At 43.6% G+C, this 72,089-nt stretch overlaps 3 protein-coding genes across 3 annotated transcripts in view; all 3 read right to left on the bottom strand.

Moving 5' to 3' along the window:
• Positions 1 to 45,602: 45,602 nt before the first annotated feature.
• On the bottom strand, positions 45,603 to 51,749 carry LOC127329078 (probable ascorbate-specific transmembrane electron transporter 1). The gene is made up of 5 exons (XM_071826192.1): positions 51,574 to 51,749; positions 51,366 to 51,414; positions 51,172 to 51,276; positions 46,175 to 46,269; positions 45,603 to 45,991 (listed from the first exon to the last, which is right to left on the bottom strand). The coding sequence occupies exons 1-5, from the start codon at positions 51,736 to 51,738 to the stop codon at positions 45,737 to 45,739; spliced, it is 669 nt and encodes a 222-aa protein (XP_071682293.1). The 5' UTR covers positions 51,739 to 51,749; the 3' UTR covers positions 45,603 to 45,736.
• Positions 51,750 to 52,467: 718 nt separating this feature from the next.
• LOC139829705 (DNA repair protein RAD51 homolog 2-like) lies at positions 52,468 to 56,207 on the bottom strand. Its single transcript, XM_051370392.2, has 12 exons — positions 56,083 to 56,207; positions 55,888 to 56,001; positions 55,653 to 55,802; positions 55,367 to 55,470; positions 55,215 to 55,278; positions 55,034 to 55,089; positions 54,701 to 54,781; positions 53,947 to 54,018; positions 53,753 to 53,844; positions 53,557 to 53,673; positions 53,052 to 53,195; positions 52,468 to 52,968 (listed from the first exon to the last, which is right to left on the bottom strand). Exons 1-12 carry the CDS (start codon positions 56,164 to 56,166, stop codon positions 52,940 to 52,942), a joined length of 1,107 nt encoding a protein of 368 aa, XP_051226352.1. The 5' UTR covers positions 56,167 to 56,207; the 3' UTR covers positions 52,468 to 52,939.
• Positions 56,208 to 70,032: 13,825 nt separating this feature from the next.
• LOC127344159 (wall-associated receptor kinase 2-like) overlaps positions 70,033 to 72,089 on the bottom strand; it is a 3,766-nt gene continuing 1,709 nt past the window's right edge. The window contains exon 3 of the mRNA XM_051370383.2: positions 70,033 to 71,104. Coding sequence (XP_051226343.1) covers positions 70,119 to 71,104 — 986 coding nt within the window. The 3' untranslated portion in view covers positions 70,033 to 70,118. The remainder of the gene's footprint in view (positions 71,105 to 72,089) is intronic.

The raw sequence follows: 72,089 nt of genomic DNA, 5'->3' as shown, positions 1-72,089 counted from the left end.
AGATGACGCATCCGAGGTAATCTATGCATTCCAATGACCACATCGTTGTGCAATAAAGAACACCAACATGGCGGATTGAAAGCTTGATTTAGATATGAAGGCTTAACAATTTTCCTCCATATTGGATCTAGAAGAGTTAGATGTGTAAGATCAGGTAGAATTAGGTCTACTCGGATAACCGAGTTTGGTTTATTTGATATGTATATATAGGCGGCTTACATGAGGTATTTGATACGGACTCTATGTCCTATACAACTTGTACAACACGTTGTTTAACACCCTCCCTTAATCACAACTCATTAAGTTGAGATTATGTCTAAATTCTAAAAAGTTTCTAACTGGGAGTGGCTTTGTGAAGCCATCTGCAACCTGATCTTTAGAAGGAACAAATCTGACTTCTAGTTCCTTCTTCATTATTCGTTCTCGAACAAAGTGAAAATCTATCTCAATATGCTTGGCTCTGGCGTGGAACACTGGATTTGCTGACAAATATGTGGCACCTAGATTGTCACACCACAATACTGGTACCTGTCGAAGCTTTACTCCTAATTCCTTGAGAAGAGATTGTACCCATATCATTTCTGAAGTTGCATTGGCCACTGACTTGTACTCAGCTTCTGTACTTGATCTGGAGACAGTAGCCTGTTTCTTTGCGCTCCAAGAAATCAGGTTAGGGCCATAGAAAACTGCAAAACCTCCAGTGGAACGACGGTCATCAACACAACCGGCCCAGTCAGCATCAGAAAAGGCATTAACAAGTGTGGATGAAGACCTCATAAAAATAAGTCCGATGCGCAGGGTACTTTTAACATATCTCAGAATTCTCTTTGCAGCAGTTCAATGAACAATAGTAGGTGCATGAAAATACTGACAGACTTTATTTACTGCATAAGAAATATCTGGCCTTGTAAGAGTTAAGTACTGCAGAGCACCTACCATACTCCTGTAATTTGTAATGTCTTCAGGACCAAGCAAGCTACCTTCACGTGCAGTTATTTTTTTTATGAAGATAAGGGTGTAGGACAACCAGTGCAATCCTTCATACCAACCCGGGCTAAAATATCATGAGCATACTTGGCTTGATTCAAGACTATACCATCATCAACTTTGTGCACTTCCATACCCAAGAAGTAATGAAGATCACCCAGATCCTTTAACGCAAAATCCTTGCTTAAATTTTGAAGAAGAGCATCTGTTGCTTGTTGAGAGGAACTAGCCACAATGATATCATCAACATAAATAAGCATGAAAATAGTGATCCCAGACTTGCGATATATGAACAAGGAAGTGTCAGACTTGGATGATTGAAAACCAAGTGATAACAACTTTGAACTCAACCTGGAGTACCACGCACGTGGAGCTTGTTTCAGTCCATACAGTGCTTTGTCAAGCTTGCAGACATAGTTTGTTTTCCCCCTGTCTTCATAACCAGGTGGCTGTCTCATGTATACTTCCTCTTCCAGAACACCATGAAGAAACGCATTCTTGACATCAAGCTGTCGCAAAGTCCAACCCCTAGACACTGAGATTGCTAGAACAAGTCTGACAGTTGATATTTTGACAACTGGGCTGAAAGTATCCTCATAATCAATGTCATAGCGTTGTTTGAAACCTTTATCAACCAGTCTTGCTTTGTATCTATCAATGGAGCCATCAGCCTTACGCTTGACTTTGTATATCCATCGGCAGTCAACCACATTCTTGGCAGTGTGAGACGGAACCAAATGCCACGTCTGATTCTTCATCAAAGCCGAGTATTCTTCATCCATGGTCGTATGCCATTTGGGATCACTCAAAGCTTGCTGCAAGGTAGTCGGCTCATCAGTAACCGCGAACATACCCCACCGAACTGTACCGTCACGATATTCTTTGGGCCGTTTGATGCTGCGAGACGCACGTGTAACAGGTCGACGTGCTGCAGATTGGCGCACAGGAGACGCCGGCGCAGAAGATCCATTTGATCTGGCAGGATCTGTCGGAGAAGAGGGAGCAGGCGAATCAGCCGAGTTGGTCCCGCCGCTGGTCCCGCCAGTCGCCACAGAGCATCCGGTGACCCCCTGTGTGTCTGAAGACGCGGAGGAGGCGTCCGCGCGCGCGCGTCCAGGCGCAGAGGATCTGGCGCCTTGGCCGACAGGCGAGGCGGGAGAGGGAGACCGCACGGAGGCCGAGGGAGAGAATCTCGGGGGCCGATTGGCCAGTCGCGGGGATCCGGACCAGGTGCTGCAGCGAATCAGGCGCGTGATCCGACGCAGATTGCGTCAGGGCATCTTCTTCGGGATCGCAGTTGTTGGCACTTTGTGACGAAATTTCAGGAGAGGCTGGCGGGTGATTGGTGGCACCGTTTGACCCCAAATTTTCAGCACCTGTCCGTGGTGACGCTTGCACAACAAGAGGAGCACTAGGGAGACCATTAGTAGTAGGCACATTAGTTACATGTGAATCATCAAAAGTGGCATCCCTGAATTCAGAATTTAGGAGAGATGAGTCAAGGAGCAATATTTCTTGTCTAAGGCGAGCACCAGCATTAGGGTGAAGATTTTGGAATGGGAAAACAACCTCATCAAAAACAACATCCCGAGAGATATACACACATCCAGAGGAGACTTCTAGGCACTTAACACCCTTATGTTTGGGGCTATACCCCAAGAAGACACATTGAGTGGAACGGAAAGCAAGTTTACGCTTGTTGTAAGGACGCAGATTTGGCCAACATGCACAGCCAAACACACGTAACGATTTATAGTCAGGTTTAGTGCCTAGAAGACGATAAACAGGTGTTTCATTATTGATAGTTTGATTGGGAATCATGTTGATGAGATATGTGGCAGTTAGGAAAGCCTCGTCCCAAAATTTGAGAGGCATGTGAGCAGTAGCAAGAAGAGCAAGCCCTACTTCAACAATGTGTCTATGTTTTCTTTCTGCAGAGCCATTTTGCTGGTGTGCATGAGGGCAAGAGACATGATGAGAGATCCCTTGTGACTGAAAAAGAGAGTTTAATTTTTCATATTCACCCCCCAGTCAGACTGAACTGTTAGGATTTTTCGATCAAGTTTCCTTTCAACTAGTTTCTGAAAGTTGACAAAAGCAGCAAAGGCATCATATTTGCGTTTAAGTAAATAGATTCAAGTGAATTTGTTGTAATCATCAATAAAACTAATATAGTATTCATGAAGACCAACAGAAGTGGGAGCAGGTGTCAACACCCGGATTTTTAATTCCAGATGCCTATTATGCCATACATCGCAATCCCAGGAATATTTTTTTCGAGAAATAATAGTCGATATCACAGAACATCATTCATTACAAACCATAATCGTCTTACAACAAAGGATCTCATGACCCAAGTCTTAAAACAACAGTTGATCTAAGGATCAATTACAAAACACATAGCGGAAGAAACGTAGTAGCGGTCCATCTGTTCCACAGGCAACGCTTGACGTTAGGAGGTGATCCTAGTTATCATAGACGTCCTGCTGTCCATCTTCTTGGTACTGGTGCTCCTCTTCATAGTCTGGCCATTTGAATAGCCAGGGACAAAGCCATGAGTACTTTATAAAGTACTCGCAAACTAACACCAATAGAAGTACTGGTAGCTCTAATAATGGTTCTAATCTTCTAGGTTTATTTGCACAAACCAGTTTTATTTCATAAACACTTTAATAGTCAAAGACTCTTTATTTGTCAAAAATTACTCAAGTGGGAACCTTAGTGTCATCCCCACAACTTGGTGGTAGTCAAGTCAAGTTCACATTTCAAGTCACAAGTCATTTTGAAAATATCTGACAACGTAACAGTATGGCCATCCAACTGTCCATGACCGCGGACGCGGCTATTCGAATAGTTTAACACTCTGCAGAGGTCGTACTCTTGTGCCACAACTTTTGATTACATCCGTCAGGGATAGCCCTGAATCATCATACTCAGTATGCGGAACATCAACCGTTAATCTTTCACTTACATACTCTAGTATAGGCACCTCCCCTATGAGCTTGGCCTCCTAGTGATGGCAATCTGCCATCCTAGGAACTGCACAGGGCTTGGGTAGGACATTCATCTGTTTTTCACGTCATTTCATTTTCAACGGAGGTAGCCTCAGCATAACCTCTATGACGCTTGTTCAGAGGGAACCCATACTAAAATACACAAATTTCTACTTAAAGCCTTACCCATTATCAGGTATTGTGGGGGTACTCTAAAATTGGAATGGTATCGCATCCGAACCCAACCATCAGTTTTTGTCAAAGTCACCATGTCATTCAAAGGTCACATTCACCTTCAAAACTTTCAATAGAATGAATCATCATTCTAAGGTTTTCAAAGTCATTTGATTCACAATTTCCCAGCTTAGAGTAGTCAATTTTAGTTTTAGCACTAGCAACTAATCATGAGGGGTGCTAACCAAATTTTAGCTCTCTAGGCTAAGTTTGAAGCTCTTGTGGTACTCTATACTTAGACAAGAATTAGCTAAAACAATTAAGCCTTGGTAACCAAAGTAAAAGCTTGCAAGATAAAAACTTGGACTGGGAAGAATAAAACTTTAAACAAAAATACTAGTGCCATGGTATCTTGCACTAGTAGCTGGCATTAGTAGAGCTTGCTCATGGTAATATCTTGCATTGGTAATAGCTTGCCTTGAGTGGTATAGTGGTCAAAGTGTTCCCCCTCTTCTTCGTAGAAGACCTCCTCCTCCTCCTCGTAGGCTTCGGTACTAGCGTCTATAAACGGATACGAGGTAACAATCACCAAACAATACTTAAGTACTAGACTTAACACTCAAATGGTTCACACAAGATAATCTAGCATCACACCATTTTTAATATTGTGGTTGGCTTTGTTTTCTTTTTTGGAAAATAATTTCCTCTCATTGAAAAACAAATGCTAGGATTTCATACCTACTAGGGTTTCCATTTATTTCCTTTGAAAGTAAATTCCTCTCATTGAACCTTACTAAGATTTAATTTCCTCAAATAATAAAGTTTTAGACCATGTTGACCAAAGTCACCACTTCATATTTATCCATTTGGGAAAATGATTTAAATGAGATACTACATCTCATACAATTTAAATACTACTTTTGGAAAATGATTTAATATTCTCAAGTAATAACATATGGGGTCATGAAGACTAATGTCATCACCTCACATTGAACTACTTAGAAAACTGATTTAAAAGGGAGGCTATACCTCATAGGTTTGAAATACTAGTTTTGAAATAATTTAAATGAGCTAGAAATGGCCACATAGCCACTATTGGAATCTAGCCCATGATCATATGAAACAACCATGTCATATTTTTGAATATTTAGAAAGACAATATGAAATGTGATTTTTGAGAGTTGGAATCAATTCAAAATGAATTAGGGTTGATTTTATAAAAAAAAGTTTGAAGTTTGAAAAGGTACTCCCTTGTTATTTTTCCTACAAGTGTTCTAAAATGAATCAAGGGTTAAGACCAGTGGGATTGGATAGATAAAGTCACGGGATCTCCATAGAATTTTGAATCATCAAAATTGGTTTAGTAGATTTTGCTCTATTAAATTTTGAACATGCAGCAGTATTTGAATTTAGGTTAAAACGAATAAATCAGATTCGAATTAATGGGCTTAGGCGGGAAAGCTAAACGGGCCGGCCCAGCTACGCTCTAGCACGTAGAAGGCCGCCTGACAGGGGGCTCCACGCGTCAGTGGGTGGTTTAAGTGCCGAAGAAGTACGCGAACCCGGGTCGTTGGATTAAAAGATGATCGGACGGCGCACGGTCATCGTCGTCTATGAACAGGCTCCGGTGAGCTCTAACCCTACTGGCAGCTCGAACGGCACCAGCGGCGTCTCCAGGAGTGGCCTCTTGATCTTCAGCGGCTCCGGCGGCTACTCCGGCTAAATTGGGGTGGCTCTGGGGGCAATGTGGAAGAGGAAAGGGTCCAGGAGAGCGAGAGGAAGGAGGGGAGCAAGGGGGTGTAGAGAAAAAGGCAGGGGAGGGTCTCTTTTTATAGCTATCCAGAGGGGCAGCGCGGCACGGGAAGGTCGTCGGCTTCGACGGTGCTACAGCGGCGGAGAGGCGTGGGCGAGGTGGTAGGACGATGCTGCGTCATCTGGCGGTCCTCGTGAGCGTCATGGCGCAGTGGATGGAGGTCAGACACGATGGTGAGATCATCGTGTCCGACGGAACAGTGGCGGCGGTCGGCGATGATGACGACGGCTACAGGGCACGCGCGGGGACATGGAGGTGTCTGGGAGCTTCCTGGTGTCCTGGTGAGCGCGTGGGAGAGAGGAGAGGGCGAGGGCAGGTCGGAGGTGACGGGGTGAAGCTGTGCTCTGGCGTGCCCGTGGGCATGGCCGTGCATGCTCTAGCGCGTCATGGTGTCACTGGGCACATGCTGGGCTGGGGCGTGCAGTGCTCTCCTTGGCCAATGGCGTGCACTGGCACGTTCGTGGGAGTGAGGGGAAGCTATTTGACAAGGTGTGTGAGGCTAGAGAGGGAGAGTGACATGGTGAGCATGGTGAGTGGCATTGGTGGCATGGCAAGGTTGACTTAGGGCTGCAAATGTACAAACCATCATGGCATTTGCTAGGAAGTGACAAGGCCACATTGTGGGTGAGCTAGGAGAGTGGGGTGAGGTCCTATTTGTACCCTAAATAGTGTTTTGTACAATTGTACCTTATATGATTCTTGCCCACCAAGTGTTTGATGAAATGGCGAAAGAACTTTGAATTTGAATTTTGCCAAAATAATTTATGGGTGTGATTCAATTAATATTTGGCACCTCTTGATGGTCTTGGTTTGAAATTTGGAAATGGTTTGGTGAAAATCAAATTTGGGTTGATCTAGAATTTGTTTCAAAGTTGCCACTTTGGCTGCTTTTTAAATTCATTTGAATTTGAATCAGCAAGGTTGGTCAACACCAAGTTGTTCACCTTTATGTGTACTATAGATCTGTGCAAAAAGATGAGAAGGTTTGGTTTATAAAATAATAACCAAAGGGGTTCAAAGTGGGCATCATGTTAAAAATGTCACATATGACCATTATCACATGGACCTTGCATTTTTCATTTTTATTTTGATTTGATTTGCTTTTCACTTTGGTTTTGGTTTGGTGAGTACTATGTTGGGTTTCTTAATGTTTTCAAACCATCTAAGCAAAGTAGATATGGCATAGGCTATTATTTGCAAATTGGCCATATGCTCACATATGCCTCTCTTTTTATTTTCTTTTCTTTTCTTGGTTTCTCTTTGATTTTGAAAAGGGGTAGGGTTTAGGGTTTATAAATATGTTCAACACTTCAAACAAACAATCATGGCAAAAATCCAATCATACATGCTTGAACACTATGCACATAAGGTAAGGCAATTCAAGTTTTTGTTGGCTCCAAATTTTGGAAAAAGGAAATTGGTCTTCTTCATTGTTTTAAAATTTTGGGGTGTTACAGCAGGACCCCATACATCAGAAAAGACTAATTGTAGAGGTGCAGAGGACACACTAGTGGACACTGGATAAGGTAACTAATGACTCTTTGCTTTCTGACATGAGTCACAAATCGACTCAATCAACGGCGAGTCCAGGAATTTTTTGCAGGGCGGGCTTAAACTTGACTATAACTAACTAAACGACTACTAAACGACAAAAATAGGCCAATATACAAGACATAAAATTATATAAGATAAAATACCACAAATTTTTAAGTTAAAAGCATCAATACCACAAAATAGGCCAATATCTGTAAGATAATCCAGCATACAAATTTCAAGTTAAAGCATACAATCTACATGTACCTGAAAGCATATAATAGCTAAGGATGCTGCCATGCTTTCTCTTCATTTTAACAAATCTGAAAATATATTACACATAGATAAATTAACTGGAGGCTGGAGCTAGACAGCTAGTACACATAGATAAATTACAGAGGGATAGCTAAGGATGCTCACGATGCGCCCCGTCCGCGGCTGGCGGGCTTGGTGTGTCCGCCGTCCGCGCGTTGCCTTCTATTGGTACGGCCGTGCGGGCTTGCGGCGCTCCGCCGGACCCCCAGCCCCTCCTTCCCGGCGTCGGTGCTGTGGCTCCTCTGTCGCCGGCTCGCCGCCTCGCCGGTCGTGGCCGCTCTGCTTGTGTTGCGTGCTGCCATGCTGGGGAATGGGGATGGAAGAGATGCACTACACAGCCTAAGCTGGCTGTTCGATACTAGAACCCTGGAAGTCTGCTCAGCTGCTAATGGGCCTAATGACTAGTAGTAAAAAAAGATTTACATTTTCGGAGGGCAGGCTCAAGCCTGTTGAAGCCCCCCTATTGGACTCGCCTTTGGACTCAATGTGAGAATCTCTGACAAAAGGGAGCTTATTCTTCCTAATAATGAACCTAACAGCAATAAAGGAGGGATGACCTAGGCGACTATGCCATTTGTTGTTGGACGGCTTGGAGGAAAGAAACACATGCTTGGATGATGATGGTGACACCAATGACGAGATGAAGGGATAAAGACCTCCAACACACCTCCCTTTATGAAGAATTTCCCTTGTAACCTGATCCTTAATCAAGAAAAAGAATGGGTGAAACTCTATGAAGACCTTATTAGCATACGTGAATCAATCTTCTTTCGGTCCTAACCCTCCCCCGGGTGGCGGCGCCGCGCCACTCCGGGGAGCCCTCCTCACCGGCCCTCCCGCCCCCTCCAGCCCCTCCCTCCCCTCGCCGCCGCCGCCGGAGGTGTCGCCGGGCAAAGCCCGTGTGGCATGGCGGTGGCTTCAGATGGTCGCGATCATGGGGGATGGGGGCGGCGCTCCTGATCCCTTGTGGTGGTGGTGGTGCGCGGCGTTGGCGGCCGGAAGGCGAGCGGTGGCGGTGGTGGCGTGGCTGGATCTTGGCCCTTGGGGCCTGGAGGCGGTCATGCTGCTACGCCTTCTCCTCCGCGCGATGGGCTGCTCCGCCCGCATCACATGGGAGCCGGGGCAGCGGCCCCGGGCGTGGCGGCGGCGACCTCCTCTCCGGAGGGGGACGGCCTCATTGGGATCTGGGTGGGGGATTTCGGGATCCCACTCAGATCTCCGGCGGTGAAGATCCAGTCGACGGCGAGCTTTGGGTGACGGGGCAGCCGGTGAAAACCGCGCTTCGATCTCGGTCTTGGCGGATGATGGCGGCGTCGATTGGCGTCGTTACCTTGTCGAAGGCATCATCTTTGCTTGCCTCGGCACTACACTCGGCGAGTTGGGGATATGCGGCTGCCGGTGAAAACCGTGCTCCGACTTCGGTCTTGGCGGGCGATGGCAGCGTCACACGTCGTAACCTTCTTGAAGGCATCGTCGTCGCAGCCTGCATCTACCCACTCGTGCTGCTCCGGGGGAAACCCTAGATCTGGGTCTCCCGGATCGGACGATGGCGACGCTACCTACGTCGTTCTACCTCTTGGGGCATCGTTTTTTGGAGCAGCTGCTGGATGGTGGCGGATGTTGGTGGAGTGGTATTCATCTACCACATCGACGGTGCTGAGTCTCGGTGGCATGGTGCTGCGGGGTATCGACGACGGATGTGGGATGTGTAGGGATTCGTTGCATAGAAAACAAAAAATTTCCTACCGCGAACACGCAATCCAAGCCAAGATGCAATCTAGAAGACGGTAGCAACAAGGGGATTATCGAGTCTCTTGTTGCTACGGTAGATGTTCACTTGCCGCTTGCAAAAGCGCGTAGAAGATCTTGATCACGGCGCCACGAACGGGCAGCACCTCCGTACTCGGTCACACGTTCGGTGTTGATGAAGTCGACGTCCACCTCCCCGTTCCAGTGGGCAGCGGAAGTAGTGGTCTTCTCTTGAATCCGGCAGCACGACGGCGTGGTGGCGGTGGTGGTGGAGAACTCCGGCGGAGCTTCGCTAAGCGTGCGGGAGCGTTGGAGGAGAGAGGGGGCGGCTAGGGTTTGGGAGGGGGTGGCCAGCCACTAAGGGGGTGCGGCCAGGCTGTGGTCTTGGGGTGGCCGGCCCCCTCCCCTTGGCCCCTCATTATATAGGTGGAAGCCCCAAGTGTTGGACTACAAGTCTTCGAATAAGACCCACACCCAAAACCTTCCATGTGATAGGGAAACCTACCCAAGGTGGGAATCCCACTTGGGGTGGGATTCCCCCCTTCCATGTGGGGGGGTGGCCGGCCCCCTTGGTGGAGACCAAGGTGGACTCCACCCTCCTAGGGTTGGCCAGCCATGGGAGGTGGAGTCCCTCCGGGACTCCTCCTTCCTTAGTGATTTCTTTTGGACTTTTCTAGAACCTTCTAGAACCTTCCGTAGAACCTTCCGGATCATTTTAAATCTTATAAAATGACTTCCTATATATGAATCTTATTCTCCGGACCATTCCGGAACTCCTCGTGATGTCCGGGATCTCATCCGGGACTCCGAACAAATATTCGAACTCCATTCCATATTCAAGTTCTACCATTTCAACATCAAACCTTAAGTGTGTCACCCTACGGTTCGTGAACTATGCGGACATGGTTGAGTACTCTCTCCGACCAATAACCAATAGCGGGATCTGGAGATCCATAATGGCTCCCACATATTCAACGATGACTTTAGTGATCGAATGAACCATTCACATACGATACCAATTCCCTTTGTCACACGATATTTTACTTGTCCGAGGTTTGATCATCGGTATCACTCTATACCTTGTTCAACCTCGTCTCCTGACAAGTACTCTTTACTCGTACCGTGGTATGTGGTCTCTTATGAACTTATTCATATTCTTGCAAGACATTAGACGACATTCCACCGAGAGGGCCCAGAGTATATCTATCCGTCAGCGGGATGGACAAATCCCACTGTTGATTCATATGCCTCAACTCATACTTTCCGGATACTGAATCCCACCTTTATAACCACCCATTTACGCAGTGGCGTTTGATGTAATCAAAGTACCTTTCCGGTATAAGTGATTTACATGATCTCATGGTCATAAGGACTAGGTAACTATGTATCGCAAGCTTATAGAAAATAACTTAATGACGTGATCTTATGCTACACTTAATTGGGTGTGTCCATTACATCATTCATACAATGATATAACCTTGTTATTAATAACATCCAATGTTCATGATTATGAAACTAATCATCCATTAATCAACAAGCTAGTTAAGAGGCATACTAGGGACTCTTTGTTGTTTACATATCACACATGTATCAATGTTTCGGTTAATACAATTATAGCATGGTATATAAACATTTATCATAAACATAAAGATATATAATAACCACTTTTATTATTGCCTCTTGGGCATATCTCCTTCAGTCTCCCACTTGCACTAGAGTCAATAATCTAGATTACATTGTAATATACCTAACACCCATGGCATTCTGGTGTTGGTCATGCTTTGCCCTAGGGAGAGCTTTAGTCAACGGATCTGCTACATTCAGATCAGTGTGTACTTTGCAAATCTTTACTTCTCCATCTTCGATGTACTCGCGAATCGAGTGGTAACGCAGCTTGATATGCTTCAGCCTCTTGTGTGACCTTGGTTCTTGTGCATTGGCGATGGCACACATGTTGTCACAGTAGATGACTAGTGGGTCCAATGCACTAGGAACCACACCGAGCTCTACAATGAACCTCTTCATCCATACCGCTTCTGATGAAGCCTCTGAAGCCGCTATGTACTCTGATTCTGTTGAAGACTTCGCCACCGTGCACTACTTCGAGCTTGCCCAGCTTACGGCAGCACCCTTCAATATAAACACGTACCTGCATCGTGTGACTTAGAGTCATCGGGATCCGTGTTCCAACTTGCATCGGTGTAACCGCTTACAACGAGCTCTTGGTCACCTCCATAACAAAGAAACATATCCTTAGTTCTTTTCAAGTACTTCAGATATTCTTGACCGCTGTCCGATGTTCCATTCCTGGATCACTTTGATATCTGCTAGTCAAACTAACAGCATGTGCTATATCCGGTCTAGTACATAGCATGGCATACATGATAGATCCTACTGCCGAGGCATAGGGGATATTACTCATCCTTTCTCTTTCTTCTGCCGTAGCCGGTCCTTGAGTCTTGCTCAAGACCTTGCCTGGTAACATAGGTAAGAACCCTTTCTTACTTTCGTCCATTCTAAACTTCTTTAGAATCTTGTCCAGATATGTACTCTGTGATAGCCCTATTAGGCATCTTGATCTATCTCTATAAATCTTGATGCCTAATATATACGATGCTTCACCAAGGTCTTTCATTGAAAAACTATTATTCAAATAACCTTTTACACTGCTTAATAGTTCTATATCATTCCCAATCAATAATATGTCATCTACATATAATATCAGGAATGCTACAGAGCTCCCACTCACTTTCTTGTAAATACAGGCCTCTCCATGACACTGTATAAACTCGAAGTCTTTGATCACCTTATCAAAGCGTCGGTTCCAACTTCTTGATGCTTGCTTCAGTCCATAGATTGAACGCTGAAGTTTGCATACTTTGTCAGCATTTTTAGGATCGACAAAACCTTTGGGTTGTACCATATACAACTCTTCCTCAATGTCTCCATTAAGGAACGCCGTTTTGACATCCATCTGCCAAATCTCATAATCGAAAAATGCAGCTATTGCTAACAAAATCCTCACAGATTTTTGCTTCGCTACAGGTGAGAAAGTCTCATCGTAGTCAACTCCTTGAATTTGTCAGAAACCCTTTGCGACAAGTCGAGCTTTATAGACAGTAATATTACCATCAGCATCTGTTTTTCTCTTGAAGATCCATTTATTCTCGACAGTCTTGCGGCTATCAGGTAAGTCTACCAAAGTCCATACTTTGTTATCATACATGGATCCCATTTCGGATTTCATGGCTTCTTGCCATTTGTTGGAATCTGGGCTCATCATTGCTTCTTCATATGTCGCAGGGTCCTCATCATTGTTATCCACAATCATGACATTTAGACAAGGATTATACCAATCAGGAGTGGCACGTTCCCTTGTCGATCTGCGAGGTTCAGTAGTTTCCTCGTTCGAAGTTTCATGATCATTATCATTAGCTTCCTCTGTTGCCGGTGTAGGCGGTACAGGTACAACTTCCGATCGCTAGCTACTCTGATCAACGAGTATAGATTCATCAATCTCATCGAGTTCTACTTTTCTTCCAGTCACTTCTTTAGTGAGAAATTCTTTCTCAAGAAAGGTTCCGTTCTTAGCAACAAAGATTTTGCCTTCGGATCTGTGATAGAAAGTGTACCCTATAGTTTCCTTAGGGTATCCTATGAAGACGCATTTCTCCGCTTTGGGTTCTAGCTTGTCCGGTTGTAACTTCTTTACATAGGCTTCGCAACCCCAAACTTTAAGGAACGACAGCTTAGGTTTCTTATTAAACCATAATTCATACGGTGTCGTTTCTACGGATTTTGATGGTGCTCTATTTAAAGTGAACGCGGCTGTCTCTAATGCATAACTCCAAAATGATAACCACAAATCAGTAAGAGACATCATAGAACGAACCATATCTAAGAGAGTTCGATTACGACGTTCGGACACACCGTTTCGTTGTGGTGATCCCGGCGGTGTCAATTGTGAAAGTATTCCGCATTTCTTTAAATGCATGCCAAACTCATAACTCAGATATTCACCTCCGCGATCAGATCGTAGAAATTTAATCTTCTTGTTACGTTGATTTTCTACTTCACTTTGGAATTCCTTAAACTCCTCGAAAGTTTCGGATTTATGTTTCATGAAATAGATATACCCATATCTACTCAGATCATCTGTGAAGGTTAGAACATAACGATAACCACCGCGCGATGCTACACTCATTGGTCCGCACACATCGGTATGTATGATTTCCAATAAGTCAGTAGCTCGCTCCATCATACCAGAAAATGGAGTCTTAGTCATTTTACCCATTAGACATGCTTCGCATCTATCAAGTGACTCAAAGTCAAGTGATTCAAGTAATCCATCGGTATGGAGTTTCTTCATGCGTTTCACTCCAATATGACCAAGACGACAGTGCCACATATAAGTAGAATTATCATTCAATTTAATTCGCTTAGCATCAATGTTATGTATATGCGTATCACTACTATCGAGATCTAACAGAAATAAGCCATTATTTTCAGGTGCTCGACCATAAAAGATATTATTCATAAAAATAGAACAACCATTATTCTCAGATTTGAATGAATAACCGTCTTGCATTAAACAAGATCCAGATATAATGTTCATGCTCAATGCGGGTACAAAATAACAATTATTTAGGCTTAAAACTAATCCCGAAGGTAGATGTAGAGGAAGTGTGCCGACAGCGATCACATCGACTTTGGATCCGTTTCCAACGCGCATCGTCACTTCATCTTTCAGTAGTCTTCGTTTATTCTTTAGTTCCTGTTTCGAGTTACAAATATGAGCAACCGAACCAGTATCAAATATCCAGGTACTAGAACGAGAACCAGTGAGATAAACATCTATAACATGTATATCAGATATACCTTCTTTCTTCTTCTTGACAAGGCCGCTCTTCAGATCAGCCAGATACTTGGAGCAATTACGCTTCCACTTGAAGGAGATATGCCCTAGAGGCAATAATAAAGTGGTTATTATTTATATCTTTATGTTTATGATAAATGTTTATATATCATGCTATAATTGTATTAACTGAAACATTAGTACATGTGTGATATGTAGACAACAAGAAGTCCCTAGTATGCCTCTTAAACTAGCTTGTTGATTAATGGATGATTAGTTTCATAATTATGAACATTGGATGTTATTAATAACAAGGTTATATCATTATATGAATGATGTAATGGACACACCCAATTAAGCGTAGCATAAGATCTCATCATTAAGTTATTTGCTATAAGCTTTCGATACATAGTTACCTAGTCCTTATGACCATGAGATCATGTAAATCACTTATACCGGAAAGGTACTTTGATTACACCAAACACCACTGCGTAAATGGGTGGCTATAAAGGTGGGATTAAGTATCCGGAAAGTATGAGTTGAGGCATATGGATCAACAGTGGGATTTGTCCATCCCGATGATGGATAGATATACTCTGGGCCCTCTCGGTGGAATGTCGTCTAATGTCTTGCAAGCATATGAATGAGTTCATAAGAGACTACATACCACGGTACGAGTAAAGAGTACTTGTCAGGAGATGAGGTTGAACAAGGTATAGAATGATACCGAAGATCAAACCTCGGACAAGTAAAATATCGCGTGACAAAGGGAATTGGTATTGTATGTGAATGGTTCATTCCATCACTAAAGTCATCGTTGAATATGTGGGAGCCATTATGGATCTCCAGATCCCGCTATTGGTTATTGGTCGGAGTGAGTACTCAACCATGTCCGCATAGTTCACGAACCGTAGGGTGACACACTTAAAGTTGGATGTTGAAATGGTAGTACTTGAATATGGAATGGAGTTCGAATATTTGTTCGGAGTCCTGGATGAGATCCCGGACATCACGAGGAGTTCCGGAATGGTCCGGAGAATAAGATTCATATATAGGATGTCATTTTATGTGAATTAAAATGTCGCGGAAGGTTCTATGGAAGGTTCTAGAAGGTTCTAGAAAAGTCCAGAAGAAACCACCAAGGAAGGTGGAGTCCACATGGGACTCCACCTCCATGGCCGGCCAACCCTAGTGGGGGAGGAGTCCCAAGTGGACTCCCCCTTAGGGGGCCGGCCACCCCCCCATATGGGAGGTGGAACTCCCACCTCTAGTGGGAGTCCTAGCTTGGCTAGGTTTCCCCTCCATATGGAAGGTTTTTGGTTCGGGTCTTATTCGAAGACTTGGAGACCAACTCTTGGGGATCCACCTATATAATGAGGGGCCAAGGGAGGGGGCCGGCCACCCCAAGACCACAAGTTGGCCGCCCCCCTTGAAGTGGTCGGCACCCCCTCCCAAACCCTAGCCGCCCCCCTCTCCTCCATATCTCCCGCGTAGCTTTAGCGAAGCTCCGCCGGAGTTCTCCACCGCCACCGACACCACGCCGTCGTGCTGTCGGATTCAAGAGGAGCTACTACTTCCGCTGCCCGCTGGAACGGGAGGTGGACGTCGTCTTCATCAACAACCGAACGTGTGACCGAGTACGGAGGTGCTGCCCGTTCGTGACATCGTCTTCAACGCCTTTTGAACCGATCGTGATCAAGATCTTCTACGCGCTTTTGCAAGCGGCAAGTGAACGCCTACCGCAGCAACAAGAGCCTCATCTTGTAGGCTTTGGAATCTCTTCAAGGGTGAGACTCGATACCCCCTCGTTGCTACCGTCTTCTAGATTGCATCTTGGCTTGGATTGCGTGTTCGCGGTAGGAAAATTTTTGTTTTCTATGCAACGTTGTCCTACAGTGGTATCAGAGCCGTGTCTATGCATAGATGGTTGCACGAGTAGAACACAATGGTTTTGTGGGCGTTGATGCTCTTGTTATCTTTAGTTTGAGTACTTTGCATCTTTGTGGCATAGTGGGATGAAGCGGCTCGGACTAACTTTGCATGACCGCGTTCATGAGACTTGTTCCTCGTTCGACATGCAACTTGTATTGCATAAGAGGCTTTGCGGGTGTCTGTCTCTCCTACTATTGTGAAGATTCAATTTACTCTTCTATTGAAAACATTAGTATCAACGTTGTGGTTCATGTTCGTAGGTAGATTAGATCTCTCTCGAAAACCCTAAACCACGTAAAATATGCAAACCAAATTAGAGACGTCTAACTTGTTTTTGCAGGGTTTGGTGATATGATATGGCCATAATGTGATGATGAATATGTATGAGATGATCATTATTGTATTGTGGCAACTGGCAGGAGCCTTATGGTTGTCTTTAAATTTCATGTTGAGTAGTATTTCAAAGTAGTTGTAATAGTTGCTACATGGAGGACAATCATGAAGACGGCGCCATTGACCTTGACGCTACACCGACGATGATAGAGATCATGCCCGAAGATGATGGAGATCATGTCCGTGCTTTGGAGATGAAGATCAAAGGCGCAAAGACAAAAGGGCCATATCATATCACATATGAACTGCATGTGATGTTAATCCTTTTATGCATCTTATTTTGCTTAGATCGCGACGGTAGCATTATAAGATGATCCCTCACTAAAATCTCAAGATAATAAAGTGTTCATCCTTAGTAGCACCGTTACCAAGTCTTGTCGTTTCGAAGCATCTCGTGATGATCGGATGTGATAGATTCAATAAGTACATACAACGGGTGCAAGACAGTTTTGCACATGCGGATACTAAGGTGGCCTTGACGAGCCTAGCATGTACAGACATGGTCTCGGAACACGTGATACCGAAAGGTAGAGCATGAATCATATGGTTGATATGATGAACACTTTGAGTGTTCGCTATTGAAATCACACCTTTTCTCGTGATGATCGGGTTTAGGTGCGGTGGATTTGGTTCGTGTGATCACTAAGACAATGCGAGGGATATTATTTTGAGTGGGAGTTCACCTAGATTTTTAATTTTGTTGAATTAAAATTTGAACTCAATTTGTCATAAACTTAGTCTAAACTTTTGCAAATATATGTTGTAGAGATGGCGTCCCCTATCAATTTTAATCAGTTCCTAGAGAAAGAGAAACTTAAGAGCAACGGTAGCAACTTCACCGACTGGTTCCGTCATGTGAGGATCTTCCTCTCTGGCGGAAATCTGCAATATGTGCTTGATGCACCGCTAGGTGACCCTCCTGCAGAAACTGAAACCGATGAAGTAAAAGCTGTTTACGAGACTCGGAAAATTCGGTACTCTCAAGTTCAGTGTGCCATCTGTGCGGTCAGGAATCCGATCTTCAAAAACGTTTTGAGCACCACGATCCTCATGAGTTGATGAAAGAGCTGAAAGCTATTTTTGAGACTCATGCGGCCGTGGAATGCTATGAAGCATCGAAACAATTCTTCAGCTGCATGATGGAAGAAGGCAGCTCCGTTAGTGAGCACATGCTCGCCATGACCGGGCATGCGAAGAAACTCAGTGACTTGGGAATAGTGATTCCTAATAGACTGGGGATTAATCGTGTCCTTCAATCACTGCCACCAAGTTACAAGAACTTCGTGATGAACTACAATATGCAGAACATGAACAAGGAGTTACCTGAATTCTTTGGCATGCTAAAAGCTGCTGAGATTGAGATCAAGAAAGAGCACCAAGTGTTGATGGTCAACAAGACCACCAGTTTCAAGAAACAGGGCAAGTCTAAGGGAAAATTCAAGAAGGGTGGCAAGAAAGCTGCCACGCCTCCTGTGAAACCTAAGAACGGCCCTAAGCCTGATGCTGAGTGCTATTACTGCAAGGAGAAGGGACACTGGAAGCGTAATTGCTCCAAGTATCTGGCTGATCTGAAGAGCGGCCTTGTCAAGAAGAAGAAAGAAGGTATATCTGATATACATGTTATAGATGTTCATTTCACTGGTTCTCGTTCTAGTACCTGGGTATTTGATACTGGTTCGATTGCTCATATTTGTAACTCGAAACAGGAACTAAAGAATAAACAACAACTGCTGAAAGATGAAGTGACGATGCGCGTTGGAAACGGATCCAAGGTCAATGTGATCGCAGTCGGCACACTTTCTCTACATCTACCTTCGGGATTAGTTTTAAGCCTAAATAATTGTTATTATGTACCTGCGTTGAGCATGAACATTATATCTGGATCTTGTTTAATGCAAGACGGTTATTCATTTAAGTCTGAGAATAATGGTTGTTCTATTTTTATGAATAATATCTTTTATGGTCGAGCACCACAAAAGAATGGCTTATTTCTGTTAGATCTCGATAGTAGTGATACGCACATACATAACGTAAATGCTAAACGAATTAAATTGAATGATAATTCTACTTATATGTGGCACTGTCGTCTTGGTCATATTGGAGTGAAACGCATGAAGAAACTCCATACTGATAGATTACTTGAATCACTTGACTTTGAGTCACTTGATAGATGCGAAGCATGTCTAATGGGAAAAATGACTAAGACTCCATTTTCTGGTATGATGGAGCGAGCTACTGACTTATTGGAAATTATACATACCGATGTATGCGGACCAATGAGCGTAGCATCGCGCGGTGGTTATCGTTATGTGATAACCCACAAGTATAGGGGATCGCGATAGTCTTCGAGGGAAGTAAAACCCAAATTTATTGATTCGACACAAGGGGAGGTAAAGAATACTTATAAGCCTTAACAACTGAGTTGTCAATTCAGCTGCACCTGGAAAAGCACTAGCAACAGGGGTGATGTGAAAGTAGCAGTAATATGAGAGCAATAGTAACAGTAACACAGCAGCAGTAATAGCAATATGAGAGCAATGGCACCAGAAGATAGTTGATACTACTTCCAATGACATGTAGAACAAGTATATGATGATGAGAGATGGACCGGGGTTCCCAGCGATCTACACTAGTGGCAACTCTCCAATAACAAGTGACAAGTGTTGGGTGAACAAATTACAGCTGGGCAATTGATAGGAATCAAAGCATTAAGATAGAACATCAAGATTATTAATTATGTAGGCATGTTTTCCAATATAGTCGTACGTGCTCGCAATGAGAAACTTGTACAACATCTTTTGTCCTACCAGCCGGTGGCAGCCGGGCCTCAAGGGAAACTACTAGATATTAAGGTACTCCTTTTAATAGAGCACCGGAGCAAAGCATTAACACTCCGTGAAAACATGTGTCCCTCACATCACCGCCATCCCCTCCGGTTGTCCCGATTTCTGTCACTTCGGGGCCTTTGGTTCCGGACAGTGACATGTGCATACAACTTGTAGATACAATCTAAGCAACAATATAGAGCTTAATTCTAAGATCATGCCACTCGGGCCCTAGTGACAAGCATTAAGCATAACAAGATTGCAGCAACAATAACTTCACAAACTTTATATATAGACTAATCATAATGTATCATCCATCGGATCCCAACAAACACAACACCGATTACATCAGATGAATCTCAATCATGTAAGGCAGCTCATGAGATCATTGTATTGAAGTACATGGGGGAGAGAATACCGACTAGCTACAGCTAGAACCCGTAGTCCATGGGGGAACTACTCACGGAGCATGATGGAGGCGATGGCGTCGATGGAGATGGCTTCCGGGGGCACTTCCCCGTCCCGGCAGGGTGCCGGAACAGAGACTTCTGTCCCCCGAATTGGAGTTTCGCGATGGCGGCGGCACCCCTGGAGTCTTTCTGGAGTTTCATCAAAAGGTCCTGCGTTTTTAGGTCGAAAGGGATTTTATAGGCGAAGAGGCGGCGCAGGGGGGCACCTGGGGGCGCCTCACCCTAGGTTGGCGCGGGCCCAGGCTAGGCCGCGCCGCCTTATGGTGTGGTGGCCCTCTGGCCCCTCTCCGACTCTTCTTCGGTGTTCTGGAGCCTTCCGGGAAAAATAGGAGGTTTGGCGTTGATTTCGTCCAATTCCGAGAATATTGCCCGAACAGCCTTTCTGGAACCAAAAACAGCAGAAAACAGGAACTGGCACTGTGGCATCTTGTTAATAGGTTAGTTCCGGAAAACGCATGAAATCATCATAAAGTGCAAGCAAAACATGTAAGTATTGTCATAAAACAAGCATGGAACGACAGAAATTATGGATACGTCGGGGACGTATCAGCATCCCCAAGCTTAGTTCCTGCTCGTCCCGAGCAGGTAAATGATAAAAAGAATAATTTCTATAGTGACATGCTACTTACATAACCTTGATCATACTATTACAAAGCATATGAAATGAATGAAGTAACTCAAGGCAATGATCTATAGTTGCTAACAAATAGATAACATATAGCAAAACTTTTCATGAATAGTACTTTCAAGACAAGCATCAAAAGTCTTGCACAAGAGTTAACTCATAAAGCAATAAGTTCTAAGTAAAGGCATCGAAGCAACACAAAGGAAGATATAAGTTTCAGCGGTTGCTTTCAACTTTCAACATGCATATCTCATGGATAATTGTCAACATAAAGTAATATGATGAATGCAAATAAGCAAGTATGTAAGAATCAATGCACAATTGACACAAGTGTTTGCTTCTAAGATGGAAGGAAGTAGGTATACTGACTCAACAAAAAGTAAAAGAATGGCCCTTCGCAGAGGGAAGCATTGATTGCTATATTTGTGCTAGAGCTTTGGTTTTGAAAACATAAAGAGAGCACAAAAGTAAAGTTTTGAGAGGTGTTTGTTGTTGTCAACGAATGGTAGTGGGCACTCTAACCCCCTTGCCAGACAAACCTTCAAAGAGCGGCTCCCATTTTATTTTATTTTTGGGTGGCACTCCTTCCAACCTTTCTTTCACAAACCATGGCTAACCGAATCCTCGGGTGCTGCCAACAATCTCATACCATGAAGGAGTGCCTTTTTATTTTAGTTTTATTATGATGACACTCCTCCCATCCTTTGCTTACACAAGCCATGGCTAACCGAATCCTTCGGGTGCCGTCCAACAATCACATACCATGGAGGAGTGTCTATTTTTGTTAATTAATTTGGGACTGGGAATCCCATTGCCAGCTCTTTTTGCAAAATTATTGGATAAGCGGATGAAGCCACTAGTCCATTGGTGAAAGTTGCCCAACAAGATTGAAAGATAAAACACCACATACTTCCTCATGAGCTATAAAACATTGACACAAATCAGAGGTGATAAATTTTGAATTGTTTAAAGGTAGCACTCAAGCAATTTACTTTGGAATGGCAGGAAATACCACATAGTAGGTAGGTATGGTGGACACAAATGGCATAGGTTTTGGCTCAAGGTTTTTGGATGCACGAGAAGTATTCCCTCTCAGTACAAGGCTTTGGCTAGCAAGGTTGTTTGAAGAAAACACAAGTATGAACCGGTACAGCAAAACTTACATAAGAACATATTGCAAGCATTATAATACTCTACACTCTCTTCCTTGTTGCTCAAACACTTTTACCAGAAAATATCTAGACCTTAAGAGAGATCAATTATGCAAACCAATTTTAACAAGCTTTACGGTAGTTCTCCACTAATAGGTTTAAACTACATGCAAAAACTTATGATCTACTTGAGAGCTTAAAACAATTGCCAAGTATCAAATTATCCAAGACATATGAGGCATTTTCTTCTTCCAACCAAATAATAATAAGTATTGTAGTTTCCAACTTTTATCATTGAACATTAAAAGTAAAACGAAGAACACAAGTGTTCATATGAAAAAGCGGAGCGTGTCTCTCTCCCAAACAAGGATTGCTAGGATCCGAATTTATTCAAACAAAAACAAAAATAAACACACAGATGCTCCAAGTAAAGCACATAAGATGTGACCGAATAAAAATATAGTTTCAGGGGAGGAACCTGATAAGTTGATGAAGAAGGGGATGCCTTGGGCATCCCCAAGCTTAGACGCTTGAGTCTTCTTGAAATATGCAGGGACGAACCACGGGGGCATCCCCAAGCTTAGACTTTTCACTCTTCTTGATCATATATCATCCTCCTCTCTTGACCCTTGAAAAATTCCTTCACACCAAACTTCTCATAAACTTCATTAGAGGGTTAGTGCATAATCAAAAACTCACATGTTCAGAGGTGACACAATCATTCTTAACACTTCTGGACATTGCCCAAAGCTACTGGAGTTTAATGGAACAAAGAAATCCATCCCACATAGCAAAAGAGGCAATGCGAAATAAAAGGCAGAATCTGTCAAAACAGAACAGTCCGTAAAGACGAATTTTATTGAGGCACCAGACTTGCTCAAATCAGAAAACTCAAAACTAATGAAAGTTGCGTACATATCTGAGGAACACGCACGTAAATTAGCATATTTTTCTGAGTTACCTACAGAGAAAACAGCCCAGATTCGTGACAGATAGAAATCTGTTTCTGCGCAGAAATCCAAATCTAGTATCAACCTTCGATTAGAGGCTTCACTTGGCACAACAAAACACAAAACTAAGATAAGGAGAGGTTGCTACAGTAGTAAACAACTTCCAAGACACAAATATAAAACAAAGTACTGTAGCAAAATAACACATGGGTTATCTCCCAAGAAGTTCTTTCTTTATAGCCATTAAGATGGGCTCAGCAGTTTTAATCATGCTCACATAAGAAATAGTATTTGAAGCAAAAGAGAGCATCAAGAAGCAAATTCAAAACACATTTAAGCCTAACATGCTTCCTATGCACAGGAATCTTGTAAATAAACAAGTTCATTAAAAGCAAAGTAACAAGCATAGAAAGATAGAGCAAGTGTAATTTCAACAATTTCAGCATATAGAGAGGTGTTTTAGCACCATGAAAATTTCTACCACCATATTTTCCTCTCTCATAATAATTTTCAGTAGCTTCATGGATAAACTCAACAATATAACTATCACATGCAGCAAACTTTTCATGATCCATAAACATATAATTTTTACCAAGTTCAAGAATAGTGGAATTAAAACTTTCAAACTTTCTTTTATTAATAATATAACAAGGTAGTTGATCAATCTCAAGAGATATGGGACTCATAGAATAAGTCAAGAACTCTCCAATCCCATTTTCATTAGTAGTACAATTAATAGTGTCAAGTAACATAGGACCATCATCTAGAGCTTTATCATAAACATTTGCTAAGCAAAATTCTTTAGTACCATGCATTTCGACATCAGGCACAAACAAAGCATTATCATAAGATTTATCAAAGTAGCATGGATTATCATAAATAACAGTAGCATAATTATTCTCACAAGTATTACTCATAGGTACTATTTCAAGAGAATCCACAGGAACATAACATTCAACCTCTTTCGGTAAGCATGGAGGACAATCAAATAGTGTAAGAGATAAAAAGTTACTCTCATTAGAAGGTTGGCATGGGTAGCTAATCCATTCTTCCTCCTTTTGTTCGTCCCTCTCCTCTTCTTTTTCATCCAATGAGCTTTCAGGTTCATCAATTTCCTCCTCTTTTTCATCCAATGAGCTTTCAGGTTCATCAATTTCTTCTTCCACCGGTTCCTGCAAATTGTGAGTGAATTCTTGTGCATTAATGTGTCTCTCTTTATAATCAAGGATATAAGGATTCCTACTGTAGCATTCTATGCAAGAATTAAGGATAGTAGAGACATAATCTTTAAGGTCCTTACAAATAGCACAAGTTTCATAATTCTCAACCATGAAGGATTCTATCTCGGAGGCTCCCATAAATAAGACAAATTGTTCTACCTCTTCGAACCCATAATGAATATAGCAATTCCGATTATAGCTCTTAATAAAAAATTCCTCACTAAAGCCACATTGAAATTTAAGATGTTTAGTATCCTGTTGAGAGCAACAGTTTATATCATGGCGTCTAAGCAAGATTCTAGCAATTGTATTCAATTTTTCTATCATAGCACTCATTACTTTACCAGTTCTTGATTCTCTATAACAATTATAACATTCCATAAGCTCCAAGTAGGTTGTTGGTTCTCCCATGACAGCAGTTTTTAATTTTTCGGTTTTTCAAATTTTTATGGATTTTTGGGTATATGAGGAAAATAAAACAAAACTGAAATAAACTAGACAAAAGTAAACTAAGCAAAGTAATACTAGATAGAAATAAACTAAGCGCAAGTAAACTAGGAAAAAGTAAACTAAGCAAAACAAAATAAAATAAAATAGAGAGAGAGGTAGAGTGTACTCCCCAGGTGAACTTATGAGTAGAGCTATGCCTCCCCGGCAACGGCGCCAGAAAACAGTCTTGATGACCCACAAGTATAGGGGATCACGATAGTCTTCGAGGGAAGTAAAACCCAAATTTATTGATTCGACACAAGGGGAGGTAAAGAATACTTATAAGCCTTAACAACTGAGTTGTCAATTCAGCTGCACCTGGAAAAGCACTAGCAACAGGGGTGATGTGAAAGTAGCAGTAATATGAGAGCAATAGTAACGATAACAAAGAAAGCAAATAGCAATATGAGAGCAATGGCACCAGAAGATAGTTGATACTACTTCCAATGACATGTAGAACAAGTATATGATGATGAGAGATGGACCGGGGTTCCCAGCGATCTACACTAGTGGCAACTCTCCAATAACAAGTGACAAGTGTTGGGTGAACAAATTACAGCTGGGCAATTGATAGGAATCAAAGCATTAAGATAGAACATCAAGATTATTAATTATGTAGGCATGTTTTCCAATATAGTCGTACGTGCTCGCAATGAGAAACTTGTACAACATCTTTTGTCCTACCAGCCGGTGGCAGCCGGGCCTCAAGGGAAACTACTGGATATTAAGGTACTCCTTTTAATAGAACACCGGAGCAAAGCATTAACACTCCGTGAAAACATGTGTCCCTCACATCACCGCCATCCCCTCCGGTTGTCCCGATTTCTGTCACTTCGGGGCCTTTGGTTCCGGACAGTGACATGTGCATACAACTTGTAGATACAATCTAAGCAACAATATAGAGCTTAATTCTAAGATCATGCCACTCGGGCCCTAGTGACAAGCATTAAGCATAACAAGATTGCAGCAACAATAACTTCACAAACTTTATAGATAGACTAATCATAATGTATCATCCATCGGATCCCAACAAACACAACACCGATTACATCAGATGAATCTCAATCATGTAAGGCAGCTCATGAGATCATTGTATTGAAGTACATGGGGGAGAGAATACCGACTAGCTACAGCTAGAACCCGTAGTCCATGGGGGAACTACTCACGGAGCATGATGGAGGCGATGGCGTCGATGGAGATGGCTTCCGGGGGCACTTCCCCGTCCCGGCAGGGTGCCGGAACAGAGACTTCTGTCCCCCGAATTGGAGTTTCGCGATGGCGGCGGCACCCCTGGAGTCTTTCTGGAGTTTCGTCAAAAGGTCCTGCGTTTTTAGGTCGAAAGGGATTTTATAGGCGAAGAGGCGGCGCAGGGGGGCACCTGGGGGCACCTCACCCTAGGCTAGCGCGGGCCCAGGCTAGGCCACGCCGCCTTATGGTGTGGTGGCCCTCTGGCCCCTCTCCGACTCTTCTTCGGTGTTCTGGAGCCTTCCGGGAAAAATAGGAGGTTTGGCGTTGATTTCGTCCAATTCCGAGAATATTGCCCGAACAGCCTTTCTGGAACCAAAAACAGCAGAAAACAGGAACTGGCACTGTGGCATCTTGTTAATAGGTTAGTTCCGGAAAACGCATGAAATCATCATAAAGTGCAAGCAAAACATGTAAGTATTGTCATAAAACAAGCATGGAACGACAGAAAATTATGGATACGTCGGGGACGTATCATTATGTTCTAACCTTCACAGATGATCTGAGTAGATATGGGTATATCTATTTCATGAAACATAAATCCGAAACTTTCGAGAAGTTTAAGGAATTTCAAAGTGAAGTAGAAAATCAACGTAACAAGAAGATTAAATTTCTACGATCTGATCGTGGAGTTGAATATCTGAGTTATGAGTTTGGCATGCATTTAAAGAAATGCGGAATACCTTCACAATTGACACCGCCGGGAACACCTCAACGTAACGGTGTGTCCGAACGTCGTAATCGAACTCTCTTAGATATGGTTCGTTCTATGATGTCTCTTACTGATTTGCCGTTATCATTTTGGAGTTATGCATTAGAGACAGCCGCATTCACTTTAAATAGAGCACCATCAAAATCCGTAGAAACGACACCGTATGAATTATGGTTTAATAAGAAACCTAAGTCATCGTTCTGAAAGTTTGGGGTTGCGAAGCCTATGTAAAGAAGTTACAACCGGACAAGCTAGAACCCAAAGCGGAGAAATGCGTCTTCATAGGATACCCTAAGGAGACTATAGGGTACACTTTCTATCACAGATCCGAAGGCAAAATCTTTGTTGCTAAGAACGGAACCTTTCTTGAGAAAGAATTTCTCACTAAAGAAGTGACTGGAAGAAAAGTAGAACTCGATGAGATTGATGAATCTATACTCGTTGATCAGAGTAGCGCTGTACCAGAAATTGTACCTGTACCGCCTACACCGGCAACAGAGGAAGCTAATGATAATGATATGAAACTTCGAACGAGGAAACTACTGAACCTCGCAGATCGACAAGGGAACATGCCACTCCTGATTGGTATGATCCTTGTCTAAATGTCATGATTGTGGATAACAATGATGAGGACCCTGCGACGTATGAAGAAGCGATGATGAGCCCAGATTCCAACAAATGGCAAGAAGCCATGAAATCCGAAATGGGATCCATGTATGATAACAAAGTATGGACTTTGGTAGACTTACCTGATAGCCGAAAGGCTGTCGAGAATAAATGGATCTTCAAGAGAAAAACAGATGCTGATGGTAATATTACTGTCTATAAAGCTCGACTTGTCGCAAAGGGTTTTCGACAAATTCAAGGAGTTGACTACGATGAGACTTTCTCACCTGTAGCGAAGCTAAAATCTGTGAGGATTTTGTTAGCGATAGCTGCATTTTTCGATTATGAGATTTGGCAGATGGATGTCAAAACGGCGTTCCTTAATGGAGACATTGAGGAAGAGTTGTATATGGTACAACCCAAAGGTTTTGTCGATCCTAAAAATGCTGACAAAGTATGCAAACTTCAGCGTTCAATCTATGGACTGAAGCAAGCATCGAGAAGTTGGAACCGACGCTTTGATAAGGTGATCAAAGACTTTGGGTTTATACAGTGTCATGGAGAGGCCTGTATTTACAAGAAAGTGAGTGGGAGCTCTGTAGCATTCCTGATATTATATGTAGATGACATATTGTTGATCGGGAATGATATAGAACTATTAAGCAGTGTTAAAGGTTATTTGAATAATAGTTTTTCAATGAAAGACCTTGGTGAAGCATCGTATATATTAGGCATCAAGATTTATAGAGATAGATCAAGACACCTAATAGGGCTATCACAGAGTACATATCTGGACAAGATTCTAAAGAAGTTTAGAATGGACGAAAGTAAGAAAGGGTTCTTACCTATGTTACCAGGCAAAGTCTTGAGTAAGACTCAAGGACCGGCTACGGCGGAAGAAAGAGAAAGGATGAGTAAAATCCCCTATGCCTCGGCAGTAGGATCTATCATGTATGCCATGCTATGTACTAGACCGGATATAGCACATGTTGTTAGTTTGACTAGCAGATATCAAAGTGATCCAGGAATGGAACACTGGACAGCGGTCAAGAATATCCTGAAGTACTTGAAAAGAACTAAGGATATGTTTCTTTGTTATGGAGGTGACCAAGAGCTCGTTGTAAGTGGTTACACCGATGCAAGTTGGAACACCGATCCCTGATGACTCTAAGTCACAATCTAGGTACGTGTTTATATTGAATGGTGCGGCGATGGCTGGGCAAGCTCGAAGCGGTGCACGGTGGCGAAGTCTTCAACGAATCGAGTACATAGCGGCTTCGCAGGCTTCATCGAAGCGGTATGGATGAAGAGGTTCATTGTAGAGCTCGGTGTGGTTCCTAGTGCATTGGACCCATTAATCATTTACTGTGATAACATGGGTGCCATCGCCAATGCACAAGAGCCAAGGTCACACAAGAGGCTGAAGCATATCAAGCTGCGTTACCACTCGATTCGCGAGTACATCGAAGATGGAGAAGTAAAGATTTGCAAACTACACACTGATCTGAATGTAGCAGATCCGTTGACTAAAGCTCTCCCTAGGGCAAAGCATGACCAACACCAGAATGCCATGGGTGTTAGGTATATTACAATGTAATCTAGATTATTGACTCTAGTGCAAGTGGGAGACTGGAGGAGATATGCCCTAGAGGCAATAATAAAGTGGTTATTATTTATATCTTTATGTTTATGATAAATGTTTATATATCATGCTATAATTGTATTAACCAAAACATTAGTACATGTGTGATATGTAGACAACAAGAAGTCCCTAGTATGCCTCTTAAACTAGCTTGTTGATTAATGGATGATTAGTTTCATAATCATGAACATTGGATGTTATTAATAACAAGGTTATATCATTATATGAATGATGTAATGGACACACCCAATTAAGCGTAGCATAAGATCTCGTCATTAAGTTATTTGCTATAAGCTTTCGATACATAGTTACCTAGTCCTTATGACCATGAGATCATGTAAATCACTTATACCGGAAAGGTACTTTGATTACACCAAACACCACTGCGTAAATGGGTGGCTATAAAGGTGGGATTAAGTTTACGTAAAGTATGAGTTGAGGCATATGGATCAACAGTGGGATTTGTCCATCCCGATGACGGATAGATATACTCTGGGCCCTCTCGGTGGAATGTCGTCTAATGTCTTGCAAGCATATGAATGAGTTCATAAGAGACCACATACCACGGTACGAGTAAAGAGTACTTGTCAGGAGACGAGGTTGAACAAGGTATAGAGTGATACCGAAGATCAAACCTCGGACAAGTAAAATATCGCATGACAAAGGGAATTGGTATTGTATGTGAATGGTTCATTCAATCACTAAAGTCATCGTTGAATATGTGGGAGCCATTATGGATCTCCAGATCCCGCTATTGGTTATTGGTCGGAGTGAGTACTCAACCATGTCCGCATAGTTCACGAACCGTAGGGTGACACACTTAAAGTTGGATGTTGAAATGGTAGTACTTGAATATGGAATGGAGTTCGAATATTTGTTCGGAGTCCCGGATGAGATCCCGGACATCACGAGGAGTTTCGGAATGGTCCGGAGAATAAGATTCATATATAGGATGTCATTTTATGTGAATTAAAATGTCGCGGAAGGTTCTATGGAAGGTTCTAGAAGGTTCTAGAAAAGTCCGGAAGAAACCACCAAGGAAGGTGGAGTCCAATGTGGACTCCACCTCCATGGCTGGCCAACCCTAGTGGGGGAGGAGTCCCAAGTGGACTCCCCCTTAGGGGGCCGGCCACCCCCCATATGGGAGGTGGAACTCCCACCTCTAGTGGGAGTCCTAGCTTGGCTAGGTTTCCCCTCCATATGGAAGGTTTTTGGTTCGGGTCTTATTCGAAGACTTGGAGACCAACTCTTGGGGATCCACCTATATAATGAGGGGCCAAGGGAGGGGGCTGGCCACCCCAAGACCACAAGTTGGCCGCCCCCCTTGAAGTGGCCGGCCACCCCCTCCCAAACCCTAGCCGCCCCCCTCTCCTCAATATCTCCCGCGTAGCTTTAGCGAAGCTCCGCCGGAGTTCTCCACCGCCAACGACACCACGCCGTCGTGCTGTCGAATTCAAGAGGAGCTACTACTTCCGCTGCCCGCTGGAACGGGAGGTGGACGTCGTCTTCATCAACAACCGAACGTGTGACCGAGTACGGAGGTGCTGCCCGTTCGTGGCGCCGGAACCGATCGTGATCAAGATCTTCTACGCGCTTTTGCAAGCGGCAAGTGAATGCCTACCGCAGCAACAAGAGCCTCATCTTGTAGGCTTTGGAATCTCTTCAAGGGTGAGACTCGATACCCCCTCGTTGCTACAGTCTTCTAGATTGCATCTTGGCTTGGATTGCGTGTTCGCGGTAGGAAATTTTTTTTTTCTATGCAACGTTATCCTACACCACTGTCCCTTCTCCTTGCAGTAATAGCACTCAGCATCAGGCTTAGGGCCGTTCTTAGGTTTCATAGGAGGCGTGGCAGCTTTCTTGCCACCCTTCTTGAATTTCCCCTTAGACTTGCCCTGTTTCTTGAAACGGGTGGTCTTGTTGACCATCAACACTTGGTGCTCTTTCTTGATCTCAATCTCAGCAGCTTTTAGCATGCCAAAGAGTTCAGGTAACTCCTTGTTCATGTTCTGCATATTGTAGTTTATCACAAAGTTCTTGTAACTTGCTGGCAGTGATTGAAGGACACGATTAATACCCAGTCTGTTAGGAATCACTATTCCCAAGTCGCTGAGTTTCTTCGCATGCCCGGTCATAACGAGCATGTGCTCACTAACGGAGCTGCCTTCTTCCATCATACAGCTGAAGAAATGTTTCGATGCTTCATAGCATTCCACGGCCGCATGAGTCTCAAATATTGCTTTCAGCTCATTGATCAACTCATGAGGATCGTGGTGCTCAAAACGTTTTTGAAGATCGGATTCCAGACTGCACAGGATGGCACACTGTACTTGAAAGTACCGAGCTTTCCAAGTTGCGTAAACATTCTTTACTTCCTCGGTTTCAGTTTCGGCAGGAGGGTCACCTAGCGGTGCATCAAGCACAAATTGCAGATTTCCGCCAGCGAGGAGGATCCTCACATGATGGAACCAGTCGGTGAAGTTGCTACCGTTGCTCTTAAGTTTTTCTTTCTCTAGGAACTGGTTAAAATTGATTGGGGACGCCATCTCTACAACATATATTTGTGAAAGTTTAGACTAAGTTTATGACAAATTGAGTTCAAATTTTAATTCAACATAATTAAAAATCTAGCTGAACTCCCACTCAAAACAATATCCCTCGCATTGTCTTAGTGATCACACGAACCAAATCCACCGCACCTAAGTCCGATCATCACGAGAGAAGGTGTGATTTCAATGGCGAACACTCATAGTGTTCATCATATCAACCATATGATTCATGCTCTACCTTTCGGTATCATGTGTTCCGAGACCATGTCTGTACATGCTAGGCTCGTCAAGGCCACCTTAGTATCCGCATGTGCAAAACTGTCTTGCACCCGTTGTATGCACTTGTTGATTCTATCACACCCGATCATCACGAGATGCTTCGAAACGACAAGTCTTGGCAACGGTGCTACTAAGGATGAACACTTTATTATCTTGATATTTTAGTGAGGGATCATCTTATAATGCTACCGTCGCGATCTAAGCAAAATAAGATGCATAAAAGGATTAACATCACATGCAGTTCATATGTGATATGATATGGCCCTTTTGTCTTTGCGCCTTTGATCTTCATCTCCAAAGCACGGACATGATCTCCATCATCTTCGAGCATGATCTCCATCATCGTCGGCGTAGCGTCAAGGTCAATGGCGCCGTCTTCATGATTGTCCTCCATGTAGCAACTATTACAACTACTTTGAAATACTACTCAACATGAAATTTAAAGACAACCATAAGGCTCCTGCCGGTTGCCACAATACAATAATGATCATCTCATACAAATTCATCATCACATTATGGCCATATCACATCAGCAAACCCTGCAAAAACAAGTTAGACGTCTCTAATTTGGTTTGCATATTTTACGTGGTTTAGGGTTTTCGAGAGAGATCTAATCTACCTACGAACATGAACCACAACATTGATACTAATGTTGTCAATAGAAGAGTAAATTGAATCTTCACTATAGTAGGAGAAACAAACACCCGCAAAGCCTCTTATGCAATACAAGTTGCATGTCGAATGAGGAACAAGTCTCATGAACGCGGTCATGTAAAGTTAGTCCGAGCCGCTTCATCCCACTATGCCACAAAGATGCAAAGTACTCAAACTAAAGATAACAAGAGCATCAACGCCCACAAAACCATTGTGTTCTACTCGTGCAACCATCTATGCATAGACACGGCTCTGATACCACTGTAGGGATTCGTTGCATAGAAAACAAAAATTTTCCTACCGCGAACACGCAATCCAAGCCAAGATGCAATCTAGAAGACGGTAGCAACGAGGGGATTATCGAGTCTCACCCTTGAAGAGATTCCAAAGCCTACAAGATGAGGCTCTTGTTGCTGCGGTAGACATTCACTTGCCGCTTGCAAAAGCGCGTAGAAGATCTTGATCACGGCGTCACGAACGGGCAGCACCTCCGTACTCGGTCACACGTTCGGTGTTGATGAAGTCGACGTCTGATACGTCTCCAACGTATCTATAATTTCTGATGTTCCATGCTTGTTTTATGACAATACCGACATGTTTTGTTCACACTTTATGTCATTATTATGCGTTTTCCGGAACTAACCTATTGACGAGATGCCGAAGGGCCAGTTCCTGTTTTCTACTGTTTTTGGTTTCAGAAATCCTAGTAAGGAAATATTCTCGGAATTGGACGAAATCAACGCCCAGCATCTTAGAAATACACGAAGCTTCCAGAACACCCGGGAAGGACCAGAGGTGGGCTACAGGGGCCCCAGGAGGGTGGCCGGCGTGGCCCAAGGGGGGACGCGCCCCCCTATCATCTGGGCACCCCGTGGCCCCTCCGACTCCGACTCTCCGCCTATATAATCGTCCCTGACCTAAAAACCTCGACCCGTTCGACGAAACCAGAGAAAACCATCCAGAGCCGCTGCCATCGCGAAAGTCCAATTCGGGGGACAGAAGTCTCTGTTCCGGCACCCTGCCGGGACGGGGAATTGCCCCCGGAGTCGTCTCCACTACCGTCTCCACCGCCATCTTCACCGCCATCGCTGCCTCCATGATGAGGAGGGAGTAATTCACCCCCAGGGCTGAGGGCTCCGCTGTAGCTATGTGGTTCATCTCTCTCTCTTTGTGATCAAGTTGAATATCATCTATGTGCTACTCTAGTGATGTTATTAAAGTAGTGTATTCCTCCTGCACGGTGTAATGTGGACAGTGTGTGCATCGTGTAGTACTTGGTTTATGCTATGATTGTGATCTCTTGTAGATTGTGAAGTTAACTATTACTATGATGGTATTGATGCGATCTATTCCTCCTTTCATAGTGTGATGTTAGAAGTGTGCATGCTATGTTAGTACTTGGTTTGGTTGTGTTGATCTATCTTGCACTCTAAGGTTATTTAAATATGAACATTGAATATTGTGGAGCTTGTTAACTCCGACATTGAGGGTTCGTGTAATCCTACACAATGGTGTTCATCATCCAACAAGAGGGTGTAGAGTAGTCCTATTATATGATCATTGTTGAGAGTGTCCACTAGTGAAAGCAGGATCCCTGGGCCTTGCTTCCAATCATCGAATCTCCGTTTGTTTACTGTTTTGTTGAATGTTTACTCGCTGCCATATTTTACTCGGATTGCTATTATCACTCATACTCATCCATATTATTTGTATCTCACTATCTCTTCGCCGAACTAGTGCACCTATTGTATTAGGTGTGTTGGGGACACAAGAGACTTCTTGCTTTGTGGTTGCAGGGTTGCTTGAGAGGGATACCTTTGACCTCTTCCTCCCTGAGATCGATAAACCTTGGGTGATCCACTTAAGGGAAACTTGCTGCTGTTCTACAAACCTCTGCTCTTGGAGGCCCAACACTGTCTACAAGAATAGAAGCTCCCGTAGACATCAAACACTTTTCTGGCGCCGTTGCCGGGGAGGAAAGGTAAAAGGCACTCATACTCCGGTTCCAGGTAACAGTACTTTTCTGGCGCCATTGTGTGTGTGCTCGAAGCTATTTCCTTTAGATCCTGCAGTTGCAACTTTTTGTTTCTTGTTTACACTAGTTAGGCATAATGGACAACAATGAGCTTCTTACTTTATTTCCTGATTTAAGACATGGATGGTTTGATCCGAAAATTAAAAAACCTATGGAACCTCATTTGCATGTTAGTAGCAATGTTATTGGTATGAACGCAATCACTGCTAATGATATGGATAAGTCTAAGCTTGGGGAAGCTAGTTTAAATAAAAATAATCCTTTTTGCTCCTCAGCTTTGGAAGAAATATTTTACTCTGATAATGCTTTATCTCCCATATGCGATAACTCTAATGATGCTTCTGATATTTTAAATCCACCTGCTGAAAGTATTCCGTATAAAATACCTATGAAAATTGTTGGACGTGTTATTGATAACCGCTATAAAGGGGATGGAACTGTCCATCCTGGAGATCATTTACAGTTTTTGCATGAATTATGCGGGTTATTCAAGTGTGCAGGTATCTCTATGGGTGAAGTGAAGAAGAAGCTATTCTCTTTCTCGCTGACTTGTAAAGCGGCGCATTGGTATAAATTGTTGGAGAATAGTCATTCTCTTGGTTGGGAGGAAATTGCATCTCTCTTTTATTCTAAATTTTATCCTCCTCATGAAGTGCATATTGATAGGAATTATATTTATAACTTTTATCCTCGTGATGGAGAGAGTATTTCTCAAGCGTGGGGGAGATTGAAGTCACTAATGCTCAAATGTCCCATCCATGAGCTCCCCCGTAATGTTATTGTTAACAATTTTTATGCGAGGCTTTCAGGACAACACAAGGACTATCTGGATGCCTGTTCGGAGGGATCTTTCACAAGCAAGGAGGTTGAAGCTAGGTGGGATCTTCTTGATCGGATTGAGGAGAACGCTGAAGGATGGGAGAACAATGAAGGTAAAGAGTCAGGTATAAATTATGATTATGAATGCATTGAAGCTTTTATGGATACTGATAAATTCCGAAATATGAGTGCTACTTATGGTCTTGACTCTCAAGTTGCTGCAAATCTTTATGAAGCCTTTGCTTCTCATTTTGAATTGCCTAAAAAGAATTTTGATAAGTATCATGAACCTTTTAAAGAGGCTTGCATGAAGAATGAAATTGTCGTTAATTATTGCAATAAGCATGCTCAAACTCCTAAGAATGCTATTTCCTATAAGCATGTTAATTTTTGTGGAATGCATAGACCTTGTGGAATTAATCAAGTCAAAGATGATTATTGCATCCATCATATTAATGAAAAAACTAGAAAGTGGCTTAGGGCTCTAGATGATCTTGGTAAAAAAGTTTGTGCCCTCTATCCTTTTATTTGTGAAGTTTGCCATGAAGTGGGTCATTTTAATTTTCAATGCTCCTCCAATGATAATTTGAACCCAATGAGTGCTGCAAATTTGTATTGTGATGATGAAATTACTCCTAATCAGCATGATGAACTTACTTTATTTTTGGGGTGTGAAGAACTGTCGAGAAAAATCTCTTTGTTACATATGAGTGATCTTGATATTGATGATGTCCTGCATGGGTGTTTTTCTTATTGCATTGATAATAGCCATACAAATACTTACATACAAAATATTTTAGAAGATGACACCTTGCCAAAATATGATAGGACCGCTGTGTGTTTTGAACTAATTAATGAAAAGGAGGAATCCTCCCAAGTTTCTTCTATTGTTTCTAAAAGTAAATCAGGTTATGCGGACAAGCCACCCTTCAAGCCTCTTCCTCCTAAAGAAGGGAACGAGGAGAAGGAAGAGAAGAAGAAGAAGGGAACGAAGAAGAAGAAGAAGAAGAAGAAGAAGAAGAAGAAGAAGAAGAAGAAGGAGAATAAAAAGAAAGAGGTAACAACATATCCCCGCGTGAATGAGATAACACTAGGTAACCGTAAGTATGTTGCTCCTAATGATTATTATGATAATGAATCTGAATACGATGATCTTCCTATGCTCTCTACATACATTAGTGATCATGATTTGAATGAGCACACTACTTTTGATATTGCAAATCTCTGGGAAACTAATTCTGAAAATGATGATAATAATTGCCATAGTGTCAGTGCTAACCATGCTTCCTCCCATAATGATATAGAAAGCTCTAAGCTTGGGGAAGAGGTGTTTGAAAATCCTTTTGCTACTGATCATTATGTGTTTGATACATCTCCTTCTAATAACAATGATGGTATGGTCATAGATAAACCGACTGTGAAAGATAACTATTCTATTTCTTATGATGACACTGTGCCTCCGATCTTTGATGATTATTATAAAGAATGCTATGATATAGGTTATAACTATCCTTATGAAACTTGTCATAGTCATGATTGGATAACCAAAAACAATTCTTTTAATATGCAACTTGTTTACCATGTTCAAATTCTTGATAATAATCTTGCTCCAATTACTATTAATGAGAATAACTCTTCTTATGCCAAAATTAATGATACTTCTATGCATATGAACCATGATAAGAATATTTTAAGTGATGGGTATATTGTGGATTTCATCAATGATGCTACTGAAAGTTATTATGAGAGAGGTAAATATGGTTATATGCATCTTAATAATATTAAGTTTCCCCTCTTTATGTTGAGAATCTTGAAGTTACTCGTGTTTTATCCTCTTATGCTTGTCACTTTGTTCTTCATGAATTGATTTGTGTACAAGATTCCTCTGCATAGGAAGCATGTTAGGCTTAAATGTGTTTTGAATTTGCCTCTTGAAGCTCTCTTTTGCTTCAAATACTATTTCTTGCGAGTGCATCATCAAAACTGCTGAGCCCATCTTAATAGCTATAAAGAAAGAACTTCTTGGGAGATAACCCATGTGTTTATTTTGCTACAGTATTTTGTTTTATATTTGTGTCTTGGAAGTTGTTTACTACTGTAGAAACCTCTCCTTATCTTAGTTTTGTGTTTTGTTGTGCCAAGTAAAGTCGTTGATAGTAAGGTTCATACTAGATTTGGATTACTGCGCAGAAACAGATTTCTTTGCTGTCACGAATCTGGGCAAAATTCTCTGTAGGTAACTCAGACAATTATGCCAATTTACGTGAGTGATCCTCAGATATGTACGCAACTTTCATTCAATTTGAGGATTTTCATTTGAGCAAGTCTGGTGCCTCAATAAAATTCGTCTTTACGGACTGTTCTGTTTTGACAGATTCTGCATTTTATTTCGCATTGCTTCTTTTGCTATGTGGGATGGATTTCTTTGTTCCATTGACTTCCAGTAGCTTTGAGCAATGTCCAGAAGTGTTAAGAATGATTGTGTCACCTCTGAACATGTGAATTTTTGATTATGCACTAACCCTCTAATGAGTTGTTTTGAGTTTGGTGTGAAGGAAGTTTTCAAGGGTCAAGAGAGGAGGATGATACAATGTGATCAAGAAGAGTGAAAAGTCTAAGCTTGGGGATGCCCCGGTGGTTCATCCCTGCATATTTCAAGAAGACTCAAGCATCTAAGCTTGGGGATGCCCAAGGCATCCCCTTCTTCATCGACAAATTATCAGGTTCCTTCTCTTGAAACTATATTTTTATTCGGTCACATCTTATGTACTTTACTTGGAGCGTCTGTATGTTTCTTGTTTTTGTTTTTGAATAAATGCTTGTGTGGGAGAGAGACACGCTCCGCTGGTTCGTATGAACACATGTGTTCTTAGCTTTTAATGTTCATGGCGAAGGTTGAAACTGCTTCGTTAATTGTTATATGGTTGGAAACAGAAAATGCTACATGTAGTAATTGGTATGATGTCTTGAATAACTTGATACTTGGCAATTGTTGTGCTCTTTTTTAAGCTCTTGCATCATATACTTTGCACCTATTAGTAAAGAAATACATAGAGCTTGTTAAAATTTGGTTTGCATGAGTGGTTTCTCTAGAGTCTAGATATTTTCTAGTGAGGTGTTTGAACAACAAGGAAGACGATGTATAGTCTTATAATGCTTGTAATATGTCTTTTATGTAAGTTTTGATGTACTAGTTTATGCTTGTGTTTGCTTCAAACAACCTTGCTAGCCTAAGCCTTGTATCGAGAGGGAATACTTCTCATGCATCCAAAATATTTGAGCCAACCACTATGCCATTTGTGTCCACCATACCTACCTACTACATGGTATTTCTCCGCCATTCCAAAGTGAATTGCTTGAAGTGCTACCTTTAAATTTCTACCCTCTACCTTTACAATACATAGCTCATGGGACAAATAGCTTAAAAACTATTGTGGTATTGAATATGTACTTATGCACTTTATCTCTTATTAAGTTGCTTGTTGTGCGATAACCATGTTTCTGGGGACGCCATCAACTACTCTTTGTTGAATATCATGTGAGTTGCTATGCATGTCCGTCTTGTCTGAAGTAAGGGAGATTTACCACCTATTTAATGGTTAGAGCATGCATATTGTTAGAGAAGAACATTGGGCCGCTAACTAAAGCCATGAATCATGGTGGAAGTTTCAGTTTTGGACATATATCCTCAATCTCATATGAGAATATTAATTGTTGCTACATGCTTATGCATTAAAGAGGAGTCCATTATCTGTTGTCTATGTTGTCCCGGTATGGATGTCTAAGTTGAGAATAATCAATAGCGAGAAATCCAATGCGAGCTTTCTCCATAGACCTTTTTACAGGCGGCATAGAGGTACCCCTTTGTGACACTTGGTTAAAACATGTGCATTGCGATAATCCCGGTAATCCAAGCTAATTAGGACTAGGTGCGGGCACTATTAGTATACTATGCATGAGGCTTGCAACTTGTAAGATATAATTTACATAATGCATATGCTTTATTACTACCGTTGACAAAATTGTTTCTTGTTTTCAAAATCAAAGCTCTAGCACAAATATAGCAATCGATGCTTTCCTCTTTGAAGGACCTTTCTTTTACTTTTATTGTTGAGTCAGTTCACCTATTTCCCTCCACCTCAAGAAGCAAACACTTGTGTGAACTGTGCATTGATTCCTACATACTTGCATATTGCACTTGTTATATTGCTTTGCATTGACAACTATCCATGAGATATACATGTTACAAGTTGAAAGCAACCGCTGAAACTTAATCTTCCATTGTGTTGCTTCAATGCCTTTACTTTGAATCTATTGCTTTATGAGTTAACCCTTATGCAAGACTTATTGATGCTTGTCTTGAAAGTACTATTCATGAAAAGTCTTTGCTATATGATTAAATTGTTTACTCATTGCATTTACATTGTTTCGAATCGCTGCATTCATCTCATATGCTTTACAATAGTATGATTAAGATTATGTTGGTAGCATGTCACCTCAGAAATTATCTTTTATCGTTTACCTACTCGAGGACGAGTAGGAACTAAGCTTGGGGATGCTGATACGTCTCCAACGTATCTATAATTTCTGATATTCCATGCTTGTTTTATGACAATACCGACATGTTTTGTTCACACTTTATGTCATTATTATGCGTTTTCCGGAACTAACCTATTGACGAGATGCCGAAGGGCCGCTTCTGTTTTTCTGCTGTTTTTGGTTTCAGAAATCCTAGTAAGGAAATATTCTCGGAATCGGACGAAATCAACGCCCAGCATCTTAGAAATACACGAAGCTTCCAGAACACCCGGGAAGGACCAGAGGTGGGCCACAGGGGCCCCAGGAGGGTGGCCGGCGCGGCCCAAGGGGGGGGGGCGCGCCCCCCTATCATCTGGGCACCCCGTGGCCCCTCCGACTCCGACTCTCCGCCTATATAATCGTCCCTGACATAAAAACCTCGACCAGTTCGACGAAACCAGAGAAAACCATCCAGAGCCGCCGCCATCGCGAAAGTCCAATTCGGGGGACAGAAGTCTCTGTTCCGGCACCCTGCCGGGACGGGGAATTGCCCCCGGAGTCGTCTCCACCGCCGTCTCCACCACCATCTTCACCGCCATCGCTGCCTCCATGATGAGGAGGGAGTAATTCACCCCCAGGGCTGAGGGCTCCGCTGTAGCTATGTGGTTCATCTCTCTCTCTTTGTGATCAAGTTGAATATCATCTATGTGCTACTCTAGTGATGTTATTAAAGTAGTGTATTCCTCCTGCACGGTGTAATGTGGACAGTGTGTGCATCGTGTAGTACTTGGTTTATGCTATGATTGTGATCTCTTGTAGATTGTGAAGTTAACTATTACTATGATGGTATTGATGCGATCTATTCCTCCTTTCATAGTGTGATGGTAGAAGTGTGCATGCTATGTTAGTACTTGGTTTGGTTGTGTTGATCTATCTTGCACTCTAAGGTTATTTAAATATGAACATTGAATATTGTGGAGCTTGTTAACTCCGGCATTGAGGGTTCGTGTAATCCTACACAATGGTGTTCATCATCCAACAAGAGGGTGTAGAGTAGTCCTATTATATGATCATTGTTGAGAGTGTCCACTAGTGAAAGCAGGATCCCTGGGCCTTGCTTCCAAGCATCGAATCTCCGTTTGTTTACTGTTTTGTTGAATGTTTACTCGCTGCCATATTTTACTCGGATTGCTATTATCACTCATACTCATCCATATTATTTGTATCTCACTATCTCTTCGCCGAACTAGTGCAACGTCCACCTCCCCGTTCCAGCGGGCAGCGGAAGTAGTGGTCTCCTCTTGAACCCGGCAGCACGATGGCGTGGTGGCGGTGGTGGTGGTGAAGAACTCCGGCGGAGCTTCGCTAAGCGTGCGGGAGCGTTGGAGGAGAGAGGGGGCGGCTAGGGTTTGGGAGGGGGTGGCCGGCCACTATGGGGGTGCGGCCAGGCTGTGGTCTTGGGGTGGCCGGCCCCCTCCCCTTGGCCCCTCATTATATAGGTGGAAGCCCCAAGTGTTGGACTACAAGTCTTCGAATAAGACCCCAACCCAAAACCTTCCATGTGATAGGGAAACCTACCCAAGGTGGGAATCCCACTTGGGGTGGGATTCCCCCCTTCCATGTGGGGGGGTGGCCGGCCCCCTTGGTGGAGACCAAGGTGGACTCCACCCTCCTAGGGTTGGCCGGCCATGGGAGGTGGAGTCCCTCCGGGACTCCTCCTTCCTTAGTGATTTCTTCCGGACTTTTCTAGAACCTTCCGTAGAACCTTCCGGATCATTTTAAATCTTATAAAATGACTTCCTATATATGAATCTTATTCTCCGGACCATTCCGGAACTCCTCGTGATGTCCGGGATCTCATCCGGGACTCCGAACAAATATTCGAACTCCATTCCATATTCAAGTTCTACCATTTCAACATCAAACCTTAAGTGTGTCACCCTACGGTTCGTGAACTATGCGGACATGGTTGAGTACTCTCTCCGACCAATAACCAATAGCGGGATCTGGAGATCCATAATGGCTCCCACATATTCAACGATGACTTTAGTGATCGAATGAACCATTCACATACGATACCAATTCCCTTTGTCACACGATATTTTACTTGTCCGAGGTTTGATCATCGGTATCACTCTATACCTTGTTCAACCTCGTCTCCTGACAAGTACTCTTTACTCGTACCGTGGTATGTGGTCTCTTATGAACTTATTCATATTCTTGCAAGACATTAGACGACATTCCACCGAAAGGGCCCAGAGTATATCTATCCGTCATCGGGATGGACAAATCCCACTGTTGATCCATATGCCTCAACTCATACTTTCCGGATACTTAATCCCACTTTTATAACCACCCATTTACGCAGTGGCGTTTGATGTAATCAAAGTACCTTTCCGGTATAAGTGATTTACATGATCTCATGGTCATAAGGACTAGGTAACTATGTATCGAAAGCTTATAGCAAATAACTTAATGACGTGATCTTATGCTACGCTTAATTGGGTGTGTCCATTACATCATTCATACAATGATATAACCTTGTTATTAATAACATCCAATGTTCATGATTATGAAACTAATCATCCATTAATCAACAAGCTAGTTAAGAGGCATACTAGGGACTCTTTGTTGTTTACATATCACACATGTATCAATGTTTCGGTTAATACAATTATAGCATGGTATATAAACATTTATCATAAACATAAAGATATATAATAACCACTTTTATTATTGCTCTTGGGCATATCTCCTTCAGGATGATGTATGCGGGCAGGATGGTGGAGCCGTCTGGCGTCATGGTGGCATCGACGGTAGGCCTTGCAAGGTCAATGCGATGATCCCTCTTGAAGATGGAGTCGAGGAAGACGGTGGTAGCAGCTTCTGTAGCGTGTGCGTTGGCGTGCGTTGAGAGTCTGCTTGACTGGATGTGCTTCTCACCTGCTATTGGGCGGCTTGGGAAGGCATTTGGTTTTTGGATGATGTGAGTTGGTGTATTGTCACCCCCTTCATCCCTCTGTAGGTTTAGCGAGGTGGCTTCGAGTTTGATCTTTTGTTTTGCTCTTGTAAGGTGTTGTGAATAATCTAATAAAAAAGTCGTGTGCATCCCTTGGATGCAGAAGCTGGGGTGGTACTTCCCCCATTTCGAAAAAATATGTAAAATGATGAACAAAGAGGAGATTTTTGGTGGCATTAGGAACACGTAGGATATCACGAAGGTGAAAATTCTGATTTGGAGTGCGCACTATTGAATGACCAACATGTGAAATATGCATACCTTGCCCACTGGCCGTGTTGACCCTGTCGTGTCCTTTGTAGTGATCACGAACCGTCAGATTGTTCAGCTCACTTCTGATATGGTTTGTGGCGCCAGTGTTAGAATACCAATTTGTATCGACTCCATAGGAGGCAATGTGTGCTTCCTTTACATCATCGGAGTCGTCATCTTCATCTTGCCAACGGTACCAGCAGTCCTTGGCCTTGTGTCCCTCGCGGTTGCAAATTTGGCAAGTAACATCCACCCACAGAGTCGTGTGACGACGCCCGCGGCCACAACCCAGGCCCCCACCAGGCGGTGCGCGACCACCACCACGGCCATAGGAGGGAGGACGGTCATCGCGGCGATCAGAGTGGCGGTCGTCACGGTGATCACCGCGGTCACCGTGGTCACTGCGCTCACCGCGGTCACCGCGATCTCGACCTTGATTTGGGCGGCGACGATGTTGGCGCTACGCGGCATTGGCAGACGTCTCGAAGTCCGCATCAGAGGAGCCGCGCAACATATCTTGGCGTTGGTCATAAGCTTCAATCTGCGAGTAGAGATGGGCCAGCGAGATCGGCGTTGTGAGGACACCGAGGGCGGCCACCAAGGAGTTGTAGGAGCCACCAAGAGCCGCAAGGACGAAGGACACATGTTCCCTGGTCGAGTCGGGGCAACCAGCCATGGCCAGTTCATCGACGAAGCCCAGCATCTTGGTCAGGTATGTCGAGGTGGTCATATTTAGTTTCTTTGTGTTCGCTAGGGAAGTCCGCAGATTCGTGATCTTGGCTTCACTCTACGAGGCGAACATCTCTTCAAGAGCCTTCCAGACGTCGGCGACATGCTCAATCCGATGCCCGTGGGGAAGAACCTCGTGGGAGAGCGATTGGAGGAGGTAGCTGAGGACGATCTAATCCTGGGCGATCCAGGTGTCGTACGCATGGTTTGGCTCCATCTTGGGAGCCTTGTCGATGGAGTCCTTGTCCGCCACGACCTCGATTTCCTCCGGGGGGGCGGCAGCCGCACCGGTGAGATAGCCGAGGAGGCGGGCGCCGCGGATAGCCGGAAGAACCTGGGCGCGCCGGCCCGGGAAGTTGGCCTGGGTGAGCTTGTCAGATGGAGGGTTCCCGAGGGTGGTCGGCGCCGTGCTTGAGGAGGACGCCATGGCCGTGACCGAAGACGACAGCGATGAGGATGGCGTCGAAGGAAGCTAGGGTTTGGCGATCAGCGTGTCGGCAGAAGAGGCCGTCCTGATACCATGTAAGATCAGGTAGAATTAGGTCTACTCGGATAACCGAGTTTGGTTTATTTGATATGTATATATAGGCGGCTTACATGAGGTATTTGATACGGACTCTATGTCCTATACAACTTGTACAACACGTTGTTTAACAAGATGATTCAGAAGAACTTCGTGGAGAGAGAGGAGCACCTAGGTCAAGGGGCTCCCTAGATCTTGGGCACCTTCGTGGGGGCGGGAGTGGAGGGGTGCGTCTAGGGCAGGGGCAATCGTGGGCTTGCTGTGTTCCATCCCCTTGCACCTCCCCTCTTTATATAGGGGAATAGGGATGCAGCCATGGAGTAGGAGTTCATGTCCCCCATTGATTGTTTGACTGAGAGTATCCAACATCTCTTGGAATTTTCGCCTTGTTTCTTCCCCTCTTGTTACTCCCCCCTTATTGAGTCTATGTTTCTCCCTTGTGACTTTGCGTTCCTTGCCTTCATAGATAAATACACCACCAAATCCACTAGTATCCCCATACTTTGGACATTTATTTGCAACATTACCATATAGATATTGATCCCTACCGTTGCTACCATCTTTGTCATCATGATGCATCACCTTTGGCACAAAACTATCTTCTTCCACCTTAAATTCATCTTATCTCAAGTGAAACAGAGCTCATATTATTATTTTTATTCACCAAAAGATCTAACTAGATGAGATGAACATCACTTCAACAATAAACGGCATGTCATCCATTTTCATCAAATCTACATGGGTATGAATAACTCTTGACGCCTAAGCAGGCAAAATGGGATGCATAATCATATACCCGAGAGCCCACATCACCAAAAAAAAAAAATCAAACCAAGTGTGGCACCACTATGACATGAATCCAAATTGTATGTTCCCAAAAATAATGAGGTAAGCTTCCGGTTTTCTGTTTACTTTGATTTTGTAGTATTCTTCCTTTTTCATAAAGACATGGCTTTCACCCTTCCATATGAAATAAAACAAAAAAAAATTTACATGTGTGCAATTGGTATTGTGGGAATCGGGACATGGAACGGGTGTCAATTGTGGAGGGGTTCGTTCAGAGAAGTGTTCATTGTGGAGGCGAGTGGAGGGCACAACTCATGGCAGTGGTTCCTCGAGGAACTGTTGTGAGACGAGGGCGGGGGATGAGGGATATACTTGTCAGTGCAAGGGTCACCAACCATGACCACCATTATCGTGGGTGCCAACATCTCTGCTACTTGTCTAGTTTCTGGGTTTTGGAAGGTTTCGCTTTGGAGGTGTTGGATTTTGTTGCCTTGCGTCAATCTTGCAAGGAAAGAACGAACCATTGAGACTTAACTATTTTCCATTATATATCTTGTTGAAGGAGAAAATACCATCACAAGAACATGTAAATTTTTGTTGTTGCATGTGTTAGTTCTAAGACATTCATTATTCAAAGATCTCTTGCATGAAAATAAGATTTGTTGTGTCTATGCCATATTTTTGTTGCGTGAGTGTGTTTCAAATGGTGTTCATGTTTCTAGTAGTCACAGTCTTGTCTATACATGCGGGAGTTGTATCATGCAGCAATAAGACCCTTTACATTTTCTCACTTAAAAAGTGGGATAAAACGACGAACAAATTGAAGGGGTGGCTGTTTTTCTTCGCTACCCTTTGATGTATAGTCTCGATCATAACGCAGAGAGTTGCAGTAAGCTAGTATCTAGATGGAAGGATGACAGCTAGGACAACAGCCACGCCAAACATGAATATGGCGATCCCATTGAAGTTGACCACGAAAGCCTCGCTCGGGTAGTTGCCAGGGAAAATGAACCTCACAAGGCCTGTCTCGGCGGTGCAGATGGCCATGAGGAAGATGACGATGCCGAAGAAGATGTGCCATGGCGCGTAGTCTGCCCTCATCGTCATCATAGCCCCGGGGAACACGAAGTACACGAATGCCACGAGCCACTGTACAACCACAATATGTTTTCGTTAACAACTATTACAAACTTGTTACGAGTTTTTACTCCTACATATAACATTGTAGCCGTAGACAGATGATGGATATTTTAGATTGTAATCGTGTTGGACTGCAACCAGTATGCTCTAGTGGAATAGTAATATTGATTATAAGCACAAGCAATCAGGAACCTGGAGGGCATAGAGGCTTATGGTGGCTATCCCCAGCCAAGCATGTAGCGAGCGGATGTGGGCGAGGCCGGCGTCATTGTGGAACTTGACGGCGGTGTTAAACGATGTAATTATCTCCTGTGTATACCGTGTATATCTCTGTTGGTAGACAGAGTCCTTGTATTATACGTTGTATGTCCTGTTGCTATATAAAGAAGATCGCGGCCCTTGTCTAGGGTTACGCTGCCCATAACAGTTTTGATATGGTATCAGAGCTAACTCTTCCTAAACACATCTAGTCGAAAGTTCGCCGCCGCTGCCGATCGCAAGTCTGCCGCCACCGCCGCCGATCGCATCATGTCGTTCTCAGCGTCGTCCTCAACTTCGGCGAGTGGTGCAGCAGCCCTCAACATCACGATCTCGGAAAAGCTTACCCGAGACAATTTCCTGCTTTGGCAGACTCAAGTTCTTCCAGAAATTCGTGGAGCTCAACTGTTTGGCTTCCTCGATGGATCTGTGGAGGAACCGGCGAAGACCGTGAAGACCACGGACAAGGATGGGGCTGAGCTGACTGTTCCCAACCCCGAGCATGCGCGGTGGATCGCGCAGGACCAGACCGTACTAGGGTTCTTGGTCAGAAACATGGCAAAGGAGGTTCTCACGCAGATGGTGGGTCTCTCGACGTCCGCAGCAGTTTGGAAAGCCGTGGTGGAGATGTTCTCTGCCCAATCTCAGTCGCGCGTGGTGCACCTTCGCACCAAGCTGAATCAATGTCGCAAGGATGACAAGTCAGGTCAGGCTTACCTGGATGAGATCAAGAGTCTCTCAGATGAGATGGCTGCGGCGGGCAAGCCCATGGACACTGTGGATGTGATCTCTTACATCCTAGCCGGGCTTGATGATGATTATGATGGCTTTGTTGCGGCGATCACTGCCTTGATGAAGGCGGAAAAGAATGTGAGTCTGAGTGATGTTTATTCTCGGTTCATGTCATATGAGTCTCGGATGGAGGCTAGAAAGTGGTGGCGGAGCATCGGTGAATGCCGCACACCGTGGTGGTCGCAATGGTGGCCGTGGTCGAGGACCGTTTCCTGATCGATATCGTGATCAAGGTGGTCGATTCCAGTATCGTGATCAGCGGAACAATTATGACCAGCGAAGCAACAACTACCGTGGAGGCTACAGAGGTGGCCGAGGTAATGATGGTGGAGGATACAGAGGTGGCCGTGGCAATGGTGGCCGCTCATATGCATCTGGGAGAAGTGATGAAATTTGCCAGGTTTGTGGCAAGACTGGCCATACGGCCCTAAACTGTTGGAAGCGATTTCAGAAAAGCTACCATGGACCTGACAAGTCAGCGGGTGCGGCCTATGGATCCTATGGGGTCGATACAAACTGGTATAGTGACTCTGGCGCTACGGATCATGTCACGGGCGAGCTAGAAAAGCTTCATGTTCGTGATCGCTATAATGGGAACGAGCAGATTCACACAGCCGATGGAGCAGGTATGGATATACATCACATTGGTCATTACTTGTAATGCATACCCCTAATCATGATTTGCATCTCAAAAATATTCTGCATGTTCCCAAAGCCACCAAAAGTCTCTTATCTACTAGTCGCCTAGCCACTGATAATCATGCTTTTGTTGAGTATTGGCCTAATTCTTTCTTTGTCAAGGATCAGGACACGAGGGAAATCCTCCTCCAAGGTAAATGTGTGGGAGGCCTATATCCCATGCCAGCGCCATCATCTCCATCTTCCGGTCGGCAAGCCCATGGTGTAGCCAAGTCATCATCCTCGCTTTGGCATAGACGTCTAGGTCATCCATCTTCAGTTGTAGTTCGACAAGTTCTTCGTGATAATAATATTCAGTTTAGTGAGTCAGAAAAGAGTCGGTTTGTGATGCTTGTCGAAGGCTAAGAGTCATCGGTTACCTTATCCTACATCATCAAGTGTGTCTACTTTTCCTCTTGAACTTGTATTTTCGATGTTTGGGGCCCTGCTCCAGGCTCTGTTGGAAGATATAAATACTATGTTAGTTTCATTGATGATTATAGCAAGTTTACCTGGATATATCTTCTTAAAAATAAGTCTGATGTGTTTCAGAAATTTCATGACTTTCAGCATCTTGTTGAGCGACTCTTTGACAAGAAAATTATTGCCATGCAAACTGATTGGGGTGGTGAGTATCAAAAACTTAACTCCTTTTTCCAGAAGGTGGGCATATCTCATCTTGTGTCTTGTCCTCATGCACACCAAATAGAATGGCCCAGCTGAGCGCAAGCATAGGCATATTGTTGAGGTTGGCCTGTCTCTCCTTGCTTATGCATCCATGCCTCTTAAGTTTTGGGATGAGGCGTTTCTTACGGCGGTGTACCTTATTAATCGTCTTCCTAGCAAAGTAATCAATTCTCAAACACCCATTGAGCGTCTCTTTGGACATAAAGGGGACTATAGCTTTCTGCGCATCTTTGGGTGTGCGTGTTGGCCAAATCTTAGACCATATAATAAGCGCAAACTAGAATTCCGTTCCAAACAGTGTGCCTTTCTCGGATATAGCAATCAACACAAGGGCTACAAATGTCTCGATATTTCAACTGGTCGTGTGTATATTTCACGTGACATTGTGTTTGATGAATCTATCTTTCCTTTTGCTTCACTTCATTCTAATGCCGGTGCCCAATTGAAAGCAGAAATTCTTCTTTTGCCTTCCAATCTACAACCTATTCACATGCATGATCATGAAGGGGGTGCTTTACAGTTTGATGATGTTGATGCTAATCCTGCTAACAGTGCTTCTGCTGAGTCATTTGCGCAGGAATCAGGTCAAAATTCTGCTCCAGATGGTGTTTCTGGTGATTTTCCGGGTTCTGGTGCGAATCCCGGAGACGATTCTCTCTTTCAAACTGACCAATCATTGCCTCCCTCGGGATCTGGACGTGTATCTCCTTCGGATCGCACGCCGTCCTCGGTCCGTGCGTCGTCGGCAGGCGACGCTGTCTCCGCGCGTGGAGGACGCGGGTTCGCCCGCCGGGGCATCTCCGGGCCCGCGTGGTGGCCCGTCGCAGTCTGCCGGGCAGTCTGCCTCCGCAGAGTCTTCTGCCACGGGATCTTCTGTGGCTGTTTCTTCTGATGCACAGCAGCACACAGGATCTGGTGCGGCCAGCTCGTCTCATGTGTCTGCTCCTGGATCTACTGCGGAAAGTGTGCCTGTAGCCTCTGGTGTGCCTGGTCGTCCTCATACACGGAGTCAAAGTGGTATATCTCAACCCAAGCAAATTACTGATGGTCGTGTTCGGTATGATCGTGTTCGATTTGCAAATTTTAGTAGTTCTGGTGAACCTACCAGTATTGGTGAAGCACTTGCCGATCCTAAGTGGAAGGCTGCTATGGATGAGGAGTACCAGGCATTGCAGCACAATAATACCTGGCATCTAGTTCCTGCTGGTGTTGGCAAGAATGTGATTGATTGCAAATGGGTTTACAAAGTGAAGCGTCGTGCTGATGGCTCAGTTGATCGGTATAAAGCTCGTTTGGTTGCAAAAGGGTTCAAGCAACGCTATGGCATTGATTATGAGGATACTTTTAGTCCTGTTGTCAAGGCAGCTACTATCCGATTGGTCCTTTCTATTGCAGTTTCTCGTGGGTGGCACCTGCGTCAGCTAGATGTGAAGAACGCGTTCTTACATGGTGTTCTGGAAGAGGAGGTCTATATGCGGCAGCCTCCTGGCTATGAGGGGCGCCCAGGGCTTGTGTGCAAGCTTGATAAAGCTTTGTATGGTTTGAAACAGGCACCTCGAGCTTGGTACTATCGCCTCAGTTCTAAACTTCAGTCTCTTGGTTTTTCTGCTTCTAAGGCTGATACTTCTCTGTTTTTCTACAACAAAGGGGGAGTGTCTATCTTTATGCTCATCTATGTTGATGATATTGTTGTTGCTAGCTCATCAGAGAAGGCTGTTGCTGCTCTTCTGCATGATCTTGGACTTGATTTTGCATTGAAGGATTTGGGTAGTTTGCACTATTTTCTTGGTATTGAGGTGAAGAAGGTACATGATGGTATTATTCTATCTCAGGAAAAATATGCTAATGATCTGCTTGGGCGTGTGAATATGAAGATGTGCAAGTCGGTTGATACTCCTCTATCAGTGTCTGACAAGCTGTCTGTGATGGATGGAGAAGTGTTGAGTAGTGAGGATTCTACTCGCTATCGAAGTATTGTTGGTGCGCTTCAGTACATTACTCTGACAAGACCGGATATTGCTTTTTCTGTGAACAAGGTTTGTCAGTTCTTGCATGCACCAACTACGGTTCATTGGACAGCTGTTAAGCGGATATTGAGATATCTCCAAGGCACTGTAGCTCTTGGCTTGCGTTTGAGTAGATCTTCCTCTACTGTTGTTAGTGCTTTTTCTGATGCTGATTGGGCTGGTTGCCCTGATGATAGAAGGTCTACTGGAGGATTTGCTGTGTTTTTTGGGTCAAATCTGATCTCATGGAGTGCACGGAAGCAAGCCACTGTGTCTAGATCCAGTACAGAAGCTGAGTATAAGGCATTAGCAAATGCTACAGCTGAGGTGATTTGGGTGCAAAGTTTACTCACCGAGTTAGGAGTGTCACAGAATCGAGTGGCATGTTTGTGGTGTGATAATATTGGAGCTACATATCTCTCTGCTAATCCAGTGTTTCATGCACGGACAAAACACATTGAAGTGGACTATCACTTTGTACGTGAGAGAGTAGCTCGGAGGCTCTTGGACATACGGTTTGTTCCTTCAGGAGATCAAGTGGCTGATGGTTTCACTAAGTCACTTTCGATCTTACAGTTAGTATCGTTTCGTCGCAATCTTAACTTAGATAAGTTATGATTGAGGGGGAGTGTTAAACGATGTAATTATCTCCTGTGTATACCGTGTATATCTCTGTTGGTAGACAGAGTCCTTGTATTATGTTGCTATATAAAGAAGATCGCGGCCCTTGTCTAGGGTTACGCTGCCCATAACAGTTTTGATAGGCGGCATACAGTCCGACGGCGGCAAAGCCGAGGGAGAGCAGATGCAGCAGGAGGTGCACCGCCTTCTTCGCCGCCCGTGGGCCCAGGACGATCCTGTACGCCATTACCGCTGCACATCGAGTTTCAATTGCACAGCTAGCTAGGTGAGTCCTTTGATCCGTCTATGGTGCAGAGTAAAATGGGTGCTGAATTAGTTACCTTCTCCGGTGCAGATGACAAGGCCGATCACCATGAAGAGAGGGTGTGCCTGTCAAAATCCAACGATATAGAAGATCATGACTTCATGCACTGTACTCGTGCAATAACAGTACTCCAGATTCTCACTTTTTTTGGACAAGCAGCCGGCCAAAAAGTGAGACTGAGTTCGAATTTAGGTGCTCAGGAGTGGAGTGGAGTAGTTTTTTACCGTGTAAACCAGCTGCGGGTTGGAGCTCATCTCCCAGGAGACGCCGCCCCGGAAGTGCAACACCCATACGAGCGTGAGAGTGAACACGGCAGCGGCGAGCAGCTGCGCCATGAGCACCACCGGCAGCGCGGAGAGCCGGAAGCTCGCGCCGCTCTTGACCGGCATGATGGCTTCACAACCGCGCTGGTTTGAAACTAGCCAACACCGGCAATGGAGCTGAGCTCAGTTTTTGCGTGTGGTTAACCTGGTAGACGGCTGGTTAAGTAAAGGGCGGAGGAGCATCCAAGGCGAGTTTGCGCGGGCAGAACCGGGTCAACGACAACTTTTTTGCATGTGTAATCTGCGCCGGCCTGCGTTTTGGAATGGCAGATAGATTTTGTCTGGTGTTTATTGCCAGGTCGTCTTTGGTTTTAGCCAAGGTGCTGTGTTTGGACGGCAGCCACGGCAGATGAACTCTATGCCTCGACCTCAGCCCTTGGAGAAGGCTTTGACATGTGCCGGAGTGAGCAGCAGGAGGATGATGATGTCCAAGACATCGACATCAGGAAGGCGTCCGGTGTTACGTATGTCGGATGTGCATGGCCCAGTAGTGCACGCCCTGCCAATATTTTTTGAAACAAGCCGACTAATTCAGGCGAAGAGAACTGCCTTGTTAATTAGAGAAAAACCTAGTGGAAACCAACCGACTGCCACCAACAGGGCACACCAAGTCAACCTCAGTCCTCACACACATCACTAGGAAAGCAACACCCGTCGAGGTTGACAGAAAAACATCATCATCATTACCCATTACCCATCGCCTCCGATATGGAGGCTCCAAATTGGCCGTAGACGACCACAGACAGGTTCAAGACGAGAATAGGCAGCGAATTCCCTGAGCTTGGTGCTACATACTAAAAGGAAAACTTCACTTGGATTGTTGTGCGGCGGTACATACCAACTTGCAAGAATCAGAGTTGTCTACAGAAACTTGATCTAAACTGGAGGAGAAAATGAGATTTTTATCTCTAGCAACTAATAATCCCTTCAACAAACGTAATCAGATTAGAAAATCAAATACTCTAACCTATATACTAACAAGGCTTCTACCCAATATACTATGCACATATCTTGCCTCTGCTTTTCATCATGACAAGTGGAAGTGGCATAAGCACACTCATCACCATTCTTAAGCTTCTTTCCGATCATTTCCTGCAGATCCATGAAATGCAAACGTGTTGAGGATTCGTCCTCATTTTTCAAAGGGCACAGGACCAGCACAGTTTGCACCAAAATACATTCACGTGTGTTCTCAAAACTGGTACCGGTTAACAGATGAGAATGCAGGATTGTCCATGTTGCTGCAACTGCAGTAGCATTCAAATGGTCATTCTCCCAGACCCAGCAGATTTTGCCCTGAGAAAAGTCTGTGTTAGAATGACCAATGGAAGGAAGAGCAAAGGCTTGAGCTCATTATGTGTCGACAATAATAACTATACCTTGGCAGCGGATCGAGGTTATCTCAGGACCTGACACATCAATTCCTTCATCAGTTAGCAATGTAATGCCAGATGATTCCACAATGAAAGGAAATGCTACAGCTGGAGACATGGGAGATTTCGCTACCTTGATGAACCTGTGACCTGTGGGCAACAGGTAAATGCAACACTGTTATGTGGCTTCATATAGTTACGTGAATTCCTGCAGCTTTTCAACCAGATAGTTCACCGATCACTATAATGGATCAAAGAGATATGAATTTTGAAAATGCACATAATTGTATCTTTTCTACATCCGAAACTGTAACCTGCGAATTTTGAAAATCTTAGAATAAAAGGCAGTTGGTTTTTGAAAATCTTAGAATTGGCACCCTTATGTGTATCTCTGTGTGCGCACGTGCGTGCGTGATTCGGTGTGTGCCACTTGTTTTGTAGGTCAACAGTCGTAGACTATAAGATGAAGATTAAAAAAAGAGGTAATTAACAGTACATGTATATACAAAACCTGAGTGGGATTCGAAGACTAGACGGATAGTTACAGCATGAGCCCACTGAATTCCTAGAGCAGCAACAAGATGAGATTCAATTCTTTCAGCACCATTGCCATCACCCATCTTTTTTACTGCAGGGCACAGGAATATCAAGTCAAGTTCAACAAATTGTCCAAATGATAATCTGTTTTCTTGGAATGACGCACATACCTTCAAACGAGTAATGATAACCATCATCGTTACTTTGGCTGCGGACTTGGTTTGTAACTACAACTGGAATTCTTGCGAACTCTGCAATAGACCTGCAGGACAGAAAAGAAAACGAGAAGCATTTAGCAGGATCACCAGTGTAGCCAAAACAAATATATAAGGGAAGCTATGAATATTAGGTCTAGGAAGCACACTTAAGAAATGAAAGAGCCCATCTTAGAGGGTGTTGCGTGAAACCTGTTGTACTTGTACCTCTTTCGTTCTCCCTGCCACATGTATGTTGAAGTAAGATATTAGAAAATTAAATATTCTCTTGTTAACATAAGAATGAACCATACTAGAAGAGGCAAACTTGCACGGGATATCGAGATGTCGTTAAAACATGGCAACCATTCATACTAAAGCGCCAGTACACAACTGCAATGTAGAGGGACAAGCTTCTACAGCAATGCAATAACGAGCGAGAGCATAGCAGTCCCACTGTCACAGCCCTTTCTCAGCTTTGGGCAGATATTTAAAACAGTGTCCTTTGTAATTGAGAACAAAAGCTATAATTATAAGGCACTGTAGATTATTTAACTCATAGTTCTATATAAAACCTACCACGCACACTGTTTAGCATGTTAACGTACCACCAAATATCTGGTCATTTTTTAGGAACTTGGGACAATTTATTGATTTAATATTTCAAAGTTTTCCATAATATATGGCAGAAATTGCCAGCTATCAACAATTTGCACATACCAATGAATTGGCAATCAGTGTTCAATTAATGAAATTCGATTGAGTCAGATAACATTCTAAAATGGTAGATGCGGAATGCCCGAATAAGCTAAAGCAACTGCAATACTCATTATCAAAGCTATCATTAGATGATCATTCTAAAAAATATCATTGTTTGAATCAAAAGCAAAAGGAAAACAATATATTCTAGTTTTCATATCTTACGAGGATGTGAGAGCAGCCACGCTGTCAACAATAAGTAACTTGACATCGTTCTGGAGTAGAGTCACCTTCATCTGCTCCAAACTGTACAAGTGCGAGGAAAACATCAAAACGACATTTGAGTGTTTTGCAGTATGATGGATTTCTCTTACACGCATAAATGATGAGGAACATCCTAGTAATTCACAAAAATTAAAACAACGACCATAACGTATTGGGTAGAAGAAGAGCATTTCAAGAGTCATTAATGAAGGTGTTTGATCCTTCACGGACCCTGAACATCAATCACTGGACATCAGCCTTCAAATGTTTGAGTGTCAGAAAAAAAAAACGTACCTCTTTGTGAAATCAGATAATGATGTTGGTCGCATCACTAGGATCCTGCCAGCCATCTGCAGCAAAAGAAAGAGAATGCATGAAACAACAGCTGAAGAAGTCACCTCGTAAGCACAAAAGTGCAAACCTGAAAGATCAAGAAATTTATGATCTAGATAAGTAGATAATGAATTATAATAACCTTCTGTGCCAAGCCTTCTTGCCTGAATACTTGAGGAAAGCTTTTCTGACCTATCTCGATCATCCTGCAATATATCGCGACGGTTGTTGACTACAGATATTTCTTAAATGACATGCTTGGAACATGTGAGTAGCAAGCTGAAACTAAGCTACCTCCGTGAAGAGAACTTGGATTCAGTGTCAATATACACAACTCGACCGTTTAAGCCCCCGTAGCATTCTGGTAATGTTGCCAACAGTGCGAGCTTCAGACAGAGCTGCAGAGCGTGCAAACTTTCAACAAATCTCTACAAAATGTATAATATAGTGGTAGCACAATTGCTGAGGAGAAAAGTAATGACTTTAGACTCCATATAAACACATGAGGTCCATTACTTGTACTCTCTGTTACAGAGAACCTACACAGAGAACAAATCCTGAAGCAGAGCGTCTCGATCACCTGTGTCTTGCCGATCCCGGAGGGCCCGACGACCTCGGTGAGCTTCCCCAGGGGAATGCCTCCGCCCAGCGCCTCGTCCAGCCCGCAGAGCGTGGTGGGCAGCCGGCCGCCGCCTCCCAGCCGGACCCGCTCCTCCAGGAGCGCGAGCGCCTGCGCAAATCATTAGTCGCAAAACGAGCCCACATTAATCGCTCGGAAACCCGAAACGGCGAGGGAGGCGAGGCGGCGGGGGTACCGTTTGGCAGGGCGGGCAGGCGAACTCGCTGACGTGGGAGACGGCGGCGCGGGCGGTGAGGATGCCGGCGTCGAGCAGGGTCATGAGCTCCACCTCCGGCAGCGACAGCACGTCCTGTCCTGGGGCGGAGGAGGAGGTTAGAGGCGGCGGGCGGTGGGGCGAGAAGGGGGGCGGGGCGGGGTTGGGATGGCTGACCTTGGCCGTGGTGAGGCGGCGCGCGGCGAGGAGGTGGGCGAGGTGGGGAGGCAGCCGCATCTCCGAAACCAGCTTGTTGGCCATGGCTGCCGCTGGACTGGAGAGCTCGCGGGGCGGGGCGGGGCGGGGAGGAGAGCGCGGATTTGGGGAGAAATACGGAAATGCGAGATTTCGAAATTTTCAGTTCCATTTGCGCGTACCGCTCCAAAAATTCTAAACAAAGTTTTTGGATGTAGAGGACGAACGTATGTGTGTGGCACGTCAGCGAAAATTCCATCTATTTGTCCAAGTTGTTGTAACAGGCTAAGAGCATGTCCAACCACGTTCCCCAAACACATCCACCAAACGATATCTGAATTGAGCGTTTGAAAGACGTGTTTTGTTTGTGCTGCGTTTGGGAGACGTCGCTTCCCCTTTTGTCGACCTTTTTATCGCGGCAGAGCAAGGTCGAGGAGACCTCGGTGAGGCCCTACGTGAACGCCGACTGCGACTTCTCGGTCGACGATCGTCGGCTAAGGCGGCCTTGGTAGCCTTGTTGCCGATAGGGCGCCCTGCCGATGTTGCCAGCGGCGCATCCAGATCAATGCCATCTTTCCCCTTCAACAACGACTGGCGCGTCAACCGTCATTTTGTTCGTTTTGAGCTTGCTATAGCAATGCATGGGTGCGAAAGACCTATTCCCTTCCGAGTACCTCCGGTACAACTTCATGGCCTTGTCAAACTAACCAAAGGAAATACAATCATATCATCGAACAAACTAGGCGCTAAATGAAATGCAATCAGATCATCGAACAAAGATTATCGTAGAAAAAGACGTACCACGTCGTTGATGTTTGCGCCGCTGTCGGCTCTGGCCTCGGCCTCGTGATGGTACCCATGGAACAAGTTCACCGACGCCCGGATGATGGCCCAACGCGTCGACATTGCCTTTTGGCTCCTCTTCATTGTCACTTTGTGGTAATCGGCGTTGACTAGCTTGCGCTCGTCGAACTCCACTTTGATCCTCGTCCAATACTTTCCATATTTTTGGTTTGCACCGATGATGGAGTCATGGCTCACCGTTGCCCACGACTCGCAGAGACATTGATCCTCCGGAACCATCCACTTGGGGTCTCATGGCTGTTATTGTAGAACCCGGATGTCGACGGAGACTGCACTCCCAGAATGTACACCGGCACCGACGCAGTCCATGGGTTCGCGTTGGTGGCCGCGATACACACGGCCAACGCCTGCTGCTGCGCGCGCCGCCACCATCTTCTTCTCCTGCTGCGCCGCCCTCCGCTCCGCCGTCGACAGCTTGCGGCGCAGGCAGTCTTGGTGCCATTCATCGTCGGTCCATCCTTCCGGCCTCTTCTTCGGAAGTGGTGCCTTCCGCGGCTTCGCAAAGGGCCCCTTTCGTCCTATAGCCCGGCGGCTTGGTGGCCACTTTCTTGGGCGTTTTTTTTGGCCTATCGGCGGTGCCATGGATGGGGATAGGTAGCGGCGGCGGGAGGGACAAAGTAGCAGCGACGGGAGGGAGAAATGAATCGGCGGGATAGGTGGTGAAATATGTTGGAAGCGCAGAAATGCGCGGCGGGAGAGGCGCGATTTGGCGGGAGAGAGGGATAAACTTTTCCTGTGCCGCTGACGCGTCGGTCCCGCCTTGCCTCGCTTTTCGCTGCGTCCGACGTACCCCGAGCGTCCACTGTATACCGGGGACGGACTCGGGGCGCCGGACACCGTATTGGGCCACGCCGAACAAAAAGAGGCTTTATGATACGCGGTTGGGAATGTTCTTTCGTTTGATGTGCCTCAAATCCCTTTGAGGGACGCAGCTGGAGATGAGATGCTCTAACAAGCGATGATAGCAAAGTTGTTATGGCCTTGGTACAAAGGCAGGGCCAGTGATTACTTTGTTTCGCAGCTTCTTCCGGTATTCTAGATGAGAGGATAAGGCAGACCATGTCTTATAGGCATATTTACACCGGCAAAAAGGCTTGTATTCTAGCTGGAAGAGGATATCGACAACTAGATCATCAGTTAACTTGGACGCGGTAACTTCCTTATGAACATCTGTATCTTTATGTTGGCTTATTGTCACTGAAAATCAAGTCAGACACTTGTAGAAAAATAAATTGATCGATTATAAAAAAAAACGTTCCCTTTAAAAAACACCACTTGAACTGGGCCAAATTGGCTGAAACCAGATCAGCTTTCAGCCCAAACTCACACAGGCAGCCCAACTTAGGCAGCACAGCGAGGAGGCCAGCGCGAAGACCACCTGCACCGGCGGCGTACCTCCCGACTGCGCGGTTCCCTGGCGGCGGCTCCTCCGGCCTCTCCTCCGTGGTGCGTCCTCCCTCCAGCATCTCTTCTCTCGTTCCCTCTTGTTCTCTTCCTGTTCCATGGTGTAATGTTAGTCTTGGGGATTCTATAGTTACTAAGGCGATTGAGCATGGATTTAAGCGGGGATGGATGCTGTTGAGTTTCACACGGGCAATCTCCCTTCTCCCCTAATCCTCTTATATTCTTCTGATTGTATGAATTTTTCTTGCCTCTGTGTGTGTTTTTGTTAACAAGGGGTTTCCCCCGATTTCCATTAAAGAAACCATAGCAGTCTGTTACATATAAAGTTACCAAAAGAGAAAAGCAAAAGCAAAAGCAAAACAAAACTGCAAGACAAGCAGTAGCCGATAAAAAAAAAGATATAACACCACATCCAGAGCGAGATATATAAGAACAGCTAATTTGATCTAGAACACAACAGACGAGAATATAGAGCCTCCAGACCACATCAAAAAACTTATGTATTCCCCTTTAATCCTTTGTGTATGGGCAGAACTCTTATATTTTCCTTTAATCCTCTTATATTCTCCCCTAATCCATTTGTTTTTAAATCTTCAATTCACGTGGAGTTGACGGTGATGGTAGAGAACTCAATAATGGAGCAAGCTTTTAGTGATATTTTTCTAAAGCACAATCTTTCAATGGTATTTTTCTGAAGTCTGGTGCAGAACCAACTTTCCCTGAAGATTACTGCTCGTGTCGCGCGGCAGCGAAGCACTAGAAGGGCAGGCGTCATACTGGAGAGAGTTAGAGAGATGTGTGCGGAGGAGAGTGGTTGTGGGCTATTGAGCTTCGGTCCTGCCGTGTCCTCTCACCTGCATAACAAAAATCATTCCAAAATTTTCGAAATAAAAACTATTCTACCTTTATCTTTTTATATTTCACGACATTTTTTGTAACTTTCAAATTCAATAGGCTTTTAATTCAACAAGTTAGGATATTCTAAAAGTATTTCTGACCCAGAACTTGCTAAAGCCATTGCTATTCTCAAAGTTCTCGAGCTGGCGCATGAATAGGCATCAATATCTTCTAATCATGTCAGGCTGCGTCTCTGTGAATCATAGGCTGAAGTCCCGAGCACCTGAAGGTTTTGTATTCAGCCCTATTCTGAGCGACATTACGTATGAGGTTGCATTCTTCCCTGCTAGAGCTAGTTAGATTGCACATTACAAATCATTTTCTTATGCTCTTCCTCTGGAGCATATGCGTGAGAATATTTGTAACAATACTGATATTCATTTTATTAAATAAAGAGCCGAGCACGCTCTTGAAAATAAATACTAACAACTTCAAGTTCAGTCATCGGTGTTCACTGTGCCATATTTTCCGGAACAAGTGCTATTTTGATGTTGGGGTGTACTCTCATGCTAGTTGATCTAGTCTTCGGGGATGTCCAATATGGTAAGCATCATTGTTTCAGTACAGCTTGTATGAATTATTATGTCTCTTTAGTCTGACTATTTTTTAGATAAAAAGCCATAGGCCCGACGTTAAATTAATAACGCCTTCAACGGTGAAACATATACAAGATGCTGAGCCCAGCTTACAGGATAGCACTGCACACACACACAAGACAAGGTCCAACCTAGGCCACAACCGCTGACAACGCGAGCAGCCGGCACGACTATTACAGTCTACGAGGAGGAAGAGCGAGCGCATGGCAGGATACGTTGTCGGACCGGTGCCCACCCTAGCACGGGTGAACCGACAACAACCACACGGGCCAGACAACACCACCATCGTGGACGCCACCAGGGCCACCACCGGGAATCAACTAACACAGCAAGGGCACCATGAGAGAATGCTTCGAGAAACACGGCGGGTGCATAGCACAAAGGAAGCTTTGCCGATGAGGGCAGACTGAGGAGGACCTCTGCCACCCAAACAATGGAGAGCCGCACGGCGTGAGATCTCCAAGGTGGCATCTTCAAGAAGAGCACGGCACATAAGCGCCGCTGCCACCCGATCCGGGGATCTTGGGTTTTCACCCGGAGAACGTGAAAAGGACCGAGCACCGCCACAACGACGCCTTCAAGAAGGGGACGACTTTCGCGGACGCCGCCGTCGCGGCCGAGGAGGGCAAGGGTTTCCCCCGGCAGGTGTAGGCAACTTTCCACACAGGGTAGCTGTCGTCGCCCTCGCAACAACTGTACCACCATCACACCACTCGGCTCGACGGCACCACGCCATCACCAGAGTCCGTGGCACGCTCGCCAACCAACCAGACTCCCAACCGTCCAGGGCCGCCGCCCCAGGAATCCAACTCCGAGAACTCCCGAACTGAGTAATATCGCTGCGAGAACACCACATGTCGTGGCAGAAACTCGGCCACCACCACTGCACTATCACAGGCGAGTATACCGTGTTAATATGACTATTAGTATGTAACTTTGAATTTCATTTGAGTTTGATTAATACCGTGTGCGTCTTGAAGTTTGCTTTTCCCTTTCGCAATCTTTGCCCCAGGCGACTATTACCACATAATATCACATCCTTCCTAAACTAAAAAGGAAAAATGTCTCCAATCCACTTCCAACATTCTCAAGACTCTCAAAAAAAGAAAGACTCTGGCCCATAGCTCTCAAGTTCAGAAAATAATTGAACTCTTCTGCATCACCGCTTTAGTAGACGTTGACCATTCTCTCCACTGCTTTCTTGTCTGAAAAATCTTTCTCCATCGACTCCTAGATCCATACCAAGTCTCAAAAAGTTGTTAGGAACCCATGATGCTGTAATTTGTTCTAATGCGAAAAGGCTTCATGAATTATGACTGGGTTGCTTCTTGCTGCATGCTGACCTGGATTGGCACAACTCAATGAGGTCGACCCGGAAAAAAACTGTAATGAAAAGTAGAAGAAAAGGCATTCCAGTTCATCATGCATATGCTTAAACCATTAAATCAAGGTAAGTGGAGGCTCTTCATATTTTATCCCAGGAGACCCATGATAAAGCAACAAGGCCCAGGCTCCTTGAAATACATCCCTCATATCCATCTAAGAAACCACATCTTATTCAACTTGAGAATTGCTCAGAATTTTTTTCCGAAAAGGGCACCTCACAACTAAATGCTGTCGAATTGCACGGCCAGCTTATGCATCTATTCAGCAATGAAAGTTCAAGAACATCACATCTGTTCCCAGCCAAAATCAGAAAGAACCTCATCAATTAATGCCATCTCTTCAGCAATGGAAGTTCAAGAACATCACATCTGTTCCCAGCCAAAATCAGAAAGAACCTCATAAATTAATGCGTGGCATTACAAATCATGTGTGATCCTACGAATTGCAACATAAATTTACCAAAAAATTGAAACCTTTGTCCTTGTCAGATCAATATATATCCTCAAATCACTCTGGTGCATAATCAGAAGGAATCACTGAAACTGACAACATACGCTTAAGAATAAGAAATCTATACTCAAGAATATCTAGCTGATTTTAGAGCTTTTTACTAAATATTTTAATGGAATAAACTATTTACTAATTATCACATTGAGGTTTTTAGGAGAAAGAGCAGATCGAAACAATAGCATGCAGAAATTTAATTAATTAATCAATACATTTGTTCAAATAAAACACAACATTACTCACTATAATATTACAAATTTACTGGAAATAAAGATGGCCTCCCTGCTTATCACAATAGCAAATTCTTCCTATAAATGTCCCTAGACTACCCGGCCATCCAGAGCACCTAAAAGGGGCAAAAACATCTGGTTCGTTCGTTCCACTCTTCACAATCCCGCTTTTCACTGCAGCCGTCCGATCGGTGAACTTTTTTCTCACTTACTGAGCTTCATACTGAGTCGATGACGCCTGGGACCAGCTAGGTGCGGGGGCCAACGATCAGAGACAGCCACAGACAATCGTTCGGGTCGCCTTCCGTCTCCATCCGCGAGACGGTGAAAACCTAGATCGGGGCATCCCAATCCGCCCCCAATCCCCGCCCACCCTCCTCACCAATCCTCGTCTCACCTTCTCCCCAATCGCCGGCCGACTTCTCTCCTCCGCTCCATCCCCACATAATGTTGCAGAGGGCACTATAAGTGGAGGAGGCCAGCGGCGCGCCGCCTCTCCCCCGAGATCGAGCCGGTCGTGGGCAGGATGAGGTGCTGTAGGAGCGCACATAGAGGAGGAGGGGGTCGGCGACGCCTCGTCCTCTCCTCTTCCCCGTCCTCTCATCTTCCTCCGTCCTTGACGTCAACATCCGGCCTCGCAGCTCGCATCCGACCACACCAAGGTCGATCCCCTTATCGTCTCCATTCTCCGCCTCGATCTAGAAATTGGGTCGCGAATGAGGCAGGGGCGTGCCTTGGTGGAAGGAGGAGGGGCGGCCTACGGGCGGGTCCGGGACGGGATCGCGCGGGGCGGATCCACGGCGGCGGCGACTGGAGGAGCCGGGCACGGCCGGAGACGGGCCGGCGCGGGGTGGATCCGCTCCGGCGAAGTCGTTGACATCGCTGGCCGCGGTGGACTCCCTGGAGGATCTGGCCAAGACGGCTAGGAAGCGCAGCGCCTCGACATACGACCACGACTCTGTCCGAGCCATTCTCCTGAAAAAGGTCAGCTCTTCGTCAGCAACATCTTGCTATGCGTATACTTCTCAATCTGTAGCCTATACACATCGAATCTGCTTGAAATCAGTTGCTTGTTTGGTTTCTAGGTCGAGGAGCTAAGAGAGTAGGTGCCTACTGGGACAGTACAGAGTACCCAGACGACAAACAACCTTCACGAGAGGTAGCCTGATCTTGAGAATAGCCAAGTCTGCAATGGGGTTACGGTTTTCATTGCCCCAAGAGCATTTGGAAACCTTGTTTTCATGACTGCAGGAGACGAATCAGGGATTATCCAGTGTGATCTTTGAACGGTTTTTTCACGGGAAAAACGGTAAGGCATAATGATTTTCCATTATCTAAAATGTTACCATTTGGTAAAAAAATTCTCAGCTTACATTTTCATGATGCGAGTATATTTTCTGGCTGAGCTTGTATTTGAACCAGCTTAAATATACTGATCTAACTATTAAAATTGGTTGACTGCCCTATGAATTAGCCAAGTTTTGTCAAGACTCAAGAAACTGAACTTCTGGCCAATGAAAAGAGAGCTGCTGCCATGCCTGCCGTTGCCTCAATCCTTCCTGACTGCATCTCTTCCTTGTCTTGCGCAGCGGTGACAACAGCAGCTGCCGAACGGCCATCTTCGGTGGACGCTCCTATGAGCTCACGTCATCGTGGTAGACTGGTAGTGCAGCGACGCCGCTCCAGACAATGCCTAGGAGACGTCTTCAGGTACAAGCAAACTAAATCCATGTATGTCTTGGCCTGAAAACTGGATAGATTGTAGTAATGTCTTCTGTTGTGTGTTTGCTTTTTGCTAATGCCTCATTTGTTTTGTTTTATTACGGCCTCAAAACTGGTCATATTGATTTTTTAGCCTTTGCTCTTCTTATTATCATAGTCCTGCAGATTTTCTATATTTTCCGTACTTGAATTTAGTTGAATAGAAGCGCATGTTTGTCCTGATTTTATCCATCAGAAGTTAAAAATGCAAATGTGTGTTTAAGTCCTTGTATCTGATCCAAGGGTACTGGATCTGTAAGAGGTTGTTCACCTTTTTCGTTTGCAATTCATTATTTTAACGGTTTCCATTATCTCCCGAATGAATCTGCTATAAAGTGTTCTCTATTATCCTGTCCTTTCCTATTTCTTGTGATTTATTTTCATGATTCCTTTACAATTCATTTATTTTCTATTTATGGTGAGAATCTAAATAACAAAGGAACGAACGGAGAAAGTTCTCAAGGCTGATTTAATTATGTCCACAATTACTGCACTGAATATCCAGGGAGTGGACACCTAGGAACGATGAACTTGTTTAATTGAAAACTTGTTCATTTTGGATGTCAGGGTTTTGCCTCTTGGTACTGATTACTTGTTCGTATGGTTGATTATGCCCTGCTCACTGACATGTCTGTTGGGAAATGAACTTGTTAGCTCTTTTTAATTTAATGCCATACTGAACCTGGTGCAGAATCTTGCTGATGATGTTTTGAACTATAAATGTTAAGTTTGATGCCATGTCATTCTTCTGTATTATTTGAGAGCTACAAATGATGTTCCTATCTCGCAAGACCATTGAAAACGGAGCACCTTGTGTCTTTTAGGTTTGACGGTGGCAGGATGGAGCTTTGAGGACCTCCAGTTTGGTGGCGGTATGCGTGTAAAATGGAGGAAGTGGTTACACTATCTATTTTAAACATGCAGCAGGCAAAAAATAAGTTGCTGGTAAGCTAAGGCAATGATTTTCAATTATCTGAAATGTTACCATTTGGTAAATTGTTCCTCAGCTTATATTTTCATGATGTGAGTATATTTTTTTGTATAAGCTTGTATTTGAAACGGCTTAGATATACTGGTCTAAATATTAAAATCGGTTGCATGCCCTATGAATTAGCCAAGTTTTGTCAATACTCAAGAAACTTCTGGCCAATGAAAAGAGAGCTTGTTGATAATCTGTTTGGCCAGGTTTCTGCTCTATTTGACGTTTTTCATTTGAATAGTAAAGATATTTGAACATAAGACATATAATATAGTTCATTAATTCCATTTGAACTATCATAACATAAGTTGGCTATTTCAAATTTTAAGCTAACATTCCTCTTTTTCAGGATCGACGCATGCTTTGCTCCTGTGCTCCTCTGTCCGTGCTAAGGTTTGCATTTTTCTCTCTGTACAAATTTTGTGCTTTTTGCCTGCTATTGATTTACTTGTTGCGTATGTGTATTCAGCACACTTGAGATCATTCTTATTTGGCCACACATTTTTGTTTTACTTGGTGTATTCAAAGTACAGATGTTTTTCCATTATTTCAGTCTTGCCCATTAAACAAATTGATAGAGCAGATGCATTTAAATAAATTTTGTTAAGGTATAAACTTTTGTTCATTCAAAAATAAGATTTAGGGCTATGGTATGCTTTCTATTGTACTCTACCTGCTTGCATTTACAATGCAGACATGTTAGTGATTTGACCTTTTTGTTGATTAAAAATTTGAAGCGCTTCACATCTATACATTGTGCTGGCAGTGTGTGATTAATGCCTAGGTTAATGCCGTAAACACCATCTGAAATGTCAATGATTAAACTAAGCACCGATGTCTACTACACATGGTACTGGCAGCAAATGTGAAAACAGTGATTAGTGATAATTTTTTCAGAAGATCAGTTGCTAAGCATCTTAGAATTGGTCTAGCTCTTATTGTGTAACGGCGTGGATCTCACATCATCATCGAATGTATCAATGTGAGTGTTCAGCTGCCCTGTTGTTGCTTGCTAGGGGCGAAAAGCTGCTTCTTTAGATAATAATGGATAGCTGGAACCAGCATGTAGCCATGTACGCTTTAAAGTTTTGTGGCCTTCCGGACTACATAGGACCATGCTCATTACCCCCTTAAACCTTGCTAAACTACCCGGCCTCTCAATAGATTTCATTGACAGGCAACCCCAGATCGTTATATTTACCTCTTGCTTGTTTCTTCACCTTTCATTTTTTTACTTCACTGATTTATCTTTTGATTGTTTGTAAAGTGGCTGACCACTGTGACCTATATTTTTTAACAGAGCAGTTGATCGTTCCTCGACTGAAGTTACTCTTGTGTATAATGATAGAGGTCTCTAAACTTGATTCCCTTATGAATCTTTGCCAACGAAAACTTAGCATATATTAATTTACCCGTTGTTTTTCTATGTATGTGCTGGTAGACCATGGATTTTGCTGACAAATAGTCTCAATATTACTTCCTAAGTAAATATTTGAGAGGTTGATAATTTTTAGTACAGGGTCATCCCCTTTTGGAGGGTGAATTTGACGAGCATTCCAATTCTCTTAAATGGGTATAGTAATTTTTCTCTGGTATATGAAGGCACTTCTTTATCTCATAAAACTTTACATATCTAATGCCGAGTTTTGTGCATGTGAAAGGTTACAGATACCAATAAGGCCAGTGGTATGGTTCAGTGGAGGTATCGGCCAGTGGTGTTGTCAAGAATATCGTCCCAGCCATGCTGCTGCTTGTGCATTGGAAGCTTTGAAGCTCGTCTTTGGCTGCAGCAGAAGTGTGTCAAATATATCATGTGAGTTTCACTGGATCATGCCCTCTTAAACTACAGATGGTTATGTAGGTGTTCTAAGTAAACAATGATATTTTAATTTATGTTTCAATAACAAATTAGGTTTAATCTTTATTTATATACAACTCAGCATCTGTAGCTAATAGTAATGGGCAAGTGTAAGTTAAGCTCACCCTCTGATTACAGGGCGATGCAAGTATTTTCATGTGCCGACTTCTCTTCCTTTTGTATGTCTTTATTCCTAATGGTCTACTCTTTTTTTTTTTTGGTTTTTTATTGGTATAGTCGGCTTGTTTTAGCCACCGTTAATTGATTCTAATTGTTCTGGCCATTTTTGTGTGTACCAGCTGCCTCTGGGAGCCGCATACAGTCTGTTCGGGGTATTTACCTGCAGTATGTATGGCAGTTGCAGCAGCTTGCTAATTAGTACCCACCAAAGGTAATTTACCTCTTCATCTTTGAGGTCCTACTGGTTGTCGCAAGAGCCAACATTGTGAAATCGTTGTCTTGTGCCAAGGTCCATCTTCTTGGTGAGATTTGTCAAGTATAATCATGCATAACATGTGTTTTGCAGGTACATGATCCATCTTTTTTCCTATTGTTTCTGTGCAAATATCCAACTTTTGTTGATGTCCTTAGAGACCTGGATTATTGCCTAATGATGGTGCATTTGTCTGTGGCGATTCCTGCTGTTGAAGGTGAACGCGTGCAAGTACAACCAATTCAGAACTGCCACAGGTATGTTCAGTTTTGGAATGATGAATTCCCCTCCCTCAACCTGAGGCCTATAACGCCTAAATGGGATTTAAGTTTCCACTCATTACGTACAGTAATCATGTCTTTGCACCCACCTTTACATCCACTATAGCTTGTTGACATATCAGGGCTTTTGTGAGGAAGAATTTAAGGTTGCAGAAAGTATATATTTAGCGGCATCCATGAAATACTTTAATTGTACATTGTAGGTTAAGCCATGAATGGTAGGCATATATTTCTCGAACGAATTCCCTACGAAAGACATTTACATCTGTCAAGGGCATATACTCCCATGTGAATTCTGTGAAGTTTTCATGTGCATACCTTCTCCATTCTTATTCACTGCATTGCCGAGTGTCTACATTCAATATTTTAATTTGACTACATTGTGTAGGCTAAATTTCAAGGGCAAAAGATCACCTGGCTAATTCCACGTGCTCTTCAGCAAGTTTTAGCTGATCACGTTGACTTCAATGTGATGCTCACATTTTTGGAATTCTATGAGGTAAGCATGTGGATGCTCTTTATCTCTTTACCGTTTATACTTTACTCAGCACGTGTATAATCATTTTTTCTGAAATAAAAGCAACATCACATCCATCTAGAGTAAATTATAGTCAGATGGTAGCATGCACCAGGCAGGTATAGTATTATCCTGTATGCGTTGGAACGAGGGTACCATCCATCTGTCCCTTATACTCTGCCTGATTGTGGTGGCTTCAATAGCTTGAAGCACGCCTATTATAATTATTTTAACTGCCCAATTTTATCACCAATTTTATCATAGCCAACTACTAAAAATAAATAATTCTTTATGTTGATGAAGCCATTCAAAATATTGGCGACACCTTTCAGTTAAATAACCTTTCAACTGAATATATCAAGACAACATGAGTATTTGATAAGAGATTTTTATTGTGTTTCTTACAACATTTTTCTATGACTATTTAATGGTACCTATTATATTGGGCAACCGTCACGTAGCTTGAGCACAGGCATATGACTTCACTTGTGGACTGGTTGCTACAAATCAAATACTTAGGTTTGTTATGCCTTCCCTTTACATAAGGTCCTATTTCTGGTGAGCATACACTATGTACTTCTTTATGTGCTGATTGATGTTTCTCCATATATTAGATGGTTGTGTTTTTTCCCCTTCTAGGAATAGACAGTGCCTTTAGTTTAGCGGACTGGAATAAGTAGTAGGTAGATCGAAAGGTGTTGTGTGGTTTTTAAAATGGTTTAGACTTCCGTATTGGAATAAATGGAGAGGTATCACATGAGGGCTTTCTCCGCCCTCGTGCTCCCTGGCCTGCATTCTAAATTGCTTTGTTCCGGCCCACCCAAACTTTCTTGTGTAGCTCCCCTGCTACTTAGTGGGGGTTCAGAGAACAGAAGGAAAATATGCACAAAGAAATCTAACCGTAACAAACAAGTTTATTTAACATTTGTAATAGATTAAGCTGTGTATCCGTGTTTTCACTTCAGATAGAAGATAACAACTTAAGAAATAACCCCATCTACTAGAGATTTGTAAAGTGGTAGAAGCTTATGCACGTTGCTGCAGTTTGTTAGCTGGAAACCATCTCCTCAATGTAGTCCTGTTGTTACAGAAGATAGAACATAATAGATTTGAAAACTATCCTAGGTATTGTGTTTCTAAGTAGTACTATCTTATGCAGATAGCTACAGTGTGTTGGTTGAACACTTCTGTTTCTACTTTACTATGTGCTTACCAAATTTATTAATTTTTAGTTTTGGAGTCCAAGAAGAGAATACTTGAAATCTTGTTTAGTCACATGCATACCCTTATAGCAGGGTTAATAGTCCTCACTTTTTTAGTCTGTGTATGTTCTATTTTCTCATCTGTACATTTGATTGTAGTTTTTTTTTGTATTTTCTTTATAGGCTTAATATCAGAAGAACCAGCGGTAATGGTGTATAGTGATCTTGGTGCACATTTGTTCTTTGGTTCTTAGTGATGATCCTGGTGTATTCTTATTGAAGGAAATGACACTTATTACTATTGTATGTGTTGATGGCACCCAAAAAAAAATGATATTTATGTATATTTATTTCTCTTTGCTATGAACAAATGGTTGGATGCAACAAATGCTGCTCCTGTGTTGTACATGTGTTATATGTAGATATTTGCTTGAAAGTTTTTATTTTCTTTTAAAAAAATTGCTTATACAGGCTTACGGTCGCTCAAAGACATTGAATTCTTGAACAACTGAACATACGTCAGCTGAGAAAAACTTATGTTTTTATTTTCTTTAAAAAGGATTGCTTTACAGGCATAAGGGCTTTCAAAGACCTACTAAATTCTTGGACAACTACACATACATCAACATCATAAAATTTATGGTTACAATATTGTCTTGCATTTGCCTGTGCGCTGGGGCGCAACGGGTCATCTCAAGTGATAGCAAGTGGGCAGCGATCGAAAGAGCACTGCACAAGGTCATCTCAAGTGATAGCAACAGCGGGTCATCTCAAGTGATAGCAAGTGGGCGGCGATTGAAAGAGCAGTGCACAGGGTCATCTCAAGTGATAGCAAGTGGGCGGCGATCGAAAGAGCTACATGCTCCTGAGCCTCTGGTATTGAATTAAACTAATGCTTACGGTGAGCTACGCGGTAACACGCCCTGTCGGGTACTACTGTACTTGATGCCGGTACTAAAATAAGCCAAACCTTATGGTTAGCCTCCATTATTTGCGCGATAGCGCAACGGGTCATCTAGTACAATAGAGGTTCAAACAGTGATAGTTGCCTATTTTATTGGACATGGCATACGTGTTGTGTAAACTCAACTCAGGAAAGCAACTTATAGCAAAGATCTATTTAATGTGGCAAGGCGTGCCACAACATCTGTCATTGATGGTCTGGGATCCACATCAATATTAAGACATTCCACAGCAATCCCTGCCAGGGCCTCAAGGAGCTCCAAATCTTCTGTTGCTGCAATTTCCTGATCAAACAACTCTGTTGCTTTCTTCCCTTCTTTGCGACATTCAAGAAAACTCGCCACTAAGCTGTTATTGTCTCTGTGAGTGGCCTTCTTCCTGCTAATGACTTCTAAGATGACAACCCCAAAACTGTACACATCACTTTTTTCTGTCAATCGGCCTGTTTGTAGGTAGACTGGATCCATATAAGTCATGTCACCAATGACGTTTGCGGTGTGGTCCTTATCTATTGCAATCAACCTCGATATGCCAAAGTCTGAGAGCTTTGGCACAAAATTTCCATTCAAGAGTATATTTGCTGGTTTAACATCACCGTGTAGGATTTTGGTGTGGGCTTGCGAATGCATATAAGCTAGACCATGTGCTGCTTCTTTAATAATACTTAGACGCACATCTAAGCTGAGAGGCACCTTGTTGTCACCCTTGTGAAGAATGTCATCCAGGCTTCCTTTGGGGATGAACTCATACACTAGCATTGGGGTATCCACTTCTAAGCAACAACCTATGAGCTTAACGATGTTCTTGTGGATGACTTGAGACTGGATGATGACTTCATTTGCAAACTGCGTGCTCTCCATCACATTGCTGCGAATTGGTTTCTTTACTGCGACAAGTTCATTATCAACAAGCCCCTTGTAGACTTCACCGAAGCCACCTTTTCCGATTATATTACCACTCTTCAATATTTTCTTGAGCTCCTCCTTTTTGAAAAGCTTTATAACTTTTGCCTTCTCCAAGGTAAGACCACCATTTTTCTCATAAAACTCCTTGGTCTTCCGCCTCTCTTTTCGAATAATAATGATGAATGCCATTATTGCGATGGCAAGAATACCACCTATTATACCTACATGGATAAACAAACAAACTTCATTCACTAAACTTTGCGATTATTGATCTCTCAGTTAAAGAGAGCAAGTTATTCTAAAGCGTTGCAAACCTTAACAAAAAGGACACTCCCTCCATTCAAAAAAAAGGCGTATAAATTTAGTCAAAATTCAATGTTCCCTATGTTTGACCAAGCTTATAGACAAAACAATGAACATCTAGAATGCAAAATTCATACCAATAGAACGGCCACTCAATTTAGTTTCATGGTGTACTTCTTAAATATCGTAGATGTTGATATTTTTCTTCGTATTTATAGTCAAACTTCACAATATTTCACTTTTGACTGAATTTATAAGCCTTATATTTTGGTTCAGATGTAGTATTAAGTTACCGAAATTGAATGTACAACACATTTACGATTCTACATGATATAAGATATTGTCATCCGGTGACTGAAACTTTGTTTAATTAAGGTCAATCTTCCTAACCCTTGGGAACGCGGACACAGGTGGTGCATCGTCAGCTCGTGCCGTAAGCCCATCTCTCCTTCTACACATAACCCACCCAACACTCAGGTAGAACTAGGAGAGCTTGAAATACCCACTGCCTCATTTCTGTATACAATAATGTCACTTCATATTTCGAGTCTAACTTGGCTAATAATTTGACAACCAAAGCATACCATTGCATTCATGTGTTTCTTAAGATGTTCCAGATTACCTCACATGATTAGGATAAGGTTTAAATCTGAACCATTTATTGATGGAGGTTAGTTGGGCTTTAATTTGAAAAAGGTTAAGAAGGTATTAATAGAAAGATCCTACCCTAAAAAATATGAACAGTTCCACAACAACAGTATTTCGCACACAGTTGAGTAATATTTTCTCTCTCAAGCAATTAATTTTAACATTTAGTTACAATCTAGGAGTATTGAATTATCAATGTCATTAAACATATTCCTTTAATTTATTCTATACATTTGTTTCCATAAACTCTTGCTA

This window comes from Lolium perenne, chromosome 1, assembly GCF_019359855.2.
Source record: "Lolium perenne isolate Kyuss_39 chromosome 1, Kyuss_2.0, whole genome shotgun sequence".
Classification (NCBI taxonomy): Eukaryota; Viridiplantae; Streptophyta; class Magnoliopsida; order Poales; family Poaceae; genus Lolium; species Lolium perenne.
Note: the sequence above shows the minus strand (reverse complement) of the source record. Positions and strands in the feature narration are given on the sequence as shown.

Coding starts and splice junctions, on each gene's coding strand:
- LOC127329078 (XM_071826192.1), bottom strand. CDS start 51,738: ATGCCGGTCAAGAGCGGCGCGAGCTTCCGGCTCTCCGCGCTGCCGGTG. Junction 46,270..51,171: donor TGCCGCCGTCGGACTGTATG/CCGCCTATCAAA, acceptor CATCGTTTAACA/CCGCCGTCAAGTTCCACAAT. Junction 45,992..46,174: donor TAAGCCTCTATGCCCTCCAG/GTTCCTGATTGC, acceptor GTGGTTGTACAG/TGGCTCGTGGCATTCGTGTA.
- LOC139829705 (XM_051370392.2), bottom strand. CDS start 56,166: ATGGCCAACAAGCTGGTTTCGGAGATGCGGCTGCCTCCCCACCTCGCC. Junction 53,845..53,946: donor TGGGCTCTTTCATTTCTTAA/GTGTGCTTCCTA, acceptor TCTGTCCTGCAG/GTCTATTGCAGAGTTCGCAA. Junction 53,196..53,556: donor AGTCTTCGAATCCCACTCAG/GTTTTGTATATA, acceptor TGTTGCCCACAG/GTCACAGGTTCATCAAGGTA.